This window comes from Cherax quadricarinatus, chromosome 57 (genome assembly GCF_038502225.1).
Source record: "Cherax quadricarinatus isolate ZL_2023a chromosome 57, ASM3850222v1, whole genome shotgun sequence".
Lineage (NCBI taxonomy): Eukaryota > Metazoa > Arthropoda > Malacostraca > Decapoda > Parastacidae > Cherax > Cherax quadricarinatus.
The window spans coordinates 5,204,355-5,276,443 of record NC_091348.1 but is presented as its reverse complement, the minus strand read 5'-3'; the positions used below and the strand labels follow the sequence as shown (position 1 = coordinate 5,276,443).

The 72,089-nt window shown below is 43.1% G+C and overlaps 1 protein-coding gene across 1 annotated transcript; it reads right to left on the bottom strand.

Annotated features, from left to right (window-relative positions):
- Positions 1-23,825: 23,825 nt before the first annotated feature.
- dtr (defective transmitter release) lies at positions 23,826-49,321 on the bottom strand. Its single transcript, XM_070097276.1, has 8 exons — positions 49,231-49,321; positions 47,989-48,210; positions 39,778-39,920; positions 33,568-33,731; positions 32,586-32,664; positions 31,007-32,174; positions 30,696-30,781; positions 23,826-24,449 (listed from the first exon to the last, which is right to left on the bottom strand). The coding sequence occupies exons 1-8, from the start codon at positions 49,319-49,321 to the stop codon at positions 24,390-24,392; spliced, it is 2,013 nt and encodes a 670-aa protein (XP_069953377.1). The 3' UTR covers positions 23,826-24,389.
- Positions 49,322-72,089: the final 22,768 nt, after the last annotated feature.

Genomic DNA, 72,089 nt, shown 5'->3' with positions numbered 1-72,089 from the left:
TGGAAAATGTACAAAGGAGGATGACAAAGTTGATCCCATGTATCAGAAACCTTCCCTATGAGGATAGACTAAGGGCCCTGAATCTACACTCTATAGAAAGGCGTAGAATTAGGGGGGATATGATTGAGGTGTATAAATGGAAGACAGGAATAAATAAAGGGGATGTAAATAGCGTGCTGAAAATATCTAGCCTAGACAGGACTCGTAGCAATGGTTTATTGTGTAGTTTTAAAAATAGATTAGAATACATGAGTGGGTGTGGGTGGGTGTGAGTTGGACCTTACTAGTTTGCGCTACTAGGCCAGTTGCCGTGTTCCTTCCATAAGTGAATGTGACCTGACCTGACTAGGTTGGGGCATTGGCTTAAGCCGGTAGGAGACTTGGACCTGCCTCGCATGGGCCAGTAGACCTGCTGCAGTGCTCCTTCTTTCTTATGTTCTTATGTTCATGTTTTATAAGTTTAGTGTGGAGCAGATCCCACTAACGGGAAGAGAAGGGAGTGGACTGGGTATTATAGGCAGGGTTTTTTTTTTTTTATGCTGACCTTGAATGTATGCCGGCCAGCCATTTTTTTTTTGTGCTGACCTTGAATGTATGACGGCCAGCCAGTTTTTTTTTTTGTGCTGACCTTGAATGTATGACGGCCAGCCAGTTTTTTTTTTTGTGCTGACCTTGAATGTATGACGGCCAGCCAGTTTTTTTTTTTTTTGTGCTGACCTTGAATGTATTCCGGCCAGCCAGTGTAGTCTTCACTATCAGGTCTGTGTATCTGAGTGCTGCTGACCTGTTATTGCTGTGTAGCTTGGTGATACACTGTCTCTGGTAACAATTAGGCATATGAATCCGACAAGCTGACGTAAACGTAAATTACACATTCACTTACATCTAAGACATTATAACATGAAACGTATCAGTCCTGTATCCCTGTTCATCAGCGGCTCCAACAAGGTCCCGGAACTTGAACGTTTCCTATCTAAATGTCTGAAGTGTTTGCACACGTGTTATATTTTCCTCACACATTGGCTTCACCGTGTTAATGTGTCGCAACTTCTAGAACCCCAGCGTCTGTGTCAATGTTTGAGTAAACAAGAACATTCCCCTCGGGTAGAGTTCTTGGAAATTCCTCAGCTGATAATCATATATTACAACAAAATTACGTATGACTGACGAAGGTTCGTTTCGTTAAATTCATCAGTGCTAAGAAGGTCCTGAACACCGGGACTGATAACCTCATCTTCTACTGTCATCGTATATCATCTCTTTATTGAACTGAAAAAGCCTCCGGTTGGCGAAACTTCCTCAAATAAAAATATCCAAGTGTTACTCACGTGTTTTAATTCCTAATCCTTATATTACAAATTTATTTAATCTGAATCTTAGATAATATGGTTTATGTTATACTGAGAGTCGCTTCTGCAAGATTATATTAAAGTATCGCGATCACCGGAATCCTAGAACGAATCTTGATTAATACTGCGCCTGATGACGGTCCAGAGTGATAATGGAAAATTTTGTAAAAGGACACAAGTGCAACTAATGTGACATTTATTGTGACAACGTTTCGCTCTCCAGGAGCTTGATAAAGCTCCTGGAGAGCGAAACGTTGCCACAATAAATGTCACATTAGTTGCACTTGTGTCCTTTTACTTTACATATTGTCGGTAATTCTACCAACTTTATTACAATGGAAAATTTTGCACAACAATACTGCATGACGTGTTAAATATCTTCTGCCAGTTTAACAACTATGAATTAATACCAGAGAAACTGAGTAAAAGTGTCATCATTTCATGACATTTTGCTTTTGTTTACTCTTTCACTTAACTTTTTTTTCAATTATTTAAATTCTTTTGTTGCCGGGTTTAAATATTTTTCTTTCTCAGTGTACAAAGCATCTCCTGTGTAAGTTGTCTTCCCTGAATACTGTGTTATCGTGTAGGTTGTCTTCCTTGTAGGTTGTCTTCCTTGTAGGTTGTTAGGTAAGACACATATGCAACAGTTATGTATCTTTATTTCGAAACGTTTCGCCTACACAGTAGGCTTCTTCAGTCGAGTACAGAAAAGTTTGTAGAAGCAGAAGATACTTGAAGACGATGTAATCAGTCCATCACCCTTAAAGTTTTGAGGTGGTCATTCCCTCAGTCTGGAGAAGAGCATTGTAGGTTGTCTTCCTTGTAGGTTGTCTTCCTTGTAGGTTGTCTTCCTTGTAGGTTGTCTTCCTTGTAGGTTGTCTTCCTTGTAGGTTGTCTTCCTTGTAGGTTGTCTTCCTTGTAGGTTGTCTTCCGTGTAGGTTGTCTTCCTTGTAGGTTGTCTTCCTTATAGGTTGTCTTCCTTGTAGGTTGTCTTCTTCGTAGGTTGTCTTCCTTGTAGGTTGTCTTCCTTGCATGTTATCTTCCATGTAGACTGTCTTCCGTGTAGGTTGTCTTCCTTGTAGGTTGTCTTCCTTGTAGGTTGTCTTCCTTGTAGGTTGTCTTCCTTGTAGGTTGTCTTCCTTGTGGGTTGTCTTCCTTGTAGGTTGTCTTCCTTGTAGGTTGTCTTCCGTGTAGGTTGTCTTCCTTGTAGGTTGTCTTCCTTGTAGGTTGTCTTCTTTGTAGGTTGTCTTCCTTGTAGGTTGTCTTCCTTGTAGGTTGTCTTCTTTGTAGGTTGTCCTCCGTGTAGGTTGTCTTCCTTGTAGGTTGTCTTCCTTGTAGGTTGTCTTCCTTGTAGGTTGTCTTCCTTGTAGGTTGTCTTCCGTGTAGGTTGTCTTCTGTGTAGGTTGTCTTCCGTGTAGGTTGTCTTCCGTGTAGGTTGTCTTCCGTGTTGGTTGTCTTCCGTGTAGGTTGTCTTCCGTGTAGGTTGTTTTCCTTGTAGGTTGTCTTCCTTGTAGGTTGTCTTCCGTGTAGGTTGTCTTCTGTGTAGGTTGTCTTCCGTGTAGGTTGTCTTCTGTGTAGGTTGTCTTCCTTGTAGGTTGTCTTCCTTGTAGGTTGTCTTCCTTGTAGGTTGTCTTCCGTGTAGGTTGTCTTCCGTGTAGGTTGTCTTCCTTGTAGGCTGTCTTCCCTGTAGGTTGTCTTCCTTGTAGGTTGTCTTCCGTGTAGGTTGTCTTCCGTGTAGGTTGTCTTCCTTGTAGGTTGTCTTCCTTGTAGGTTGTCTTCCTTGTAGGTTGTCTTCCTTGTAGGTTGTCTTCCGTGTTGGTTGTCTTCCTTGTAGGTTTTCTACCTTGTAGGTTGTCTTCCTTGTAGGTTGTCTTCCTTGTAGGTTGTCTTCCTTGTAGGTTGTCTTCCTTGTAGGTTGTCTTCCGTGTTGGTTGTCTTCCTTGTAGGTTGTCTTCCTTGTAGGTTGTCTTCCTTGTAGGTTGTCTTCCGTGTAGGTTGTCTTCCGTGTAGGTTGTCTTCCTTGTAGGTTGTCTTCCTTGTAGGTTGTCTTCCGTGTTGGTTGTCTTCCTTGTAGGTTGTCTTCCTTGTAGGTTGTCTTCCTTGTAGGTTGTCTTCCGTGTAGGTTGTCTTCCTTGTAGGTTGTCTTCCTTGTAGGTTGTCTTCCTTGTAGGTTGTCTTCCTTGTAGGTTGTCTTCCTTGTAGGTTGTCTTCCTTGTAGGTTGTCTTCCTTGTAGGTTGTCTTCCTTGTAGGTTGTCTTCCGTGTTGGTTGTCTTCCTTGTAGGTTGTCCTCCGTGTTGGTTGTTTTCCTTGTAGGTTGTCTTCCGTGTTGGTTGTCTTCCTTGTAGGTTGTCTTCCTTGTAGGTTGTCTTCCTTGTAGGTTGTCTTCCGTGTTGGTTGTCTTCCTTGTAGGTTGTCTTCCTTGTAGGTTGTCTTCCTTGTAGGTTGTCTTCCGTGTTGGTTGTCTTCCTTGTAGGTTGTCTTCCGTGTTGGTTGTCTTCCTTGTAGGTTGTCTTCCGTGTTGGTTGTCTTCCTTGTAGGTTGTCCTCCGTGTTGGTTGTCTTCCTTGTAGGTTGTCCTCCGTGTTGGTTGTCTTCCTTGTAGGTTGTCTTCCTTGTAGGTTGTCTTCCTTGTAGGTTGTCTTCCTTGTAGGTTGTCTTCCTTGTAGGTTGTCTTCCTTGTAGGTTGTCTTCCGTGTTGGTTGTCTTCCTTGTAGGTTGTCTTCCTTGTAGGTTGTGTTCGTGCAGAATGTCAGCTCCAACAGCGACATAGATGCATCTGAAGAATATAATGAAGAAAAAACACGTTGCAGAAGCTTTTATTGGTACGTTTCGCCCTGTGGTGACTTTTTTTAGTCATGACTTGACAAAGCTCTGTATATAAAGCGAAACGTTGTCCTAATGGAAACTTGTTTTGCAAGGTGCGTCTTTCCTTCACTTCCTTAGAGTCATGTTGTGTATCGCGTCAACCTTGTTTATCTTCTCTCTGCTAACCTGGATTACGTTTCATGTTTATCTGCGTGGCTTGTGACAGAGAGGAGGTGGGTGGGTCTTGCTGGGACCAGCAGCTTCATCACTGTACTCACCTAGTTGTACTCACCTAGTTGAGGTTGCGGGGGTCGAGTCCGAGCTCCTGGCCCCGCCTCTTCACTGATCGCTACTAGGTCACTCTCCCTGAGCCGTGAGCTTTATCATACCTCTGCTTAAAGCTATGTATGGATCCTGCCTCCACTACATCGCTTCCCAAACTATTCCACTTACTGACTACTCTGTGGCTGAAGAAATACTTCCACAGTGATTGTCCGTCAGTACCCTGGCTCACCATCACCACCTTGGTACACCGCCACCACCCTAGATCACCACCACCACCTTGGTTAATCACAACCCTGGCTCACCAGCACCCTGGCTCACCACCACACTGTCTCACCACCACTCTGGTTCACCACCACCATGGCTCACAACCACCCTGGTTCATAAACACCCTGGTTCACCATTACAGTGGGTCACCACCACAATGATTCACCACCACATTGGCTCACCACCAGCCTTGTTCACCACCACCCTGGTTCAGAAACACCCTGGTTCACCAACACCCTAGCTCACCACCACCCTGGTTCACCACCACTCTGCCACCACCACTCTGGTTCACCACTAAACTGGTTCACCACCACTCTGGCTCACCACCACCCTGGCTCACCACCACCCTGGCTCACCACCCCCTGGTTCACCACTACCCTGGTTCACCACCACCCTGGTTCACCACCACCCTGGCTCACCACCACACTGGCTCACCACCACCCTGGTTCAGAAACACCCTGGTTCACCACCAAACTGGTTCACCACCACTCTGGCTCACCACCACCCTGGCTCACCACCACCCTGGCTCACCACCCCCTGGTTCACCACTACCCTGGTTCACCACCATCCTGGTTCACCACCTCCCTGGTTCACCACCACCCTGGTTCACCATCACCCTGGCTCACAACCACCCTTGTTCACCACCACCCTGGTTCAGAAACACCCTGGTTCACCACCACCCTAGCTCACCACCACCCTGGTTCACCACCACTCTGCCACCACCACTCTGGTTCACCACTAAACTGGTTCACCACCACCCTGGCTCACCACCCCCTGGTTCACCACTACCCTGGTTCAACACCACCCTGGTTCACCACCACCCTGGTTCACCACCACCCTGGCTCACCACCACAATGGCTCACCACCACCCTGGTTCAGAAACACCCTGGTTCACCACCAGACTGGTTCACCACCACTATGGCTCACCACCACCCTGGCTCACCACCCCCTGGTTCACCACTACCCTGGTTCACCACCATCCTGGTTCACCACCACCCTGGTTCACCACCACCCTGGTTCACCATCACCCTGGCTCACAACCACCCTTGTTCACCACCACCCTGGTTCAGAAACACCCTGGTTCACCACCACCCTAGCTCACCACCACCCAGGTTCACCACCACTCTGCCACCACCACTCTGGTTCCCCACCAAACTGGTTCACCACCACTCTGGTTCACCACCACCCTGGCTCACCACCACCCTGGTTCACCAGCACCCTGGCTCACCACCACCCTGGTTCACCACCACCCTGGTTCACCACCACCCTGGTTCACCACCACCGTGGCTCACCACTACTCTGGCTCACCACTACCTTGGTTAATTAACCACCTTCCTAGTTCACCACTACCCTGGCTCTCCACCACCCTGCCTCACCACAACACTGGTTCACCGCCACCCTGGCTCTCCACCACCCTGGCTCGCTACCACCCTGGCTCATCATCAGCCTGGTTCACCACTACCCTGGTTTACCACCACCATGGTTCACCACCCTGGCTCAATACCACCCTTGCTCACCACCTCCCTGGTTCAATAACACCCGTGTTCACCACCACCCTGGTTCACCACCACCCTGGTTCAATAACGCCCGTGTTCACCAGCACCCTGGCTCACCAGCACCCTGGCTCACCACCACACTGGCTCACCACAACTCTGGTTCACCACCACCATGGCTCACAACCACCCTGGTTCACAAACACCCTGGTTCACCATTACAGTGGGTCACCACCACCCTGATTCACCACCACATTGGCTCACCACCACCCTTGTTCACCACCACCCTGGTTCAGAAACACCCTGGTTCACGACCACCCTGGCTCACCACCACCCTGGCTCACCACCACTCTGCCACCACCACTCTGGTTCACCACGAAACTGGTTCACCACCACTCGGGCTCACCACCACCATGGCTCACCACCACCCTGGCTCACCACCCCCTGGTTCACCACCACCCTGGTTCACCACCACCCTGGTTAACCACCATCCTGGCTCATCACCACCCTGGATCACCATCACCTTGGTTCACCACCACATTGGCTCATCACCACCCTTGCTCACCACCACTCTGATTCACCACCACCCTAGTTCACCACCACCCTGGTTCACCACCACCCTGGCTCACCACTACCCTGGCTCACCACTACCCTGGCTCACCACTACCATGGCTCACCACCACCCTGGCTCACCACCACCCTGGCTCTCCACCACCCTGGCTCACCACTACCCTGGCTCACCACCACCTTGGCTCACCACCACCCTGGCTCACCACCACCTTGGCTCACCACCACCCTGGCTCACCACCACCCTGGCTCACCACCACCCTGGCTCACCACCACCCTGGCTCACCACCACAATGGCTCTCCACCACCGTGGCTCACCACCATCCTGGCTCACCACCACCCTGGCTTACCACCACCTTGGCTCACCACCACCCTGGTTCACCACCATCCTGGCTCACCACCACCCTGGCTCACCACCACCTTGGCTCACCACCACCCTGGTTCACCACCATCCTGGCTCACCGCCACCCTGGCTCACACCACCCTGGTTCACCACCACCTTGGTTCACCAGCACCCTGGTTCACCAGCACCCTGGTTCACCAGCACCCTGGTTCACCAGCACCCTCTTTCACCACCACCCTGGCTCACCACCACTCTGGTTCACCGCCACCCTTTTTCACCACCACCCTGGTTCACCACCACCCTGGCTCACCACCACCCTGGCTCACCACCACCCTGGCTCACCACCACCCTGGCTCACTACCACCCTGGCTCTCCACCACCCTGGCTCACCACCATCCTGGCTCACCACCACCCTTTTTCACCACCACCCTGGCTCACCACCACCCTGGTTCACCACCACCTTGGTTCACCAGCACCCTGGTTCACCAGCACCCTGATTCACCAGCACCCTGGTTCACCAGCACCCTGGTTCACCAGCACCCTGGCTCACCACCTCTCTGGTTCACCACTACAATTTTTCACCACCACCCTGATTCACCACCACCCTGGTTCACCACCACCCTGGTTCACCACCAATCTGGTTCACCACCACCCTGGTTCACCACCACCCTGGTTCACCACCACCCTGGTTCACCACCACCCTGGTTCACCACCACCCTGGTTCACCACCACTCTGGTTCACCACCACCCTGGTTCACCACCACCCTGGTTCACCACCACCCTGGTTCACCACCACCCTGGTTCACCACCACCCTGGTTCACCACCACCCTGGTTCACCACCACCCTGGTTCACCACCACCCTGGTTCACCACCACCCTGGTTCACCACCACCCTGGTTCACCACCACCCTGGTTCACCACCACTCTGGTTCACCACCACCCTGGTTCACCACCACCCTGGTTCACCACCACCCTGGTTCACCAGCACCCTGGTTCACCACCACCTTGGTTCACCAGCACCCTGGTTCACCAGCACCCTGATTCACCAGCACCCTGGTTCACCTGCACCCTGGTTCACCAGCACCCTGGCTCACCACCTCTCTGGTTCACCACTACCCTTTTTCACCACCACCCTGATTCACCACCACCCTGGTTCACCACCACCCTGGTTCACCACCACCCTGGTTCACCACCACCCTGGTTCAATAACGCCCGTGTTCACCAGCACCCTGGCTCACCAGCACCCTGGCTCACCACCACACTGGCTCACCACAACTCTGGTTCACCACCACCATGGCTCACAACCACCCTGGTTCACAAACACCCTGGTTCACCATTACAGTGGGTCACCACCACCCTGATTCACCACCACATTGGCTCACCACCACCCTTGTTCACCACCACCCTGGTTCAGAAACACCCTGGTTCACGACCACCCTGGCTCACCACCACCCTGGTTCACCACCACTCTGCCACCACCACTCTGGTTCACCACGAAACTGGTTCACCACCACTCGGGCTCACCACCACCATGGCTCACCACCACCCTGGCTCACCACCCCCTTGTTCACCACCACCCTGGTTCACCACCACCCTGGTTAACCACCATCCTGGCTCATCACCACCCTGGATCACCATCACCCTGGTTCACCACCACATTGGCTCATCACCACCCTTGCTCACCACCACCCTGGCTCACCACCACCCTGGCTCACCACCACCCTGGCTCACCACCACCCTGGCTCACCACCACCCTGGCTCACCACCACCCTGGCTCACCACCACCCTGGCTTACCACCACCTTGGCTCACCACCACCCTGGCTCACCACCATCCTGGCTCACCACCACCCTGGCTTACCACCACCTTGGCTCACTACCACCCTGGTTCACCACCACCCTTTTTCACCACCACCCTGGCTCACCACCACCCTGGTTCACCACCACCTTGGTTCACCAGCACCCTGGTTCACCAGCACCCTGATTCACCAGCACCCTGGTTCACCAGCACCCTGGTTCACCAGCACCCTGGCTCACCACCTCTCTGGTTCACCACTACCCTTTTTCACCACCACCCTGATTCACCACCACCCTGGTTCACCACCACCCTGGTTCACCACCACCCTGGTTTACCACCACCCTGGTTCACCACCACCCTGGTTCACCACCACCCTGGTTCACCACCACCCTGGTTCACCACCACCCTGGTTCACCACCACCTTGGTTCACCACCACCCTGGTTCACCACCACCCTGGTTCACCACCACCCTGGTTCACCACCACCTTGGTTCACTACCACCCTGGTTCACCACCACCCTGGTTCACCACCACCCTTTTTCACCACCACCCTGGTTCACCACCACCCTGGTTCACCACCACCCTGGTTCACCACCACCCTGGTTCACCACCACCCTGGTTCACCACCACCCTGGTTCACCACCACCCTGGTTCACCACCACCCTGGTTCACCACCACCCTGGTTCACCACCACCCTGGTTCACCACCACCCTGGTTCACCACCACCCTGGTTCACCTCTGCCTTGAATAATTATACATTAATTTATCTTGGTTCATTTGAATACTTGTTCCCATCGCTAAACATGTTTTTCTTTTTTTTCAAATTTAGCGTCATTATCGATTTTTTTTTTGGGGAGGTATTGTCTCTGTTAAGGAGCCTGAGATGACTTGATCTCTGCCTCTGTGAGATGATCTTCCTGGGCCGTCGTGAGGCTGTTGAACTGTGTCACTTGCGTTACCAGTTGTGTCACTGCGATGGAAATATAAACACAAATGCAGTATAATGTGATCCTTTATTGACAACGTTTCACCCACACAGTGGGCTTTTTCAAGTCCGTGTGTGACTTGAAAAAGCCCACTGTGTGGGTGAAACGTTGTCAATAAAGGATCACATTATACTGCATTTGTGTTTATATTTCCATTGTGTCGGTATTTTATACCATTTATTTCCGTCACTGCGATACAGTGATTCGTAGTGAAGGGTTGTGGATATGTTTCCAACGGCCTTGCGTGAGAAAATAAATGAATCCTGAGAACATGTCCGCTGTCTGAAGAAGAAGAACTTCGACCTGCAGGAATTTTGACTTAGAGGAGTTGTGAACGAAATAACAGAGGGTTAAAAAATATCCTGAGGATACTGAAGATTACATATGTTTCAGACGGAATGAAAGATATAAAAATGGCCCTCAACACCAGCATGTAAATCAGTAATACTTATGTGCAACAGTTGAAACGTTTCGCCTACACGGTAAGCTTCTTCAGTCAAATACTGAATAAACAGGGAGACAGCAGCAATAGCTGGGTAAAGATGATGTGATCAGTGGATCAACCTTGAAGAAGGAGGTCAGTAACTCAGCCTGGAGAAGAGTTCTACTATACAGTCTAGACCAACGTGCTCTTCCTAGTGGGCCCCGCCACCTGCCATGTCTTACAGACTTTCCATACCTCAACTTTGGCAGTATAAAAGGTCCATTTTCGTGCTTCACCTTTACAATGATCCAGACTACAGAGCTAAACTCTTCACCAGGCTGAGGGACTGACCACCTCATATCCTCTTCCTACTGTCACCATAATTATTTTCCTCTGTATTTGACTGTATAAGCCCACCAAAAACATCTCAACACTAAAGATATCCAACTGCTGCACCTGTGTCTTCCTCCGAACGAAAGATTCTTACATGACTGATAGAGAAGCGCACCAGCAACCAAGATGGAAGTTATGAATCAAGGAAGGCAACCGAAGTACAGAAGCTAATGCTGATTTTTTTCTTTTTTTTTTTTTTGCAGTACCAGTACTCAGTTATCAATCACAGTGATGGTTCATCTCTGTCCTCAGGATGGTTTATCTGGATGCACATGAAATTAAACCACTGGAGAGATTAAGGATTTCGATATTGCATAGACAAACAAAATGTGAGACTGCAACGATACCTGTAGTCAGTATGTGGGATAAATAGCATTGAAAATATAAAGGAGATTCTTGTAGCAGGAAGCTGCTGCAACTCGTTATATTGCAAGAAAAATTCACTCATGGGTCAGTGCATAAATAATTAGTTTGGGCCCCTTGTTTTTTTATAATAATCTATATTAATAACCTCGATGTGGGGAATATAACGCAATACAAAAATATGTTGCTTAATAAATTCCGGGGGATAAAACAAAACGAACTCGCTAAGGTTTAGAAAACCGTCAAGTTGAAGAATGAGACACTTGTGCAACATTTGGCAATCTTTATTGCAGAAACTTTTCCACCAGAAAGATGCTGCACAAGTGTCTCATTCTTCAAGTTAATGCTGTCGTTGGAAAAACTGCAGATGCAGTTTAATGTAGATAAGTGCAGAGTCCTAATTCTCAGGAAGAAAATAGCCCTGACCCCTACAGGCAAATTATGTTAAAATACCCATAGAGGAGGCATAAAGAACATGGGTATACTGGTTTAGCAGAAATGTTATGCCAAGACAGCAATGCCTAAGTATCTGCTAAGTAGACTGCTTGGATGTATATTAAGTACTGTATAAATAAAAGAAATTCCGAGTTTATTCTGTAATTTTGTGCATAGTTCGTGTATTACAGAATAAATTCGTCGGAAAGCATACAGAGAGAACAATGGAAGTAATACACTTAAGAATCTTTCCTATTAAGGTAGACTGAGAACCTTGAACCTTCTCTCTTGAATGATTGATGTAGGTAAGACTGAAGTGTACAAATAAAAGACTGGTATAAAAGATGGGGGGGGGGAGGGAATATGATGCTAATGATAAATGACGAAGTACTCGTAATGACTAAATAAAAATAAATAAATTGTGATTTAATTCAATGACCATTTTAGTCATTGATTTGCCAGGATATTTTTGGATGGGATCATTCGGCGATATTCTCATCATTCCTCTCAAAGAACACAAGATGATTATTTACAAAGATGACCTCAACCCAGTCAATTAATCCATCCAGTTTACTCTAGAAAAGGAAAAACATCCGCCATTCTTCATCTCAAAGTTTACAGAAAATTGACCATTGCGACCTCATCCACGTCTGGTCTCATCACATTACAACTAAGAGTCTTTTTGTCTTTTATCATACAGAATTTGCAGCCATAATTTTCTTGACGATGAGTGTCATCACATCACAGACATCCACATATAACCCACACATAGGAAGGTTAAATTTACGATGTCGCTTCGGCCGTCATAAATTTCATTCTATTATGTGCGAGTTATTTGTGTATTGTTCCAGTCACGGTGTTGTGCCTTTTTATTTATCACACAGACCTTTTTTTCTTTTTTTTTTTAATCGCATTTTCCAAACACTTTCGTACAGGAGGAGTAGAGATAGCAACACGTTGATCATTTTTCGTAGTTCCAGTGTTCATGGCAGCACTTCCAGAATATCCAAGAAAACAAGAAAACACGCAACAAAAACAGTTACTATCATGATGAAAGGAAACAAATACATACACTTAGGACATCTGGTCCTAGGACCTTGGTCACTCCAAATGATCATTTGGAGTGACCAAGGTCCCAAGACCAAAACGTATCCAATAAACATGTCCTAAGTGTAGGTGCACTTGTGTCCCTTCATCCATATTATCGGTGTCGTTATACCTTCTACCTTCATAGTTACTTATACTTTCACTACTATTAATGACCTCAACAAGGCCTATAAAAACTATTCCTACTTAGAAAAAGAAAAAAACAATGGAATACACTATCCCTTGCAACAACTGCAGTAAGGTCTATATCAGTGAGATAGTGAGGAATTTGAACACACGCATTAGGGAAAATAGACATTCTGTAAATAACAAAAAGGCACAATACCGTGACTGGAACGATACACAAATAACCCGCACATAAAAGAGAGAAGCTTACGACGACGTTTCGGTCCGACTTGGACCATTGGGTGTGACTTTGTCAATGGTCCAAGTCGGACCGAAACGTCGTCGTAAGCTTCTCTCTTTTATGTGCGGGTTATTTGTGTATAGACATGCTGTGTCAGAAATAATATCAACACCTGCATGAACCATCGTAATAACCCCAGCTATCATAAAGGCTGCTCCAGAGCTAGATGGCTTATTACAAAAGAAAGGAACAGGAGAAAACGCCTATGAAGAACTTTACATCACTGAGATAATCACATAGAATCAGGGAAGCTTTTAGCTGTCCAGATACCTGGCCCACCTCCGGACACTCCACGACCTCACCTAACAGTTGCTACTTGCACTGTCAGGTCACCAGTACCTCTCGTGCGATCCTCACCCTACCTACAAATTCCAGTGTTTCACTTGTACTCTCTAAAGACAAAAAAAAAAAAAAGCTTGGTGTACAAGCTAAACACTGTCTAAAGTGTCAAAACAGATTATGTTTCACAGTAGAGTTGTAGATGACTGGAAAAGCATTAAAACTAGGTATGACAAATATGTAAGTGTGAGTTGAACCTACTTAGAAAAGGCCACTAGGCCTACTGCACCTCTCCTATTTATTTTACACTAATAAATTTTACAGGTTAAGATTATTATCATCAAAAAGAAGCGCTAAGCCACAAGGGCTATACAGCTACAGGTTAAGAGCTGTTATCCTACCTCAGCTCATTTCAAAGCCCAGTCCTATCTAAGGTATGCCAACCCCCATCCCCACCTCCTCCCAGGAAGAGATCCACAACAGTCGACTAACACCCAGGTACCTACTTACTGCTAGGTGTACAGGGACAGCAAATGTAAGGAAACATTGACAACGTTTCCACCCGTACCGAGGATCGAACCACTGACACCCAGTATCGTTTTTGTAACACATCGGCCGCTTCCCACCAAGGAAGGGTGGCCTGAAAAAGAAAAAAAATAATCATTCACTCAATCAATGTCTTGCCAGAGGCGCCCTTATACTACAGTTATAAAACTGCAACATTAACACCCCTCCTTCAGAGTGCAGACACTGTACTTCCCATCTCCAGGACTCAAGTCCGGCCTGCCGGTTTCCCTGAATCCCTTCATAAATCTTACCTTGCTTACACTCCAACAGCACTTCAAGTCCTAAAAGCCATGTGTCTCCATTTGTTCCTAACACGCTCACGCACGCTTGATAGAAGTCCAAGCCCTTCGCACACAAGACCTCCTTTACCCCCTTTCTCCATCCTTTCTTAGGCCGAACCCTACCCCGCCCTTCCTCCACTACAGACTTATACACTCTCGAAGTCATTCTATTTTGTTCCATCCTCTCTACATGTCCAAACCATCACAATAACCTCTCCTCAGCCCTCTGGATAATAGTTTTGGTAATCTCACACCTTCTCCTAATCTCCAAACTACAAATTCTCTGCATTATATTCACACCACACATTGGCCTCAGACATGACATCTCCAGTGCCTCCAGCCTTCTCCTTGTTGCTACATTCACCACCCATGACTCACGTCCATACAAGAGCGTTGGTATAACTATTCTCTCATACATCATCAACTGGAACTTTTGTAAACAAGGAAGTAACACCAAAACTAACCATGTTGACTTAAATGATTTCAACATGGTTTTTATTTAAATGATTTCAGTATGGTTAGATTTGATTTATTAAGCTTCTTATCTGTAGAACTTATTATTTACGATTTACCATTGCCAGTTCCTACTATCATTAAACTTATTAAACTTTGCATAGTTGATGCAAAATTTGTATTTAACGATGAGTTTTATACTCAGACGTTTTGTATGGCAATGGGAAATCCTCTTTCACCTGTTCTTAGTGACTTATACATGGATTTTTTTGAAACAAGACTGCTTAACACAATCATTCCTAATAGAGCTAAGTGGTTTAGATACTTTTATGATATTTTGTGTCTTATGCCTAAGAATGTAAATATAAACCATTTCCTTCTTAAATTAAATAGCTTAGCTGGTTCTATAAAATTTCTTAGTATCTGTAAAGTAACCTTAATACTATTACAGTTTAACTGTGCGTTCACCATGGTTTTTTTTTTTACATTAGCATCACAGAGTCTCAAACACACAATCTTCTCCGAATGAGCTCCACATTACTAGTGAGCTCCATGAACCAATGAGAGTCGTGTATAACATTCTTTTATAAAGTATGTACACATGTTGCACATGTGTCTAATTCTTCATCTTGTCGGTATTGTATACCACTGACATACATAAAACTCAGTAGACACAGCAATATCATTGGGGGTCTTGGTACAGAGGACATGCAAAGTAAAGATACCCAAATGCCTGGTCATGGACCGGGCAGCGGAGACGTTGACCCCAAACACCCTCCAGGTATACTCCAGGTATGTGTCTAAATCTTCAGCATTCTTTAACCTCAATTAATGTAATCAGCATAAGCCTCTTGATTATTAAGGAAAACATTTTTGAATGGTTATGAGAATCAAACGAAGAACAGTTTAGATGATATATTGTATTTTCCTGTGAATATTCACATGTAGTTTAATGTTTATTGATTATATAAATGTAGCTCGTGCTTTAAATTTGTGTAAGTTAATCTCAATATAAACATGGGAGAAAAATCATTTTTTTTTATATTCGCGATTAATCCCAACTGAGGCTTCAGCATAATAGAAATAAGATAATTTGAGCCCAATAAGAGATCTATTATAAATTTGTGTTTCACGCTAAAAAGTATAAATACTGTGGACCCAGTAAGTGTTGATGTTCAGTCAACTAACAATAGTTTAGCCATATTGAGCGTTGGGTGTGATAAATGAGCCCTGGGCGTAATAACTGAACCCTGGGTGTTATAACTGAACCCTGGGTGTTATAACTGAACCCTGGGTGTTATAACTGAACCCTGGGTGTTATAACTGAACCCTGGGTGTGATAACTGAACCCTGGGTGTTATAACTGAACCCTGGGTGTTATAACTGAACCCTGGGTGTTATAACTGAACCCTGGGTGTGATAACTGAACCCTGGGTGTTATAACTGAACCCTGGGTGTTATAACTGAACCCTGGGTGTTATAACTGAACCCTGGGTGTGATAACTGAACCCTGGGTGTTATAACTGAACCCTGGGTGTTATAACTGAACCCTGGGTGTTATAACTGAACCCTGGGTGTGATAAATGAGCCCTGGGCGTAATAACTGAACCCTGGGTGTTATAACTGAACCCTGGGTGTTATAACTGAACCCTGGGTGTTATAACTGAACCCTGGGTGTTATAACTGAACCCTGGGTGTTATAACTGAACCCTGGGTGTGATAACTGAACCCTGGGTGTTATAACTGAACCCTGGGTGTTATAACTGAACCCTGGGTGTTATAACTGAACCCTGGGTGTGATAACTGAACCCTGGGTGTTATAACTGAACCCTGGGTGTTATAACTGAACCCTGGGTGTTATAACTGAACCCTGGGTGTGATAACTGAACCCTGGGTGTTATAACTGAACCCTGGGTGTTATAACTGAACCCTGGGTGTTATAACTGAACCCTGGGTGTGATAAATGAGCCCTGGGTGTTATAACTGAACCCTGGGTGTTATAACTGAACCCTGGGTGTGATAACTGAACCCTGGGTGTTATAACTGAACCCTGGGTGTTATAACTGAACCCTGGGTGTTATAACTGAACCCTGGGTGTGATAAATGAGCCCTGGGTGTTATAACTGAACCCTGGGTGTGATAACTGAACCCTGGGTGTTATAACTGAACCCTGGGTGTTATAACCGAACCCTGGGTGTTATAACTGAACCCTGGGTGTTATAACTGAGCCCTGGGTGTTAGAACTGAACCCTGGGTGTTATAACTGAACCCTGGGCGTAATAACTGAACCCTGGGTGTGATAAATGAGCCCTGGGCGTAATAACTGAACCACCCTGGGTGTTATAACTGAACCCTGGGTGTTATAACTGAACCCTGGGTGTTATAACTGAACCCTAGGTGTGATAACTGAACCCTGGGTGTTATAACTGAACCCTGGGTGTGATAACTGAACCCTGGGTGTGATAACTGAACCCTGGGTGTGATAACTGAACCCTGGGTGTGATAACTGAACCCTGGGTGTGATAACTGAACCCTGGGTGTTATAACTGAACCCTGGGTGTGATAACTGAACCCTGGGTGTGATAACTGAACCCTGGGTGTGATAACTGAACCCTGGGTGTGATAACTGAACCCTGGGTGTGATAACTGAACCCTGGGTGTAATAACTGAACCCTGGGTGTTATAACTGAACCCTGGGTGTGATAACTGAACCCTGGGTGTGATAACTGAACCCTGGGTGTGATAACTGAACCCTGGGTGTAATAACTGAACCCTGGGTGTGATAACTGAACCCTGGGTGTGATAACTGAACCCTGGGTGTGATAACTGAACCCTGGGTGTGATAACTGATCCCTGGGTGTGATAACTGGGTCCTGGGTGTTATAACTGAACCCTGGGTGTGATAACTGAACCCTGGGCGTTATAACTGAACCCTGGGTGTTATAACTGAACCCTGGGTGTTATAACTGAACCCTGGGCGTTATAACTGAACCCTGGGTGTTATAACTGAACCCTGGGTGTTATAACTGAACCCTGGGTGTGATAACTGAACCCTGGGTGTTATAACTGAACCCTGGGTGTTATAACTGAACCCTGGGTGTGATAACTGAACCCTGGGTGTTATACCTGAACCCTGGGTGTTATAACTGAACCCTGGGTGTTATAACTGAACCCTGGGTGTTATAACTGAACCCTGGGTGTGATAACTGAACCCTGGGTGTGATAACTGAACCCTGGGTGTTATAACTGAACCCTGGGTGTGATAACTGGGTTGTATGTTCCTCTGTACATTAATGAGACTCCAGGGAAAAACAAATATTAATTATAATATTACCATTAATTACTGGGAAAATGGAGGGAATATTTTGAGGAGCTGATAAATTTCGATGAAGAGAAGGAGGCGGTGATTTCATGCATTGGCCAGGGAGGAATAACATCTTTTAGGAATGAGGAAGAGCCAGATGTGAAGGTGAGGAAAGTATGTGAGGCAGTGAGTATAATTATCCTCCTTTTCCTTGGATCAAACCTGGCTTAGCGCTACTTCCACCTGCTACTACTACTACTACTTATACTACTACTACTACTGCTGCTTGTACTACTGCTGCTGCTACTACTACTACAACCACCACTACTACTACTACTACTATTACTTGTACTACTACTGCTGCTATTACTACTACTACTACTACTACTAATAATAATAATAATAATAATAATAATAATAATAATAATAATCTTCATGAAACTCAAGATAGATGTTCGTCTATGAAAGACGTGCTAAAAGCGTAATATTAATTAGTTTGATTAAAATACTGAATAACTTAATTTTATAATATGTAAGATACAAGTTAGCATCTCCTACGCGGCTGTAGGAAACTGTGTAACACAGAAAGTTGAAACAGACTTAACAGAGTGTGATGTTGAGTTTCATTTTTCAAAGATGGTGTTCCAGTTACTTTAGCATTACTGAAGAGCATCCATGATGTTGAGAAAAGGGACACAACTGCAGCTAATGTGACATTTTATTCTGGCTACGTTTCGCTCTCCAGGAGCTTCATCAAGCCGTAACTGCTTTGATAATTATTACTAATTATCCGTATTACCCCAGACTCTAATGTCTCGAATAAACTTAGCAAATTGCTAACTACAAATCCCATTAAAAAAATCGAACCTTTCCTTCACGCAAACCTTCCTAAAATGCAAGGCAATATTTTTGTATTTTTTTCTTGACTTAATTCATGTTTGCATAAATAACTCATTGCTATTGTAACCAGATATAAACATGTATATATTTTAAACTTGTTTATCTATCAAAACTTTACGACATAGTTCCTGGACCCATTATGTACCTCTGTAATCTTTTGACTACCACCCACACCACGGGTATGGTGTTGCTACCACCCACACCACGGGTATGGTGTTGCTACCACCCACACCATGGGTATAGTGTTGCTACCACCCACACCATGGGTATGGTGTTGCTACCACCCACACCATGGGTATGGTGTTGCTACCACCCACACCATGGGTATGGTGTTGCTACCACCCACACCATGGGTATGGTGTTGCTACCACCCACACCATGGGTATGGTGTTGCTACCACCCACACCATAGGTATGGTGTTGCTACCACCCACACCATGGGTATGGCGTTGCTACCACCCACACCATGGGTATGGTGTTGCTACCACCCACACCATGGGTATGGTGTTGCTACCACCCACACCATGGGTATGGTGTTGCTACCACCCACACCATGGGTATGGTGTTGCTACCACCCACACCATGGGTATGGTGTTGCTACCACCCACACCATGGGTATGGTGTTACTACCACCCACACCATGGGTATGGTGTTGCTACCACCCACACCATGGGTATGGTGTTGCTACCACCCACACCATGGGTATGGTGCTGCTACCACCCACACCATGGGTATGGTGTTGCTACCACCCACACCATGGGTATGGTGTTGCTACCACCCACACCATAGGTATGGTGTTGCTACCACCCACACCATGGGTATGGTGTTGCTACCACCCACACCATGGGTATGGTGTTGCTACCACCCACACCATAGGTATGGTGTTGCTACCACCCACACCATGGGTATGGTGTTGCTACCACCCACACCATAGGTATGGTGTTGCTACCACCCACACCATGGGTATGGTGTTGCTACCACCCACACCATGGGTATGGTGTTACTACCACCCACACCATGGGTATGGTGTTGCTACCACCCACACCATGGGTATGGTGTTGCTACCACCCACACCATGGGTATGGTGTTGCTACCACCCACACCATGGGTATGGTGTTACTACCACCCACACCATGGGTATGGTGTTGCTACCACCCACACCATGGGTATGGTGTTGCTACCACCCACACCATAGGTATGGTGTTGCTACCACCCACACCATGGGTATGGTGTTGCTACCACCCACACCATGGGTATGGTGTTGCTACCACCCACACCATGGGTATGGTGTTGCTACCACCCACACCATGGGTATGGTGTTGCTACCACCCACACCATGGGTATGGTGTTGCTACCACCCACACCATGGGTATGGTGTTGCTACCACCCACACCATGGGTATGGTGTTGCTACCACCCACACCATGGGTATAGTGTTGCTACCACCCACACCATGGGTATGGTGTTGCTACCACTTACACCATGGGTATGGTGTTGCTACCACCCACACCATGGGTATAGTGTTGCTACCACCCACACCATGGGTATGGTGTTGCTACCACCCACACCATGGGTATGGTGTTGCTACCACCCACACCATGGGTATGGTGTTGCTACCACCCACACCATGGGTATGGTGTTGCTACCACCCACACCACGGGTATGGTGTTGCTACCACCCACACCATAGGTATGGTGTTGCTACCACCCACACCATGGGTATGGTGTTGCTACCACCCACACCATGGGTATGGTGTTACTACCACCCACACCATGGGTATGGTGTTGCTACCACCCACACCATGGGTATGGTGTTGCTACCACCCACACCATGGGTATGGTGTTACTACCACCCACACCATGGGTATGGTGTTACTACCACCCACACCATGGGTATGGTGTTGCTACCACCCACACCATGGGTATGGTGTTGCTACCACCCACACCATGGGTATGGTGTTGCTACCACCCACACCATGGGTATGGTGTTGCTACCACCCACACCATAGGTATGGTGTTGCTACCACCCACACCATGGGTATGGTGTTGCTACCACCCACACCATGGGTATGGTGTTGCTACCACCCACACCATGGGTATGGTGTTGCTACCACCCACACCATGGGTATGGTGTTGCTACCACCCACACCATGGGTATGGTGTTGCTACCACCCACACCATGGGTATGGTGTTGCTACCACCCACACCATGGGTATGGTGTTGCTACCACCCACACCATGGGTATGGTGTTGCTACCACCCACACCATGGATATAGTGTTGCTACCACCCACACCATGGGTATGGTGTTGCTACCACTTACACCATGGGTATGGTGTTGCTACCACCCACACCAAGGGTATAGTGTTGCTACCACCCACACCATGGGTATGGTGTTGCTACCACCCACACCATGGGTATGGTGTTGCTACCACCCACACCATGGGTATGGTGTTGCTACCACCCACACCATGGGTATGGTGTTGCTACCACCCACACCACGGGTATGGTGTTGCTACCACCCACACCATAGGTATGGTGTTGCTACCACCCACACCATGGGTATGGTGTTGCTACCACCCACACCATGGGTATGGTGTTACTACCACCCACACCATGGGTATGGTGTTGCTACCACCCACACCATGGGTATGGTGTTGCTACCACCCACACCATGGGTATGGTGTTACTACCACCCACACCATGGGTATGGTGTTACTACCACCCACACCATGGGTATGGTGTTGCTACCACCCACACCATGGGTATGGTGTTGCTACCACCCACACCATGGGTATGGTGTTGCTACCACCCACACCATGGGTATGGTGTTGCTACCACCCACACCATAGGTATGGTGTTGCTACCACCCACACCATGGGTATGGTGTTGCTACCACCCACACCATGGGTATGGTGTTGCTACCACCCACACCATGGGTATGGTGTTGCTACCACCCACACCATGGGTATGGTGTTACTACCACCTACACCATGGGTATGGTGTTGCTACCACCCACACCATGGGTATGGTGTTACTACCACCCACACCATGGGTATGGTGTTGCTACCACCCACACCATGGGTATGGTGTTACTACCACCCACACCATGGGTATGGTGATACTACCACCCACACCATGGGTATGGTGTTACTACCACCCACACCATGGGTATGATGTGACTACCACCCATACCATGGGTATGATGTTACTACCACCCACACCATGGGTATGGTGTTGCTAGCACCCACACCATAGGTATGTTGTTACTACCACCCACACCATGGGTATGGTGTGACTACCACCCACACCATGAGTATGGTGTTACTATCACCCACACCATAGGTATGGTGTTACTACCACCCACACCATGGGTATGGTGTGACTACCACTCACACCATGGGTATAATGTTACTACCACCCACACCATGGGTATGGTGTGACAACCACCCACACCATGGGTATGGGGTATATAATAATGATATTAAGTTAACTTAAACATCTGAAGATATACCGGACACGCCAGCATTAAGAACATTTAAAGTGACTGTTGCAGACACTCGCGGGTTATCATACAGAAATTGGTGTTACAATTTCTCAGGAAAATTGGCACTAATATGGACCAAAATTAAGCCGAACTTTTCACTAAGTAAAACAATGGTATTTAGAGTTTGATGCCGATCCAAAGAGGCACTTCTAAGTTAATACATAGAAGCCATTATTCCAGCTTCTGTTTATATAATTAATGTATTGACGCTACATAAATAACCCGCGTACAGGTGGAAGAAACTTTATGACGTTTCGGTCTGGCTAATTAATTAATATGTGCGGGTTATTTGTATATTGTTCGACTCACAGTATTGTGCCTTTATATTCCTTAACATATCACATATCGACCTTACACAGCACAAAAGCAATGTCAGAAGCTGCCTATGAGCAGTATTGTGCCTTTATATTCCTTAACACATCGACCTTACACAGCACAATAACAATGTCAGAAGCTGCCTATGAGCAGTATTATGCCTTTATATTCCTTAACACATCGACCTTACACAGCACAATAACAATGTCAGAAGCTGCCTATGAGCAGTATTGTGCCTTTATATTCCTTAACACATTGACCTTACACAGCACAATAACAATGTCAGAAGCTGCCTGTGAGGACGATACATCACCACTGGAACTTTGAAGGCGTCAACAAGATGTATTCTCCAGTCATCACACAATAATTCCAAGTTTTTAAATTATGTTTAAAAATCGGCAAATATGAACCTACGAGGACTAACACTGTCTTCAACTTTCCACTTATGTAAGATGCATCAGTGTTCTAAGTTTGACTCCGCTCGGAAGAGGCGTTCTCCAGGGTCCTAATTTATTTTATATAACTAACAAATTGGTACCTGAAATTAAGACACATGTGCAACATCTGGGTATCTTTATTGTAGACGTTTCACCATCCAGTGGCTTTATCAATACAAATTCCAGGACATAACTAGAAGACAGTAGGACTATATACAGAAGATGAGGTAATCAGTCCCTCAACCTAGGAGTAGGTGCGAAGACCACCATAGTCGTGGAGATTCTGAAGCAGAAGCAAGGAGCCTGGCGCTTATATAGTAACGTCAGATGTAGCAGATGAGGGCATAGTCACTGGTAGTCTGACAAGTTGTGCAACTTGTCAGACACTGCAACATCATGGAATCTTGATTCTGAGGACATGTACATAACCTTCATGGCTATGACAACTACTACTACAACTAACTCATCTCTTTGGGAAGGACCTACTTCCACTGGGGAATCCCGCCTACCAGTGACTATGCCCTCGTCTGCTACATCTGACGTTACTATATAAGCGCCAGGCTCCTTGCTTCTGCTTCAGAATCTCCACGACTATGGTGCTCTTCGCACCTACTCCTAGGTTGAGGGACTGATTACCTCATCTTCTGTATATAGTCCTACTGTCTTCTAGTTATGTCCTGGAATTTGTATTGATAAAGCCACTGGATGGCGAAACGTCTACAATAAAGATACCCAGATGTTGCACATGTGTCTTAATTTCATCTTGTCGGTATTATATACCATTCTTGCACAAATTGGTACCTATACAGCCTGATTCAAACCTTCATGTAAGGTACACATGCGTTAAAAGTTTGAAGATGAGAAGAAGCATTCTCTAGTTATTGCATAGACACAGCTACGAAATTTTGATTTGCAGAATTAGCAAACTGACACGTATACAGCTCAGTAACAATCTGAACTTTTCTCTAAATAAGATAAACCAGAATTGAAAGTTTGAAGTCGATCAGAGAAGCCGATGTCGATTAATTGCCCGGATACTGAGAAGGAAAAATATTCCAACACTCGCCATTGATATTATTTTTCTGGTGATTTCTAAATGTCATAAACTAAGCAGTGCTTCACAACACTGACAAACCTGGTAAAGGTATTAGTATCGTGGAACTAATATCCTCTGTAAATGAAAAATGGGTATCAGGTTACTGATACCAGCATCGCTCAACAGGTAGCGTATAATGTATATGCGTTGGGCTTCTCATGTTGGGTTTCAGCTTGTACGCGGAGGATCGTCTTGCCTTAATGGTCCACCTGGTCGAGTTCTTCAATGAGAGGTCGATCACGTGGCATCGTGCCCACCTGAGATGCCAGGGTAACAAACATTATTAGAGGGAGACAGAGCTGAGAAGAGTAAATTCAAATATAATCACTCATAAATATGAAATATGTTATTTCTAAATGTTCAAGGTTAGAAGCTGGAGGATGAACATTACTTAATGATGTATAGATGCGGTAGTCTACTGTATTTATAACCCAAAAGCAAATAAGCATATTAAACCACGGAACGGGTGGGGCTTGAACCCATGGGTTCAAATCCCACCGTTACCGTGTTTTGTTTACACTCGTGTTATTACGATTTGGTGAGTTATGGACTGTGTACATTGACTTTCCTTAAAATGTTTGGAAGGATATTTTTTAAAATTGCTATTTGTTAAAAAATAAAAAGATGAGCAGGAAACGGCGCGACGAGACGCATTTGTGTGTATAAAGAGACTTTCAGAATATTAATAATAATTATAAATACAACTCAATAAAGAAACTCAATGTTTGTAGTGTTGCATGTGGTCACAGGCGTCAGGGATCACTTCTCAAGTGTATCCCAGGATAACCATACAAAATATGAATGATTAAAAAGACATGATTGTAGACTGATTAAAAATATATGACTGTAGACTGATTAAAAATATATGATTGTAGACTGATTAAAAATATATGATTGTAGACTGATTAAAAATATATGATTGCAGACTAACGATACAAAATATGACTGATTAAAAAGATATGATTCTAGAATGAACAAAGTGTTTGAAATAGGAAAGAAATATAAAGAGAATAAGAGGTGAGAACACAAGGGCGACGCTAGAGCAACAACATGTACATACTGGCTGGTGTTTGTCTGAGATGGACTGATGCTTCTTGATAAATTAAACACATATGTAATACTTGAGTATCTCTATTGTGTAAACGTTTCGTCACACAGTAGCTTCATCAGTCTAGTACAAAGAAGAATAGTAAAGATCAAAAGACTGAAGTAATCAGTCCCCCCCAGCCTGGATTCGATGTAATTACCCCATGAATCTTGACAAGATTGTAAGATTGATGGATTAATTACATCGAATCCAGGCTGAGGGACTGATTACCTCGATCTCCTGATGTTCACTATTCTTCTTTGCACTGGACTGATGAAGAAACTGTGTAGCAAAACATTTCCCCAATAAAGATACCCAAGAGTTGCACATGTGTTTAATTTATCAACTTGTCGGCTCTCTGAACCCGTAGCTCGATCACTAGCGCACTTAGCTCACACAGTGAGGTCCGGGGAGCGATCCCTAGTACGGCTGGAAACATTAGGACGTGTTTCCTTAAAGCATCTGCTGCCCATATTCGTAAATCAGTAAAATAGATACCTGGGTGTTAGCTGACTAGTGTGGGTCTCATCCTGGGGGCAAAATTGACCTTATTTGCTCGTAGTGCTCTGCATTACAAGTGGCTTTCTATATAGAAGTATATCACTGATGTCAGCTAGGACTGTATACCTTGTACATGTACTTGTAGTAAATAAAGATTATTATTATTATTATTATTATTATTATTATTATTATTAATATTAATATTATTATTATTATTATTATTATTATTATTATTATTATTATCATCTACACTGATTCTTGTATTACCACACTCACTGTGGAGACTTCTGTTAGTAACACACAGAGAGATAAAAAAAATGGAAGAAAGGAATGATGCTGGGAGTTTTGTATTTAGACAATACTCTGCTAAATAACCGAAAATAAATCGCAGTTTAGAGAGGAGACTTTAGATGAGGTCCCGGTGCATCCCGGGTCGTCACCAAGAGCTCCCGGTGCATCCCGGGTCGTCACCAAGAGCTCCCGGTGCATCCCGGGTTGTCACCAAGAGGTCCCGGTGCATCCCGGGTCGTCACCAAGAGCTCCCGGTGCATCCCGGGTCGTCACCAAGAGGTCCCGGTGCATCCGGGGTCGTCACCAAGAGGTCCCGGTGCATCCGGGGTCGTCACCAAGAGGTTCCGGTGCATCCCGGGTCGTCACCAAGAGGTTCCGGTGCATCCCGGGTCGTCACCAAGAGGTTCCGGTGCATCCCGGGTCGTCACCAAGAGCTCCCGGTGCATCCGGGGTCGTCACCAAGAGGTTCCGGTGCATCCCGGGTAGTCACCAAGAGCTCCCGGTGCATCCGGGGTCGTCACCAAGAGGTTCCGGTGCATCCGGGGTCGTCACCAAGAGGTCCCGGTGCATCCCGGGTCGTCACCAAGAGGTTCCGGTGCATCCCGGGTCGTCACCAAGAGGTCCCGGTGCATCCCGGGTCGTCACCAAGAGGTTCCGGTGCATCCCGGGTCGTCACCAAGAGGTTCCGGTGCATCCCGGGTCGTCACCAAGAGGTTCCGGTGCATCCCGGGTCGTCACCAAGAGGTTCCGGTGCATCCCGGGTCGTCACCAAGAGGTTCCGGTGCATCCCGGGTCGTCACCAAGAGGTTCCGGTGCATCCCGGGTCGTCACCAAGAGGTTCCGGTGCATCCCGGGTCGTCACCAAGAGGTTCCGGTGCATCCCGGGTCGTCACCAAGAGCTCCCGGTGCATCCCGGGTCGTCACCAAGAGGTCCCGGTGCATCCCGGGTCGTCACCAAGAGGTCCCGGTGCATCCCGGGTCGTCACCAAGAGGTTCCGGTGCATCCCGGGTCGTCACCAAGAGGTCCCGGTGCATCCCGGGTGGTCACCAAGAGGTTCCGGTGCATCCCGGGTCGTCACCAAGAGGTTCCGGTGCATCCGGGGTCGTCACCAAGAGGTTCCGGTGCATCCCGGGTCGTCACCAAGAGGTTCCGGTGCATCCGGGGTCGTCACCAAGAGGTTCCGGTGCATCCCGGGTCGTCACCAAGAGGTTCCGGTGCATCCCGGGTCGTCACCAAGAGGTTCCGGTGCATCCGGGGTCGTCACCAAGAGGTTCCGGTGCATCCCGGGTCGTCACCAAGAGGTTCCGGTGCATCCCGGGTCGTCACCAAGAGGTTCCGGTGCATCCCGGGTCGTCACCAAGAGGTCCCGGTGCATCCCGGGTCGTCACCAAGAGGTCCCGGTGCATCCGGGGTCGTCACCAAGAGGTTCCGGTGCATCCCGGGTCGTCACCAAGAGGTCCCGGTGCATCCGGGGTCGTCACCAAGAGGTCCCGGTGCATCCGGGGTCGTCACCAAGAGGTTCCGGTGCATCCCGGGTCGTCACCAAGAGCTCCCGGTGCATCCCGGGTCGTCACCAAGTCCACCACTTACGTCAACGTCGTCTCAAGTTCTCTCTTGAAATTATGGTCAACTTGTGTATTTTTTCAACAGCATTTTTTTATAAGTTAAATACCTGAAAAACGGAATTATTTTTTAAAGGTTCTTGAGAAGGTGTTAAAAATAGTTGCTGAATATGGAATTGTTTGTACCTGGGAGATGAGGCTGTTTACCTGGGAGGTGGAACTGTATACCTGGGAGATGGAACTGTGTACCTGGGAGATGGAACTGTGTACCTGGGAGATGAGACTGTTTACCTGGGAGGTGGAACTGTATACCTGGGAGATGGAACTGTGTACCTGGGAGATGAGACTGTTTACCTGGGAGGTGGAACTGTATACCTGGGAGATGGAACTGTGTACCTGGGAGATCGAACTGTGTACCTGGGAGATGAGACTGTTTACCTGGGAGGTGGAACTGTATACCTGGGAGATGGAACTGTATACCTGGGAGATGGAACTGTGTACCTGGGAGATGAGACTGTTTACCTGGGAGGTGGAACTGTATACCTGGGAGATGGAACTGTATACCTGGGAGACGGAACTGTGTACCTGGGAGATGGAACTGTGTACCTGGGAGATGAGACTGTTTACCTGGGAGGTGGAACTGTATACCTGGGAGATGGAACTGTATACCTGGGAGATGGAACTGTGTACCTGGGAGATGAGACTGTTTACCTGGGAGGTGGAACTGTATACCTGGGAGATGGAACTGTATATCTGGGAGATGGAACTGTGTACCTGGGAGATGAGACTGTTTACCTGGGAGGTGGAACTGTATACCTGGGAGATGGAACTGTATACCTGGGAGATGGAACTGTGTACCTGGGAGATGAGACTGTTTACCTGAGAGGTGGAACTGTATACCTGGGAGATGGAACTGTATACCTGGGAGATGGAACTGTGTACCTGGGAGATGAGACTGTTTACCTGGGAGGTGGAACTGTATACCTGGGAGATGGAACTGTATACATGGGAGATGGAACTGTGTGCCTGGGAGATGAGACTGTTTACCTGGGAGGTGGAATTGTATACCTGGGAGATGGAACTGTATACCTGGGAGATGGAACTGTATACCTGAGAGATGGAACTGTGTACCTGGGAGATGAGACTGTTTACCTGGGAGGTGGAATTGTATACCTGGGAGATGGAACTGTATACCTGGGACATGGAACTGTGTACCTGGGAGATGGAACTGTGTACCTGGGAGATAGAACTATATACATGGGAGATGGAACAGTATATCTAGAAGATGAGACTGTTTACATGGGAGGTGGAACTGTATACCTGGGAGATGGACCTGTGCACCTGGGAGGTAGAACTGTATACCGAGCAGATGGAACTGTGTATCTGGGAGATGGAACTGTATACCTGGGAGATGAAACTGTATACCTGGGACATGGAACTGTGTACCTGGGAGATGGAACTGTGTACCTGGGAGATAGAACTATATACCTGGGAGATGGAACAGTATATCTAGAAGATGAGACTGTTTACATGGGAGGTGGAACTGTATACCTGGGAGGTAGAACTGTATACCTGGGAGGTAGAACTGTATACCTGGGAGCTGGAACTGTGTACCTGGGAGATGAGATTGTGTACCTGGGAGGTGAAACTGTGTACCTGGGAGGTGAAACTGTACCTGGGAGGTGGAACTGTGTACCTGGGAGGTAGAACTGTTTGCCTGGGAGATGGAACTGTGTACCTGGGAGGTAAAACTGTATACCTGGGGGATGAAACTGTGTACCTAATAGATGGAACTGTGTACCTGGGAGATGAGCCTGTGTACCTCGCAGGTGGAACTGTGTACCTGAGAGATGGAACTGTGTACCTGGGAGATGGAACTGTGTACCTGGGAGGTGGAACTGTGTACCTGGGAGATGGAACTTTGCACCTGGGAGATGAGACTGTGTACCTGGGAGGTGGAACTGTGTGCCTGGGAGATGGAACTGTGTACCTGGGAGATGAGACTGTGTACCTGGGAGGTGGAACTATGTACCTGGGAGATGGAACTGTGTACCTGGGAGATGAGACTGTTTACCTGGGAGGTGGAACTCTGTACCTGAGAGATGGAACTGTGTACCTGGGAGGTAGAACTGTATACTTGGGAGATGGAACTGTATATCTGGGAGGTAGAAATGTATACCTGGGAGATGGAACTGTGTACCTGGGAGATGGAACTGTATACCTGGGAGATGAGACTGTTTACCTGGGAGGTGGGACTGTGTACCTGGGAGGTGGAACTGTGTACCTGGGAGATGGAACTTTGCACCTGGGAGATGAGACTGTGTACCTGGGAGGTGGAACTGTGTACCTGAGAGATGGAACTGTGTACCTGGGAGATGGAACTGTGTACCTGGGAGGTGGAACTGTGTACCTGGGAGATGGAACTTTGCACCTGGGAGATGAGACTGTGTACCTGGGAGGTGGAACTGTGTACCTGGGAGATGGAACTGTGTACCTGGGAGGTGAGGCTGTGTACCTGGGAGGTGGAACTGTGTACCTGGGAGATGGAACTGTGTACCTGGGAGATGAGACTGTTTACCTGGGAGGTGGAACTGTATACCTGGGAGGTGGAACTCTGTACCTGAGAGATGGAACTGTGTACCTGGGAGGTGGAACTGTGTACCTGGGAGATGGAACTGTGTACCTGGGAGATTAGACTGTTTACCTGGGAGGTGGAACTGTATACCTGGGAGGTGGAATTCTGTACCTGAGAGATGGAACTGTGTACCTCGGAGATGAAAATGTGTACCTGGGAGGTGGAACTGTGTATCTGGGAGATGGAACTTTGTGCCTGGGAGATGAAACTGTGTACCTGGGAGATGGAACTGTGTACCTCGGTTATGAGACTGTGTACCTGGGAGGTGGAACTGTGTACCTGGGAGATGGAACTGTGTACCTGCGAGATGGAACTGTGTACCTGGGAGGTGGAAATGTGTACCTGGGAGATGAGACTGTATACCTGAGAGGTTGAACTGTATACCTGGGAGGTGGAACTGTATACCTGGAAGATGGGATTGTATACCTGGGAGGCGGGACTTGCAGAAGAGAGCACCACAGGTTTCACCGCTGCTTGAACATCGTCATCTTCTCCAGTGAACAACAAGCTTCCTAATGGATGTACTCAGTTAGAATGTATAGATGAAATCAAACATAATAAAATCACTAAACATTAGGAAAATAGATTAGAAAAGTGCAAAACAATAAACAGCAATTTGCATTTTACATTAATCTACGATGGCACACTTAACAATAGAACGGAATTTTGAAAACATCTCTACTGTGAAGAACACACGAGGTATTACAAGAGTATACAGTGGTAAACGAGGTGCTCACTGATGTTGCGTCCTCTAACGAAGGCCTCGTGGGAGTTCCTGAGGGCGTCACGGGTACTGAAGATTGAGTCCTGATGCCGGCCAGGTGTCCAGCCTCCTGTTAGGGTTGTAGTGTCCCTCGTTACGGGTCGCACCTTATCTGTATCTTCCCTCGTCTCTCTTTCTCTTGTTTTCTCTTGTGTGGAGACGAGTAGACCACTACTAGACTGTGCGTGGCATGGACCGTCGGTGGATTCGTCTGCAGTCAACTGAGGCATTTTCTTGTTACAAGATGCTGGGAGCTGAGAATCATGAGAGGAAAATATTGCCTGCTGAGATGTTGTGTTCAGATCAAATGTTGCAGCTTCAGAGTCGTGCGAAGAACTAGTTGAACTGTTCGTGTTGTGGGTTTGACCAGAAAACTGCACTCCCTCTAAGCTGTGACTTGTGCTGTGGGTATAATTAGTAGACTTCACTACTTCGAAACTCTCAGTTGTTAAAGAGTCTGGCAGGGAAGCTTGGCTGAGGCTGGAACATGAAGAATTTGTCTCTGAATCCTCAAGTTTTGGCTTTGGTTTAAACACTTCACAGTCGACAGTTTGACTAAAAGCCGGACCTTTCACTGATGGTGGGTTATATTTCAGAAGTTCTTGAAGTTCGTTCCTGTCAAACACAGGGGAAACAGAATTCACACTCTCCTCTTCAAAAATGCTTTCATGACTGTCTTCATCAGTCAGGCTTGACTCTTCCTCAACCAAACTGGTTTCTTCTGGAGTTTCTATGATAAGCTCATCTGCACTCTCTTCCTCTTCGGACGTGTTACTGGAGCTCTCCAGCTCCTCTTGCCAGTCACCTGCCTCCATGATCCTTCTAGCATCCTCCACCCACCTCTCGCCGAACACAGGAACTCTCACAGGATCTGCTTCATTATTATTATCAATACCATTCATGTTCCTCAACATGCCATTGTTTACTATTTCTTCCACGTCATCGTCAGCCTCTGGCTCGCTGTTGTCTGGTGTTCCCTGTGAGAATCTCTCCATTTCTAGGTTGTGACGCTCATATAGATCCTGCAAATTGTTTATTTCGAATTCCATATTTTCCAGAATCTCCTCAATGTCTGATTCGTTCTGAGGATGTGAGTTGTATCCGTCACTTGATCCACAGCATCTTTCCTCATCTTTCGGACTCTACTCTGGGCCCACGCTTTAGCTGCAGGAGTAAGAGCATAGAGTTTTTCTGTGCCGTTGTCCTCAACGTAGATAATTTTTTCAGAGTGGGTGGTGATCCTTCCGGGGCCTTCAGCCAGCACATTTGAAGTCTCAATACATCTGCAACAGGAGTGAGTTATACCGTGTGTATGATGTCCTCTGAGATACTAAAGTAACCAAAAACGATGCAAAAAATTTGGGTTTGGGTTAATTTTAATGGGGGGAAATAAATCCAATTTAAAAACATTTAAAAATGGGTTAAAAGAAAATTTTGTGATTATTTCAGGTATGGTGATAATTTCAGGTATTTTAAAGAGACTGGGGATCTTAGATAAGACAGAGAGAGGGGGGGAGAGAGCAGTATTCATTTTTTCCCCACTCACCGTTTACGCAGTCACGTTGGCGCTGGAAGTCGCGTTCTGCCCACTCCCTCCTGGTCTTCCTCTCCTCTTCCACACCACCCACATTCCTGAGGGCGGGAGACAGCTGTCTTACCTCACAACGTAGCTGTTTTACGTCACAAACCAACCCAAAAAATTTTAGGCCCTTTACGTCAATAACTTCACAATACAGTAAAATTACCTCACAACACAGTCACATTACCTCACAACACAGTTGTATTTCCTCATAACACAGTTTTAATTTCCCCAAAAACAATATTACCCAGAAAAAACAGTTGTATTTTTCCCCAAAAAACAGATGGGGTTTCCCAAAGGGGCACTGTGTGACCCTTTTTTTAAAAGGTCTGTCGACCGGGAAAAGTCGTTTTCTAACCCCTCCTAAGTGCGGGGAATTTGGATATTGTTTCTATTATTTTTGGGCAACGGAAAGGGAAAAAATTCCTTTGGGGCCCTTTTTTTTATTCCCCATGCTATGTTAACGACATACCCATCAGTGCCCGGGAAAACCCCACCGTATGGGATAAAAGGTCTGTTAGTGTCAGATAAAGGGCCCCAAGATATAGTAATGCAAGCAAAGTCTGTGGAAGGTGAGTTGAACATATCACAAACATGGACTCAACACACTCAGTGGGTCTGGCATTCCACGACACCCAGCAACAACATACACAGAGCAAAGAAAGTGAAATCACACGCACCTTCCACAGACTTATTTTCCCAATGATAAATTTTTAATTCAAGCTGGTCCTACAAACACACCCTAACAGACCTCTAGCTCTATAGACGCACCCTGCCAGGCCTTTGGGCCCGTAGACGCATCCTACGACGCCTTTGGCTTTACAGATGCACCCTACCAAGCTGCTGGCCCTATAGACGCACCCTACCAAGCTGCTGGCCCTATAGACGCACCCTACCAAGCTGCTGGCCCTATAGACGCACCCTACCAAGCCTCTGGCCCTATAAACGCACCCTACCAGGCCTGTGCAGCGGCACGGTCCACGGGGAACACAGGACGGTCATCCAGGTAGGTGAGGTTGGTGCAGGTGTTGATTAGGACGTTGCGGTAGGCTTTCACCTGGCGTACTGCTGTGTTCCCTGTCAGCTGCACCACCCGCAGCTCCCGCACCGCACCCAGTACCTGCGGTAATCAGAGTGCCAGGTGAGTGTGAACCCAGTGCTGAGTGTGGACCTTGGGCCAGCCAAGCTTTAACGAGAAGAATTAAATAGTCAATATAGTATCTACTAGAAACTGTACCGCTTTAAATATCCTATCAGCACTGGTAGGTCTTAGCTAGCACCCTCCCAGAACACTGGTAGGTCTTAGCTAGCACCCTACTAGAACACTGGTAGGTCTTAGCTAGCATCCTACTAGAACACTGGTAGGTCTTAGCTAGCATCCTACTAGAACACTGGTAGGTCTTAGCTAGCATCCTATCAGGACTCTAGTATTTAGTACTTTGTATTAAAAAATAATAGTAGGCTGTGGCTGGGAGAATTAGATCACCTTTACTTCCCCCACAAAACCAAGTTGTCCTCAAAGTCATTGTCCACTCATCACTTGAGTGTTTTCAGAGCAGTTCCCTCTCCTCCCTCTTTCATCACGCTTCTCTTTATCCTTTCTCTCCACTTCCCTCTTAAAGTTCCATTTGGGCAGTTAATATTAGACTTACACATTGATGAATCACGGATTTCCTTAGAAAAACAAAAGAAGTTAACCCAGTCTATATTCGTCCATAAAGATTACCTCGTGCCCAATGATGTGTTACGGGTGAATCAGTTGCCTCACGAAATCGTAATAACGCGATTGTAAATAGACCAGGGAAAGGGTGGGGTTTGAACCCATGGCGCATGAGTCGCAGATCTCACAGGCCAGTACGTTAACCACTCGGCCACCTGCTCTAATAATATTCATCCAACTAAGTAATGTATATTCCTATACACCATTTGTGGTCACAGTGTGGTCCATGCTAACTTCCCTATGGTGTATAGAAATATACCCAGTTAAATGAATCTTATTAGAGCTGGCTAGCCCAGTGGTCAACGCACTGGCCTGCGAGTTTAAGGACTCACTTGCCATGGGTTCAAATCACACCCGTTCCCTGACCTGAACCAGTTGAGATTATCCTTGACAAGCGGGGACACTAAGATAACTTACTGTGGAATGTGGCAATTATTTATAATTAAATAAATGTAATTTGACGCTCTGAAATACATTTCAGGAAACATGTTGAAGGTCTGTTACAGTTCGATTCTCACTGAGTAATGACGAATTAAGAATATTGGGAACACCAAGTTTATCAATATATTAAATCATCTTCATTTTTTTTAATATTTACGTACATATGAAGAAAGTTATGAAATGACAGCTTTCTAAAATAAGGTAGCATCATTCTGAGAGAAAGTCTTCTAACTTCTCTTGGTATGATTTTTAAACTTTGAAGGTATTTTTTCACTTTTCAAGGTATTAACTTTTCCTTCTCAAAGAATTACTTTCCCTTCTCAAGGTATAATAACTTTCACATCTCAAAGTATAATAACTTTTACGAATCAGGGAATAACTTTCACCTCTCAAAATATAACAACTTTCACTTCTTAAGGTATAATAACTTTCACTTCTCAAGGTAAAACTTTGACTTCACAAGGTATAACAACTTCCACTTCTAAAGGCATAGCTTTCACTTCTCAAGGTATAACAACTTTCACTTCTCAAGGTATAACAACTTTCACTTCTCACGGTATAACAACTTTCACTTCTCAAGGTATAACAACTTTCACTTCTCAAGGTATAATAACTTTCACTTCTCAAGGTATAACTTTCACTTCACAAGGTCTAACAACTTTCACTTCTCAAGGTATAACTTTCACTTCTCAAGGTATAACAACTTTCACTTCTCAAGGAATAACTTTCACTTCTCAAGGTATAACTTCCACTTCTCAAGGTATAACAACTTTCACTTCTCAAGGTATAATAACTTTCACTTCTGAAGGTATAACTTTCACTTCACAAAGTCTAACAACTTTCACTTCTCAAGATATAACAACTTTCACTTCTCGAGGAATAACTTTCACTTCTCAAGGTATAACTTTCACTTCTCAAGGTATAACAACTTTCACTTCTCAAGATATAACAACTTTCACTTCTCGAGGAATAACTTTCACTTCACAAAGTCTAACAACTTTCACTTCTCAAGGTATAACAACTGTCACTTCTCAAGGTATAACAACTTTCACTTCTCAAGGTATAACAACTTTCACTTCTCAAGGTATAACAACTTTCACTTCTCAAGGTATAACAACTTTCACTTCTCAAGGTATAACAACTTTCACTTCTCAAGGTATAATAACTTTCACTTCTCAAGGTATAACAACTTTCCCTTCTCAAGGTATAACTTTCACTTCTCAAGGAATAACTTTCACTTCTCTAGGTATAACAACTTTCACGTCTCAAGGTATAACAACTTTCACTTCTCAAAGTATAACAACTTTCACGTCTCAAGGTATAACAACTTTCACTTCTCAAAGTATAACAACTTTCACTTCTCAAAGTATAACTTTCACTTCTCAAGGTATACCTTTGACTTCTCAAGGTATAACAACTTTCACTTCTCAAGAAATAACTTTCACTCCTTTTCTCTGACTAACATTTACAATATTACTGTAAGGATGAAAATCATACGACGTGCTGCTGTTGACCTCAGTATTACCGAGATGTTTATGTTATTCTTTACTTCGAGATCTATCAATTAATACAAAATATCTGTTATTAGACCAGAAGTATTAACTTATTTCCTGGTAGCAAGCGATGCGTGAATGACGTTCTCAGGCACGAATGAAGCACTGATACACGAATGAATATGAATGAAGAACTGAGGCGTGAACGAAACACTGAAATGTAAATGAAGCACTGGAGTGTGAATGAAGAACATATGTGAATGAAGTACTGAAATGTGAATGAAGAAATGGAGTGTGAATGAAGCACAAGAGTTTGAATTAAATGTAGGAGTGTGAATGAAGCATTGAAGTGCGAATGAAGCAGTGGAGTGTGAATGAAGCACTAAAATGCGAATAAAGCAGTGGAGTGTGTTATGAAGCACTGAAGTGCGAATGAAGCAGTGGAGTGTGAATGAAGCACTGAAGTGTGAATGAAGCACTGAAGTGAGAATGAAGCAGTGGAGTGTGAATGAAACACTGAAGTGCGAATGAAGCAGTGAAGTGCGAACGAAGAAATTGAGTGTGAATCAAGCACTGAAGTGCGAATGAAGCAGTGGAGTGTGAATGAAGCACTGAAGTGCGAACGAAGAAATTGAGTGTGAATGAAGCACTGAAGTGCGAATGAAGCAGTGGAGTGTGAATGAAGCACTGAAGTGCGAATGAAGCAGTGAAGTGCGAATAAAGCACTTAAGTGTGAATGAAGCACTGAAGTGTGAATGAAGCACTGAAGTGTGAATGAAGCACTGAAGTGATAATGAAGCAGTGGAGTGTGAATGAAACACTAAAGTGTGAGTGAAGAACTGAAGTGTGAATGAAGCACTGAAGTGTGAATGAAGCACTGAAGTGAGAATGAAGCAGTGGAGTGTGAATGAAACACTAAAGTGTGAATGAAGAACTGAAGTGTGAATGAAGCACTTAAGTGTGAATGAAGCACTGAAGTGTGAATGAAGCACTGAAGTGTGAATGAAGCACTGAAGTGTGAATGAAGCACTTAAGTGTGAATGAAGCACTGAAGTGTGAATGAAGCACTGAAGTGCGAATGAAGCAGTGAAGTGCGAATAAAGCACTTAAGTGTGAATGAAGCACTGAAGTGAGAATGAAGCACTGAAGTGTGAATGAAGCACTGAAGTGAGAATGAAGCAGTGGAGTGTGAATGAAACACTAAAGTGTGAATGAAGCACTGAAGTGTGAATGAAGCACTGAAGTGTGAATGAAGCACTGAAGTGTGAATGAAGCACTGGAGTGTGAATGAAGCACTGAAGTGTGAATGAAGCACTGAAGTGTGAATGAAGCACTGGAGTGTGAATGAAGCACTGAAGTGTGAATGAAGCACTGAAGTGTGAATGAAGCACTGAAGTGTGAATGAAGCACTAAAGTGTGAATAAAGCAGAGGAGTGTGAATGAAGCACTGAAGTCAGAATGAAGAACTGAAGTGCAAATGAAGCACTGAAGTGTGAATGAAACACTAAATTGTGAATGAAGAACTAAGTGCAAATGAAGCACTGAAGTGTGAACGAAGCACTGAAGTGTGAATGAAGAACTAAGTGCAAATGAAGCACTGAAGTGTGAATGAAGCACTGAAGTGTGAATGAAGCACTGAAGTGCGAATGAAGCACTGAAGTGTGAATGAAGCACTGAAGTGTGAATGAAGCACTGAAGTGTGAATGAAGCACTGAAGTGCGAATGAAGCACTGAAGTGTGAATGAAGCACTGAAGTGTGAATGAAGCACTGAAGTGCGAATGAAGCACTAAAGTGTGAATAAAGAACTGAAGTGCAAATGAAGCACTGAAGTGTGAATGAAGCACTGAAGTGTGAATGAAGAACTAAGTGCAAATGAAGCACTGAAGTGTGAATGAAGCACTGAAGTGTGAATGAAGCACTGAAGTGTGAATGAAGCACTGAAGTGCAAATGAAGCACTGAAGTGTGAACGAAGCACTGAAGTGTGAATGAAGCACTAAAGTGTGAATAAAGAACTGAAGTGCAAATGAAGCACTGAAGTGTGAACGAAGCACTGAAGTGTGAATGAAGTGAAGCCTGAAAGGGGAATGAACCCAAAAATGGAAAAAGCATGTTTGGGGTGAAGCACTGTTGAAAAAGTGAGGTGAATGAAACCTAAAGGGGAAAGAAGCACTGGGGTGAATGAAACCTGATGGAATGGACTGGGGAATGAAGCACTGGATTTGAATGAAGCATGATTTTTAATGAAGCACTAGGGAATGAAGGTTTTTTGGGGGGGAAAGAAGGCTGAATGTGAATGAAGCCCGGAGGTAAAGCACGGTTTAATGAAGGGGAATTTAATGAAGCACTGGAGGAAAAACACTGAAAATGTGAAGAAGGTGAAATGTAATGAACATAGTAAAACAGAAGGGGAATGAAGCTGAATGTGAATGAAGACTGGAGGGAAAATATGGTGTTGAAGACTGAAGTTAATGAAGCACTGGAGTGGGAATGAAGACTGAAAGGGGAATGAACCGGTGGGAAAGAAGGGGCCGGGGAAAGAAGCCGAGGTGAATGAAACCCTGAAATGTGAATGAAGACCGAAGGGGAATGAAGACGAAGTGTGAATGAAGCCTGGAGTGAATGAAGCACTGAGGAATGGAAATGTGTGGAATGAAGGGCTAAAAATGTGAATGAAGCACGAAAGGTGAATGGGAAACTTTTAAGTGGGGGAATGAAGCACTGGAGGTGAATGGGGCTGAAATGTGAATGAAGACTGGGAGGGAATGAAGCACTGATGTGAAAGAAGCACTGGAGGTGAAGAAGCATGAAATTGGGGAAAACACGGGTGTGAAGGTAATGTGAAAAAGGGGTGAAGGTGAATAAGCACCGAAGGGGAATGAAGATGAGGAATGAAATTTAAGTGTGAATGAACACGAGGGGAATGAAGGCGGGTTGAATGAAGCATAAATTGGAATAAGCACTGAAGTGTGAAAGCACTGGAGGGGAATGGCATATGGAAGATGCCTGGAGGTGAAAGAAGCACTGAAAGGGGAATGAAGAGGGTGTGAATGAAGCACTGAAAGGGGAATTCTGAGCTACCTTAACAACGTCTGGGTTTGCTTGACATCTTTGTTACCTTGACAACGCTCCTGTTACTTTTTGAACATCAGAGTTACCTTGGCAACGCCAGTGTTATCTTGACAGTGTCTAAGTTACCTAGACAGCATCAGCGATATCTTGACAACGCCAGTATTACCTTGACAACGCCAGTGTTAGATTGACAACATCAGTGTAACCTTGACAACATCTGGGTTACCTTGACAACGTCTAAGTTACCTTTAAAAAGTCAGTTTTACCTTAGCAATGTCTTGGTTACCTTGACAACATCTGGGTTACATTGACAACACTTGTGTTACATTGATAACGTCAGTATTACTTTGTCAGCATCAGTATTGACAGCGTCAATATTCCTTAGGCAACGCCAGTGATACCTTGACACAGTTAGTGATACATTGACACCGTCAGTGTTACCTTGACAACGTCGGGGTCTTGGATACCGTTAAAGGAGAGGTCAAGGCAGGATAGCACAGGACAGAGGGCCAGGAGCTGGAGCTCGTGCAGCTGTGACAGGCGGTTGTGGCTCACCTGTAGCGTCTCCAGCTGTGGGAGACCACCTGTGGGCACAACACTGCCCATCAGAACACATATGCACCACAACACTGCTCATCAGAACACATATGCACCACAACACTGCCTGTGGAAAATACTGTATATTTTCCGAAAATACAGTGTACTTTGTATGTAAATTAGAGAAATACATTGTAGTTAATGACAATTAATTTGTAAATAGAAAATGAACCAGTGACAGTAGGTTAGCGTAGCTTGAGGGGGGGGGAGACGCCATTGTTTTGAAGTGGGCAAAGACACGCTAGTGAAATGTGTATAAATTTCGTCGCTCTGGAAGTTAAATTGTGGTTGAAACCTCCCAAATAGGAGCCAAAATTGTTGGATTTACAGTCCTGCAGAACATGAGAATTAGGCGACTGGACAGGACTCCATAATTAGATTGGAATAGGATAAATTAACCCAGGTGATGTGTATTTATGTTGAAATTCTGGCCAGTATTTTCTTCATATTTTAGGCAGGGGTTTGTGTATGACACACCAAGTAATCTCCACACAAATTGGTGAATGTTATTATTAAAATTCTCCTTCAGTGTATATGCAGTCATTTATTAAAATTAACATACAGTTCACATATTTATATTAATGTTTACCAGAATTCCTGGTGATGTATAATTTATTTGAAATTAATATAGGTCCAGAGTGACTTGTGGAGATATGACAGTAGGTATCGAAGGAGGACATTTTTTGCGGCCTAGGACGTCCTAAAATTCCTACATGTCTCTGTAACCTTGATAAAGAATAATTATCTTTGTTACTTTTATTAAATTACTGGTATGTATCTAATGAGATTCATCCTGTAATTTTAATTTTCCTCATAGTTGCCCATTGGTCCTTGTTTGATCCGGATGTAATTAGTGAAGTCATTAAGTAGTGAATTAATTACTTAATAATTATAAGTGACATGACAGAAGGAAGTGGATGTTAAGTCCACAAATTTACTTAATGTGTAGTGGATTATAATTACTACCATAATAATTTTGCTAAGCTCAAGAGTAGCTAGGATTTATATTAGTGTATTTAAAATTTATATTAACATTTCCTTACATGTGTAGCTGCTAAGCTCAAGTGTAGCTAGGATTTATATTAGTGTATTTAAAATTTATATTATAATTTCCTTACATGTGTAATTGCTAAGCTCAAGTGTAGCTAGGATTTATTCAAAGGTAAGTTGTAATATTTACCTTTATAAAGTGCATAATTAAGTACATAATCAGTGTTATTAATTAAGTTGAATTTAATACATTGCACCATGGGTGAAAATGAGGAAATTAATGTAGATGACAAACATATGGAATTTAGAGCCAAGAAAGAATCATTACAGGCTAGAAAGGGTCATGTAACAAAGGCACACAATAAATGTTTGGAAATAATGAATCAGGAAATTATGAATACTGATGATTTAAAATTGTATTTAGTTGCTTTAGGGAATAGATATGATTCATACAAATTATATTATAAAAAATATGAAGGAGATTTGTTAGTAAATTGTGCAGATGAGACAGAAATGGATCTTTTGATTAACCAGTATTATGAATTAGAAGAAAACAAATCTTTCTTGTAAAAGTCAGGCCTTGAATAAATTAAAAGCTGTAAACCAGGCAGTTGATCAATCTATTCCAACAAATAAGATATCTTTGCCAAAACTCCAAGAATTATGTTTACCTGTATTTAATCCTAGAGAAAATTGGGAGGAGTTTTGGTCAATTTTTAAAGCAGCTGTGCATGACAGGAGTGACCTAGCCTGTGCAACTAAATTATTTTACCTCAAAGGACATGTAAGAGGAGATGCTCACACATTCATACAAGCCTTTCCCAATGTAGATGATTCTTACAAGGAAGCAGTTGACTTGTTGAAAGTCAGTTATGGTAATATAGAACAAAATAGGTTGGATCTAGTTGTTATTATTGTTAATTTAAAAACTCCAGATCACACTTACAAAGGTTTACAGCAGTTTAGAGTTAAAGTGGAGAGCACTCTCAAAACTTTAAGTAATAAATACAATCTGAAGGAATCCTACTGGTTATTGAGTGCCCTTGCACAGAATAAATTAAGCTGTAAAACAGTTGATTGGATCTCGAACAAGTATCACAAAGGTTATTTTGGTCTGGAGGAAATAAGACTAGGTCTACAAGTATTAGTTGTTCAGTAGCAGAGAAAAAATTATCCCAATGTTAATAATCAAAATTCATCTCCTAAAAAGAGTTGCATAGGTGCATATCAAGTAGCAGGAATCAGAAATAATGATTCTCCACAAGGTAAAAAGAATAAGTTTCCTCCTAAGAGTAGCCCAGTTAATAAGAAACCAGTCAGATAAAAGAGAGATTGTCTTTTCTGCAAGGGTACTCATTTTTCTAAGAATTGCAATGCATACAATTCATGGAATGATAAATTTGGAAGATTGGAAGAACTTGACAGATGTATCAGGTGTTTAGGTAATGACAATGTAAAGGATTGTCATGCCAAATTAAACTTCTGTTATCAATGTCACAAAGGAAGACACCATATAGTCATGTGTAAAGGTCTATATGATAATGTTGATAATAATGATAATGTTGACAATCCTGACACAACAGTGGCTAATGTAAAAATTGCTGCTAATGTTAATAATGATGGTTTTGCTGAAGTAGCCTTACCTGTGTTAGAGGTAAAAATTGATGATAAAAGGCATAAATCAAAAAATGTAACTGCATTATTAGACCAGGGATCAGAGCGTACTTTCATAAAACGTAAATGTCTTAACAGGATGAAAGTACAAATGGGAGATCCTACAACTCTAAAATTATTAGGTTTTCTCTCAGATAAAAGAGCTCAGTTGTATGACACTGTTTATGTAACTGTCAGGTTGGGCAATGAGAAAAAACGTATTAATACAGTAATTGTAGATAGGCTTCTAGTGAAAATATCTACAATAGGGCTTTGTAAAGCTACAGAAAGACTTTCACATAATGTAAATTTAGCACCTTCTGGTGTAAGTGATGATTCTGTAGGCCCAATAAATATTTTGATAGGTAGTGGCTATTATGCCTCCTTTGTAAAGGGTATGGTAAAGAAATGTGGTGTCACCCTTTTAAAGATTACAGGAGGCCATGTAATGTATGGTAGGATTCCTCATAATAATAATGCATGACTAGAGGAAACTATAAATACCATAACTGTGTGTCTTACTCATGAAATCGTGCCCCAATATAATTCTTCCATAGAGGATGGTGTTGAGCCAGTGCATAAATTGTGGGAATTAGACAGCATTGGAATAAATGTAAATGAAAAAAGTCCAGACGATTCTTTTACTCAGGAACAGTACCTGAGAGATGTAAAATTTGAATCTGGACAATACTGGGTGCGACTTCCGTGGAGACTGAACCATCCAGAATTGCCCACTAATTACAGAATGGCATATGGACAATTAAAGGCTCAGCTCCGCGAACTGAGTAAGACACCAGAATTGTTGACTGCCTGTAATGAAATAATTACTGAACAATTAATAAATTTATAGAAGAGGTACCTCCTGAACAAGCCAAAATTTATGGTCACTATTTGCCACATCACAGAGTGAAGAAGGATTCTAAGACCACTCCTCTGAGGATTGTGTTTAATTGTAGTGCCAGGAGTAACAAAAATGTACCTAGTTTAAATGACTGTTTGATGGCAGGTCCGTCATTGACGGAAAAATTAGGAGATATCTTATTAAATTTCAGGGTGAAGAATTATGCCTTTACCGCTGACATAAGTAAAGCTTTCCTAAGAGTGGGTTTACAAGAGGCTGACCAGGATGGTATCCGCTTCTTGTGGCCTGAGAATCCTAGTGACCCACTTAGCCCTCTGAAAACCTTTCGCTTTAGGAGCGTATTATTTGGTGCTACATCCAGTCCGTTCCTACTTCAAGCGACAATAAATGCACACCTTAAACGTATGGAAAGTCCATTGAGTAAAGTAATGAGCAAACAATTTTATATGGAAAATTTCCTGGGTGTGACGTCAACTGAAGAGGAACTGTTAATGACTTATGGAGAGGCTAATAAAATAAAGCAAAGTGCAAATATGCCTCTGAGGGAATGGAATAGTAATTCGTCCAAATTAAAGGACAAAATAAGTAAAGATTACCCTGGAGATGAAGTACCAAAATGTAGTAATGTATTGGGATTAACTTGGGATACTGAGAGAGATTTGTTAATGTTAAAACCTAATAAATACAGTATACCCAATAAATTAACTAAGAGAGTCTTGCTTGCTAAAGTTTCCAAATGTTTTGATCCACTAGGCTTAGTGTCACCCCTTACTATAAGAGGGAAATTGTTAATACAAGAAGCATGGAAGCTTAAATGTGCTTGAGATGAAACTCTACATGAGGAATTCATTAACATGTTAGATGAATTAATTGGTGATTATGAAAAAATTCCAATGTTGGAGTTCCCACGCCAGGTGGTCAATCCAGATGGGAAAAATATACTCCACATTTTTTGTGATGCTTCAAAATTGGCATATGGAGCAGTTGCTTACCTTCAATGTAATAGTGTTATTTCTCTTGTTATGTCTAAGGCTAAAGTGTCTCCAATTAAATCATGTACCATACCTCAGTTGGAATTAACAGCCATTTATATAGGTGTCAAATTAGCTAATTATATAAGAAATAAGTTGCAGGAGATAAATATTAGCGACACTGAAATTTGGTCTGATAATGAGGTATCCTTATAATGGATTCGTAATGGAAGCAGTAAAATTGTGTATGTACAAATAGAGTCGCTGAAATTAATCAGATGCAAGAGAAGTATAAAAGTTTGGGTCAGCATATGTTAACATTTAATAATATACCTGGTGAGGAGAATCCAGGGGATAGGGTGGGGATAGAACCTGCAGGTTCTATCCCCGCCCATGGTATGGTTTGTTTGCAATCGTGTCATTACGATTTCGTGAGTCATGCTGTATCATGGTTTGAAGGACCGAGCTGGTTGGTAAATAAATCTAATTGGCGTGTACAAAAGGCATATATTGCTCCTACTGAAATTACTGTGACCACCGCTCCAATAGTTTGTCCTCCCTTAGCCACTGATATAAATAGGTATTCTTCTTTACCCAAACTAATCAATGTAACTAAGTTGGTGTTTAAAATTCTAAACAAGATGAATATCTCATATAATTTTTCACATCCTCTTGAATATTGGATAATGAGGGTACAGGAAGAAATCTACAGAAATGAGATTAAATTAATGATGGAAAGAAAAATTGTGAAAGGTTCCATAATAGAGAAATTGGGGCTGTATTTAGAGAATAATGTAATTAGGTGCAGAGGTAGGTTACAAAATGCTGAATTGGGTGATTATGCTAAACACCCTATCTTACTGCCCAAAACTCATCATCTAACAATTTTAATTGCTTTAAATGCCCATAAAAATGTAATGCATGGTGGAGTACAAGATACCTTAAATTATATTAGGGAAACTTTCTGGATTCCACAAGGACGGCAAAGTGTAAAAAGGGTGATTAAATCTTTTGAACTTGTCTGCTGAACAGTTTATACAGCTGTTTCGAAAATTTGCAGCTAGGAGATCCTGTTCGAGATTGATGATTTCGGATAATGCCACTAATTTTGTAGCGGGTGCTCAACACTTGATAGAATTAAATAAGAGTAACGATGTTCAATCTCTGTTAACCCAACGAGGGTGTACCTGGAAATTTATTACTCCTAGAGCCCCTTGGCAGGGGAAGCTGTACGAAAGACTGATAGGCACAGTGAAGAGGTGTCTCCGCAAAGTACTACACCGGAAGAGGAGGAATTCCGTGCAGTGTTGGTGGAGGCAGAGAATCGGATAAATAATAGGCCTCTCTTGTACATGACTGATACACTTGATGCAGATGCATTAACACCTTCTCACCTAATATATGGAAGGAAATTGGAAACTGCCCCTGTCTACAGAGATAATCCTGAAGAAAGTGATGAAGATTACAATGATGCAGCAGTGTTGTGTGATAAATTTAAAATGTTAAATAAAGTAATTGATCATTGGTCTAATGTGTGGCGTAAGGAATATCTTCTTACACTACGTGAACACTTTTATGGCGCGACAGAGGCAGTAAATCGACAGAACTTTCAAACAGGTGACATTGTGTTAATTGATACTGAACAGCATCGAACATTGTGGCTTCTGGTCAAAGTATTGTCTTTGTACCCAGATGCACAAGGTGTTGTCTGGAATGTCAAAGTGTTGTGTCGTGGCCAGGAAAATTTATGCACGATTAATAAATTGATTCCCTTGGAATTAAATGGTATTCAATCAAATGTGAATGAAAATCTAAGGGAAAGTGACACGAGTGGTATTGAAGATAACTCTGACCAAGTGATGCAGGAAGATGAAATTGTAGTAAGACCTACTAGGAAAACAGCCACTCAAGCCAGAACTGGCTGGAATCGTCTCCTAGAGGAAGGAGTAATCTGAGTCGTTTAGCAACGAACTCCATCTGGCCACAGCGTGGAAAATACTGTATATTTTCCGAAAATACAGTGTATTTTGTATGTAAATTAGTGAAATACATTGTAGTTAATAAAAATTAATTTGTAAATAGAAACATGAACCAGCGATGGTGGGTTAGCGTCGCTTGGGGGGGACGCCATTGTTTTGAAGTGGGCAAAGGCACGCTAGTGAAATGTGTATAAATTTCGTCGCTCTGGAAGTTAAATTGTGGTTGAAACCTCCTAAATAGGAGCCGAAATTATTGGATTTGCAGTCCTGCAGAATGTGAGAATTAGGTGAATGGACAGAACTCCATAATTAGATGGGAATAGGAAAAATTAACCCAGGTGATGTCTATTTATGTTGAAATTCTGGCCAGTATTTTCTTCATATTTAAGGCAGGGGTTTGTGTATGACACACCAAGTAATCTCCACACAAATTGGTGAGTGTCATTATTATAAATTCTCCTTCAATATATATGTAGTCATTTATTAAAATTAACATACAGTCCACATAAAATTCCTGGTGATGTATATTTTATTTGAAATTAATATAGGTCCAGAGTGACTTGTGGAGATATGACAGTAGGCATCGAAGGAGGACATTTTTTGCGACCTAGGACGTCCTAAAATTCCTACATGTCTCTGTAACCTTGATAAAGAATAATTACTTTTGTTACTTTTATTAAATTACTGGTATGTATCTAATGAGATTCATCCAGGTAATTTTAATATTCCACACTTCCCATCAGAACACATATGCACTGCAACACTGCCCATCAGAACACATATGCACCCAACACTGCCCATCAGAACACATATGCACCACAACACTGCCCATCAGAACACATATGCACCACAACACTGCCCATCAGAATACACACATGCAGGTTAGTGATCGCACCAACACTTCCCATCAGAACATACATACAGGCTTCTGATCGCAACATAACACTCCAGCTTTGGATATATTTTCTACCGAAAGTGTCTCACAAGTGTTTTATTTATCATGAAATATTAAGTATAAGCGTATATAAGTCTGGGATGGAGGCTTTTTAAAAGGACAGGAGAGGTAAGAGGGAAGAGTCGGAAAGTATGAAAGTGGAAGGCAGTAAATAGAGAGAGAAGTCAAAGACTGAATGAAAGACTTGTTATTTGGCAATTTCTCGCCCGATGTGGGGGATCTGTCAAGTAAAGAATCACAGTCTCCTGAAATCGTAACAGTACAATTACCAACAAATCACGGAAAGGGGTGAAGTTTGAACTCATGGCAGCCAGTTGTTGAACAAGCAGGCTGGCTCCACTTGATAACACACTGGTCTGCTAGTCTTAGAACTGACTAGTCATGCGTTGAAAAGCCACCCATCCCGTGATTTTAAAAGCTACATTGTTTATGTGTCAGTTAGGTCTGCATATGTTGTACATATACTTGTAGAAATAAATATTATTATTATGAATAGAACTGTAAAAAAGAGACTTAAACATCAAGCAAGAACGTAGATCAAGGTGAAAAGATGTTGCTTTTGGGTTTGAACACGATTTTTGAGAGAGAAAACATTACGATTAATTTAAATGCCTAATGTGAGCTACATAAAAGGCCGGAACTTACATATGTGCTCAATACTGGAGATCATGTTGTGGGAGACGTTGAGGGTGACCAGAGAGTGGAGATCCTGGAGCCCCTCCAGAGAGGTTAGGAGGTTGTGGTGGAGGTGGAGGGAGCGCAGGTACTGGAGATGCTGGAGACCAGTGATGGTGCGGAAGCCGTTGTTCTCCAACCACAGGCATCGGAGACCCGTGTATTCCTCCAGGTTCTCTATCTCCGAGTACCCTGGAAGACACAGCATCACTGAGGCTTACTGAGATGACACAACTGAGGCTTACTGAGATGACACAACTGAGGCTTACTGAGATGACACAACTGAGGCTTACTGAGATGACACAAATGAGGCTTACTGAAGATATGTGTGTAAGCACGTGAAAGCTCTCAGGTGTTTTTTCTGTTTTCACTGTGGTATTTTTATATATTTGCAATCACGCGTTTTATTGTGATTTCTTCCATATGGAGAGCGTAGTGACGTGAAGGTTCAGGTGGAGAAGTTGATTGCTGAGAAGAGGTTGGATTTAAGAAAGACCTGCCCAGCATGGGACAGTAAGTCTGTTGTTATGAAGGATAACGATGAAGTTTCCTGGCAAGAGGTTTAACTATGTGGTAAAAGTCGTTGTTCCCTTTGAAATTGTTGGATCTTGGAACCATCACTCATCTTTATATCCTTTATTCTCCTTGCGTAGTGGTGATGAGGCTCATGTGATGGTTTAGTAGTAATGGAGCAGTGATTTTACCTTCATGTGGTGACTGAGTACGTGGATTGGTTCCTTCCTCACTTGGTAATGGAATACATTAGATGAATTTATCCTTATACGTTGGTATAATACCGTGATAATTGTTTACTTACCTGATGATGGAGCACATGGGACGGGTGTTTTTTCAACTAGGCGCAATGATTAACAAATATTTGCTGTGTTGGTTGATATTTGTTGTGGCTATTGTCTGATTACTAAATGAATATTCAATTGACGCAAGATCTTTGACTGGTTTTAAAAATAACAAAAAAAAAAATTATATGTACAAAAGTTTGTGATATGTGAACTTTGACTCTTCGATGGATTGTCTAGACACTCTCACCATATGAACATAAGAAATAAGGAACACAAGAAATGAGGAACACAAGAAATGAGGAACACAAGAAATGGGGAACACAAGAAATGAGGAACACTGTACTAGACCTACTGGCCCATACTTGCCTAGTATGGGCCAGTAGACCTTTTCATCTAGTGACAGTTAACTAACCTTTGAAGTGGAGGTAGAGGACGTCGTTGAGAGCAGGGACGGTGTAAAGGTCATGTTCCTTGCACAGTTGTTTGAGCGCATCCTTCGTCATCCTGTCGAGGGAGGCGAGATACCGAGACTCGTGTCAAAGCTAAAACTATAACAAGCCAAGGAAAAGGGGTTTGTAATAAGTATTGCAAGGAGTGTGCAACATAATGTTCATCCAGCCCCAGACATTACATCAGTGGTTCGAAGATACCCCGAGCCACGTCTAATTTTTGAGGCCCCTGATCATAACACAAACATTCGACTCAAACAAAATAGTAGCCATTATTGAAAAGAATTTCATTTCTTTAAACGAATGTATTTGTAATATTTTTAATAGATTCTAATTCTTAATATATATAAAAATCACATATCTTACCTGTTTAAATTTGTCTGACGTTGAATCAAGTTTTAAAAAAAACACGAAACTTAACAAATACTATTTTCGCGGCTTTTGATTACATTTTCACTGCTGGTGAATTCTGACGATGGGATAGTGATCCTCCCAGGAGACAGATGGCGCTGCTCACAAGACATTGCATATACCATATATTATGTAAAACTTGCCAGTGAAGTATATTAGTAGCCATTCTTTATTAATTAACGAAGTAAAGGGTAGATGACCTGGCGTGTAGATCCACATCACTCCACCAACTACCTCACCCAGGGTAAAGTAACCACCCAAAATTATAATTAAAATTTAAAAAAAAAAAATTTGTCTCATGAGTCATACGAATATTGCATCAGATATGGGTACATAACTTGGTATAAAATTTGATACAAAAATAGTCACAAAAGAAAGCCAATAATCATGCAACGCATTTTGTGCAGACTAATCATAAGGCTCACTTACTACTGAAATCTAGATCTAGAAGAATCTCTAAGACAACTTATGTAATCGCTACAATCACAAACACAATGAGACAAGGAAAAAGTAAACGCCCACAGGATGGGTATTTGGTGCATATTAAAGATATTTGGCTAAAACTGGTGAGACAAGTTGCAATTAACAAATGGTAAATCGCAAAATAATTATATAGTTTTTTACATTAGTTCAATGATCTGCATTTTATGGAGTAATTACATAGAAGTGATAAGATCACAACACGACAATTTATAGTCAATGTATATAACATTTATGTGAGATATGACAGGTGTTTTTTAACAAAATAGTAAAGATACTGGCAGATGAGGAACTTTTGCCATTTTCAGGCAGTGAGTTCCTAAAGTTTGGACAGACTGAGACGTACACGAGGAACGTTCTTGTATTGTGTCCATGTGTTCTGTTGCAGCACTACAGATTTAACTTAAGCTCTGGGTTAAGCTGTGAGTTGAGAGTCGTGTAGATACAGTGTGCATAGTAGAAAGTGTGAGTATGTTGTTGTTGTGTGTTGTTGTTGTGTGTGTTGTTGTTGTTGTTGTTGTTGTTGTGTGTGTTGTTGTTGTTGTTGTTGTTGTTGTGTGTGTTGTTGTTGTTGTTGTTGTTGTTGTGTGTGTTGTTGTTGTTGTTGTTGTTGTTGTGTGTGTTGTTGTTGTTGTTGTTGTTGTTGTAACAGCGAGTGTGTTGTTGTTGTTGTTGTTGTTGTAACAGCGAGTGTGTTGTTGTTGTTGTTGTTGTTGTAACAGCGAGTGTGTTGTTGTTGTTGTTGTTGTTGTTGTTGTTGTAACAGCGAGTGTGTTGTTGTTGTTGTTGTTGTTGTTGTGTGTGTTGTTGTTGTTGTTGTTGTTGTTGTGTGTGTGTTGTTGTTGTTGTTGTTGTTGTGTGTGTGTTGTTGTTGTGTGTTGTTGTTGTTGTTGTTGTGTGTGTGTTGTTGTTGTTGTTGTTGTTGTTGTGTGTTGTTGTTGTTGTTGTTGTTGTGTGTGTGTTGTTGTTGTTGTTGTTGTGTGTGTTGTCTGGGAGACTGAATAAGTGAGTATTTTACAAGGAAAATTTTGCTGAGTAGCAACACTTTTAAGGTGATTATTTGTTGTTGATTCCCATCCACAGTTACCAAAGAGAAGTATAGACAGATTAAAGAGTAATATAACGTGAGCTGGAATGTCTGGGGGACATAGTAACCTATTTTCCAGAGTATGTCCACCGTTGTGTGTGTATTGAATGTGTGTCTATTGAATTTTAATTTGTTGTCCAGGTGTATACCCAAGAGTTTACCCTCGTCCTGCGTATCGTTTGGTATATTGTTAAATTTTTCTCCCAAACAATTGTGTCACTTAGCTCGATCGGTAGCGCACTCAGCTCACACTGAGGTCAGGGATCGATCCTCCGGTACGGCTGGAAAACATTAGGACGTGTTTCGAAAATGCGCCTGCTGTCCCTGTTCACACATCAGTAAAATGGGTATCTTGGTTTTAGTCGACTGGTGTGGGTCGCATCCTGGGACAAAATTGACCTAATCTGCCAGAAATGCTTTTGCATAACGAGAGGCTTTCTATATAGTAGTATGTCATTTATGTCAGCTAGGACTGTATACCTTGTACATGTACCTGTAGAAATAAAGATATTATTATTATTATTATTATTATTATTATTATTATTATTATTATTATTATATGTAGAAGGCCTTGTTAATATTTGCAGTGAGTTTGTTTGCTGTGATCCAAGGACATATTTTTTTGCAAGTTCAGCGCTTACAGTGTTGTTGAGTGTAGTCAAATTGGCATTGGAAGTAACAAAAAATTGTCATGTACAATAAGAATTGGTCTAAGACCCTGTGAAACCTTGAGAAGGTCATTGACGTAAATAAGGAATAGCAGAAGACACAGGACACTACCTTGTGGAACACTTATGTTGATCGATTGGGCTCCCTTAAGAATAGTAATTAATGGTCACATGTTGATATCTGTCATTCGTGTAAAATTTCGTGTATGAGAGAGCATGTTCTCTTAATTTATAATGTTCTCATTTGAGCAGCAGAATGTTGTGGTCTACTGTAAATAGGCTCATTGGGTATTCATTACTGAACTGAGAAATTTATTGCAGCATCCATACTTCGTCCCGGCCTGAAGCCAAGCTGGCAGAGGTTGAGGGAGGATATCTAACACGCTTGTTTGGTAAGCTGGGCGTCAGTTAGGACACATTTCATTACGGACTCCCACTTGCTTGGCCTGCCCCTGATGCCTGGTCAGCATTGACAGCGACTTGACTCGCATGTGCAGGTAATGAAATTACTTAATTTACTAGATGTGTCTCCGCACCTCCATCACACAGCAGCTGCTGTGATTGGAGCGTTCTATATCACTCTGTGTGACAGGAATGTACTATATAGGATGAACATGTCGTCAGAGTTTTTACCATCTTTCCAGCTCCTTTCAACCTGGACACCAACATGATCCCAACATCGTTAACAAGTGACCCTACCTGTGGAAAATAATGTATTTTCCGGAAAAAAATACAGTGTATTTTTAATGTGTAATACATTGTATTTAATAAAATTTGTTATAAAAAATGGGAAATTCTGCGCCTGCGCAGAAGAGACTCGCCATGTTGGAACTAGTCAACACAAACGTTAGCGAATAATCGGAAGAATTTTCGTGCTCTAGAGGTTATATTGGGCTTAAAACCTCTCAAATAGGAGCCAAAATTGTTGGATGTGCATTCCTGCATAACTTGAGATATCAGACGACTGGACAAGACAGCTCCAGGAACCTCAGCTAAGTCTGTTTATGTTGTAACTCTGGCCAGTGTTATTTTCATGGATAGACAATGAGGTTTTCTGAGTATGATACATCTTGATCTCCAGTCAAATTGGTGAGTGATATTAAGATATATTCTCCTTCTGTTATATAAATGTGTGTATATATAATCATTTATTAATTTTAATATACAGTCCACAAACATATATTTACCAGAATTCCTGGTGATGCATATTTCATTTGTAATTAATAGGTCTAGAGCAACTTGTGGATATGACAGTTGTAGGTATCGAAGGGGGACATTTTTTGTGACCTAGGTGTCCCAAATTCCTACTTGTCTATGTAACTTTGATTAATAATTATCTTTGTTATCATTTACTGATATGTACATTATGAGTTACATCCAGATAAATGCAATTTTCCACACTACCAACAGTCACTGCCATCACTCACCGTACGGGGCACATCATCATCACCACCACATCACACCGCTATCTCACTAAGTAATAATAATAATAATAATAATAATAATAATAATAATAATAATAATCTTTATTTTTACAAGTACATTTATACAGGCCTTGCTGATATAATAACATACTACTATACAGAAAGTCCCTTGTTATGCAAAGCATTTCAGGCAAATTAGGTAAATTTTGTGTCCAGGATGCGACCCACACCAGCCGACTAACACCCAGGTAGCTATTTTACTGATTGGTGAACAGGGGCAGCATATCTTAAGGAAACACATCCTAATGTTTCCACCCATACCAGGGATCGAACCACGGACCTCAATGTGTGAGCTGAGTGCGCTAGCAATCAAACTTCGAGACATTGTAACCATATAAGCCCTTCAGGCCCGAGAATAAGTACCATCTTGATTATAGTTCGATAAATCCCTGACATCTCCCTTCATATAACTGAATCAGTCGTTTACCTGAAGTTTACCTGGAGAGGATTTCGGGGGTCAACGCCCCCGCGGCCCGGTCTGAGACCAGGCCTCATGGTGGATCAGGGTCTGATCAACCAGACTGTTACTGCTGGCCGCACGCAAGCTGACTTACGAACCACAGTCCGGTTGGTCAGGTACTGACTTTAGGTACCTGTCCAGTGCTTTCTTGATGACAGCCAGGAGTCTATTGGTAATCCCCCTTATATATGCTGGGAGGCAACTGAACAGTCTTGCGCCCCGGACACTTATTGTGTTGTCTCTCAGTGTACTTGTGGCGCCCCTGCTTTTCATCGGGGGAATGTTGCATCTCCTGCCGAGCCTTTTGCTTTCATAGGGAATGATTTTCGTCTGCAGGTTTGGTACCAATCCCTCCAGGACCTTCTAAGTGTATATCATATATCTCTCTCGTCTGAGTTCGAGGGAATACAGATCAAGGACCTTCAACCGTTCCCAGTAGTTTAGGTGCCGTATTGCACATATGTGTACCGTAAAAGTTCTTTGTACACTCTCCAGGTCTGCAATGTCGCCAGCCTTGAAGGGGGCCGTTAGTGTACAGCAGTATTCCAGCCCAGAGAGCACAAGCGATTTGAAGAGAATAATCATGGGCTTGGTGTCCCTAGTTTTGAAGGTTCTCATTATCCATCCTATCATTTTCCTAGCGGATGAGGTAGATATATTGTTGTGGTCTTTGAAGGCGAGATCCTCTGACATTAATGCTCCCAGGTCCTTCACATTACTTCTCCGCTCTATTGTATGGTTAGAATTTGTGGTATACTCTGACACGTTTTTAATTTCTTCGTTTTCCGTATCTGAGTAGTTGAAATTTCTCCTCGTTGAACTTCATATTGTTTTGAGTGGCCCATTCGAAGATTTGGTTGATGTCCACTTGGAGTCTCGCAGTGTCTTCGATGGAGGTCACTGCCATGGTGATCCGGGTGTCATTCGCAAAGGAAAACATGGAGCTATGGCCTACATCTCTATGTCAGAAATGAGGATGAGGAATAGAATGGGAGCGAGTACTGTGCCTTGTGGAACAGAGCTTTTTACCATGGCTGCCTGGGACTTTATTCTGTTTACTATTACTCTTTGTGTTCTATTTGTCAGGAACTTGTACCTCCATCTACCAACTTTTCCCGTTATTCCTTTATACTGCATTTTGTGTGCTATTACACCATGGTCACACTTGTTGAAAGCTTTTGCAAAGTCTGTGTATACTACATCTAAATTTTGTTTATCTTCTACAGCACCCAGGACCTTGACATAGTGGTCCAGTAGTTGGGACAGGCAGGAGCGACCTGCTCTAAACCCGTGTTGCCCTGGGTTGTGTAATTGATGGGTATCTAGGTGGTTGGCTATCTTGCTTCTTAGAGCCTTCTCAAAGATTTTTATGATATGGGTTGTTAGTGCTATTGGTCTGTAGTTCTTTGCAATTGCTCTACTGCCACTTTTGTGGAGTGGGGCTATGTCTGTTGTTTTTAGTGTGTGCGGGATGACCCTTGTGTCCATGCTCCCTCTCCATTAAATGCTGAAGGCACGCGATAGGGACCTCTTGCAATTCTTGATGAGCACGGAGTTCCACGAGTCTGGGCCTGGAGCAGAGTGCATGGGCATGTCATTAACTGCCTCTTCAAAATCTTGTGGAGTTAGAATAATATCCGAGAGTTTTGGGATGACCAAATTTTGGGTTTCGTTCATACAAAATTCATTTGGATTGTCGACCCTTAGAGTGGGCAGTGGATCGCTGAACACTGAGTCATATTGGGACTTTAGTATCTCACTCATTTCTTGGCTGTCATCTGTGTATGTCCTATCCCACCTTAGCAGGGGCCCAGTACTGGATGTTGTTTTTCCCTTAGATTTGGCATAAGAGAAGAAGTATTTTTTTTTTTCAATTTCTTTTATGGCTTTTAGTTCTTCCTGCGATTCTTGTCTCTTATAAGATTCCTTCAGCTTAAGTTCGATATTTGCAATTTCATTGACTAGTGCCTCCCTTCGTATTTCAGATATATTGACCCCACTCAGCAGCTCTGTGACTCTTTGGCTTCGTCTGTATAGGGAACGTCTCTCTCTTTATACTTTACTTCTTCTCTTTCTTTTTCTTAATGGAATGTGTCTTGAGCAGATCTCAAGAACCATAGAATTCATGTTTTCAAGGCAAATGTTCGGGTCCGTGTTGTTTAAGATATCTTCCCAGCTTGTTTCATTTAGGACATGGTTTACTTGATCCCATTGTATGCTTTTGTAATTGAAATTGAATTTCGTGAAGAGACCTTCATGACTGCTCACATTTTGCTGGTTAGGAGCCCTGTGCATACATGTCTGTACCTCTGTTATGTTGTGATCTGAGTGAATTGCCTTTGATACAGTTATATTACGTATCAGATCATCATTGTTAGTGAAGATGAGGTCCAGCGTATTTTCTAGTCATGTAGGCTCTACTATTTGCTGGTTTAAGGTGAATTTGTTGCAGAGATTTAATAGTTCGTGTGTGTGTGAATTTTCATCTGAGCTGCCTCCCGGGTGATCTCTGCTAAAACATTGTTTGTTATACTCCTCCATTTAGGTGTCTCAGGTTGAAATATCCTAGTAGTAAAATGTTTGGGGCAGGAGTTAGGAGATTTTCAAGACTGGTCAATTTTCTCAAGCTGCTCCTGGAATTGCTGGGAAGTTGCATCTGGAGGCTTGTATACCACCACAGTGACAAGGTTTTGGTTTTCGATCTTTACCGCCAAAACTTCAACTACGTCATTTGAGGTGTTTAGTAGTTCTGTGCAAATGAGCGACTCTGTGACATACAGGCCAACCCTCCCTTGTTGCCTGTTTAGTCTGTTGCATCGGAATAGGATATAACCTGGGATCCATATTTCGTTGTCATAATGATCCTTTATGTGGGTCTCTGTGAATGCTGCAAACATTGCATTTGACTCCTTGAGCAGTCCCTTGATGTAAGGAATTCTGTTGTTGTTTTTTGACGGCTTTAGACCCTCTACGTTTGCAAAGACAAATGTCGTATTGGTGGAATTTAGGGGGAAGGGGTTATTTGCTGGCTCTAATATCTGCTGTTCTGGGGTAGAGGTCAATGTCGGTGCCTCTGTTCCAGAACTGTTTTCAGTTGGTGTAGGATTATTGTCATTTCTTGCCTGTCTGTTTTCCCTCCTGGCCCTAAAAAACCTCTGTTCCTGGAGATGTTGTGGCTCCTCTCTTTTGTTTCCCATAGTCTGGCTGGTCTGTGAATTCTAGTCCCCTTTAGATGATGTGTCTGGCAGTATGCATTGTAACATTTTCTTTCATGGAGTGATGAGTGACACATTTCTGGGTGAAATAAATTGCAAGAAGGGAAGTTGCACTCTCCTGTTGTCATGTGGGTGGGGCATTTTTTGGGATGGTCAAAGGTGCATGTCCCACCTGTTTTACCAGATATACCGTGCCTGCAGATACCCAAGGCATAGTATTTACATAGATTGTACTTCTATTTGCTAGGATTTATTGTAGCTGCTTTCACTATTGGTGCATTTATTTTTCCTATTTCCTCAATATCTTTTACCTCTGTATGGACATCAGTGCTTCCACCAGGTTTTGCTGGTACTATGTCGGCACTTTTCAGTGAGACATCATCCCATTTTGATCCATCTCCAGCAGCATCTCTATTTTGAACCTCTATGAACTGAATAAGGTTGTCTTCAGTGTCCTCCAGGACAACACTAGTACCTTAACGGGCACTATCTTCTAGGACATCACTAGGACCCTCTGGAGCACTTTCCTCCAGGACAACACTAGCACCCTCAGGAGCACTGTCCAAGACAGCCCCGTCCCTACCACCCATCTTTTTTTCCCAGCTGTCATACCATGGTGACTATCAAAATGGTAAACAATACCGACAGGTTGGTAGGTAAGACACATAGGCAACAGTTAGGCAACTTTATTCCGAAACGTTTCGCCTACACAGTAGGCTTCTTCAGTCGAATACAGAAAGTAGGCAGGAACAGTAGAGATGTGAAGACGATGTAATCAGTCCATCACCCTTCAAGTCGTAGAATTTGAGGTTGTCAGTCCCTCAGCCTGGTGAAGTTCAGTTCCATAGTCAGGAACTATCTGAAGATCAAGCGACAGTGTGGAGACTTAAATACTGTCGGAAGGAGAGATGCAGAGTAGTAGTGAGAATGCAGCCACTAAGAGGTTACGTCCCTCTCAGATCCAACAATTCTCACTTGAAAAAGTTGGATCTGAGAGGGACGTGACCTCTTAGTGGCTGCATTCTCACTACTACTACTCTGCACCTCTCCTTCCGACAGTATTTAAGTCTCCACACTGTCGCTTGATCTTCAGATAGTTCCTGACTATGGAACTGAACTTCACCAGGCTGAGGGACTGACAACCTCAAATTCTACGACTTGAAGGGTGATGGACTGATTACATCGTCTTCACATCTCTACTGTTCCTGCCTACTTTCTGTATTCGACTGAAGAAGCCTACTGTGTAGGCGAAACGTTTCGGAATAAAGTTGCCTAACTGTTGCCTATGTGTCTTACCTACCAGCTGTTATACCATGCTGACATGTCTTTCAAGAAGGATGTTTTATTGGTGTTCTTGTCTTTTAATATAGATGTCATTTCTTCATACAGGTGTATCTAGTTTGGGCAGACCCAGAAACGTCTCTCTGAGGGGACTTGAGCTAGAGTTCGTCACGGCCACGCTAGCTGGAGATTCGTCTGTAAAAACTTGCATTTGTGGTCACAGTGGTGCCTGTGCTAACCTTCCTATGGTGTAGAAATATACCTAGTTGGACGAATCTTATTGTGGCTAGCTGGTCTAGTGGCTAACGCGACGGTCTGGAGTTTTGAGACTCTCTGACCGCGGGTTCAATCCCGGCCGGGGTATGGTTTGGGTACGTCTCTCTGAGTTTATGTCAAGTGTGGTCACTAGTTGAAAATCCCTGCATATACTGTGGGACCATTGACCACACAGATGGCAAGCAATCCAGGCCTGTCTTCGTCCCTTACCCTTTCTGCAGACTACACAGATCTTCATGGTGGTGGTCATTTTACAATACTATACAACTCTTCTAGTTAGCTAGTCTATAATTCCTCGATGTATTTAATTTTTTGTAACAGTTCTTCCTATCTGGCTTTATTTCCAACGAAACCGTTTGAATCCGCTTGAATCCGGCTTTATTTCCAACAAAAAGCGTTTGAATCCTCCCGAATCCAGCGAAACTGGAAGAATCCAGTTAGTGGATCACTGTATATCTTTTTTCTAATAAGCACCTTAAGAGTAGATCTATCTGTATTGTAACTATTTGTTGTAGTTACTGTTTGAGTGTTTGATAGAGCATGTAGAGCCTCGTCAGTTAGTGAAACCAGTCAGAGGATACATTGTTATCAACGAATCCGTTTGAATCTGGTCGTTGTATGACTCTGGGCAAATCCGGATTAAGCTCACTGGGTAATTTTGGAATAGCTCATGAGAAAGACTACTGGAAAAAAATTAAACAGAGTAATATGTGGTCAGTTTGACACAGAAAGTATAACTTGCGTGTTTGGGCGCCGATGGCTTCATATATGAAGATTACTGGAGGAATAATGATTTTCGCTGTGTAGAATATATGCTTCGATTTCTTTATGAGATTATGATAGTATATCTCATGACTCGTTCTTTAAGTATTAATCCTAATTTATACTGCTGCTCATAGCTATATTTCTTGTCAATGGACCTGAAGATGCCATCGGCTAGTTATGGGTTATTCACAATTTTTGTATCACATGTTTGGGTTTTAATGTGCAATATCTGCTGTAGAGGCTTTATATTATGTGAAGTAATATGTAAACACTAGAGTTAATGTCTCGGTAATTGTGCAGTTCTCTGCTAATCAGTGTTGCTGATTGTTATTCACTGCTGCCTCATCGCGGAGCCTAAAGGAAATTTAATTATTTTCGCGGACTAGTTTTACCAAGTTGGTGACTAGGAAGGTTGGGCAGTGATGAACAGTATTGTCTGTGTTAATACCTGCTGTTTGAGGAGCTGGAATTTTTGTCCATTTGGGGTCAAATGACGTGTGTGGGGGGGGGGTAGAAATTCTTTACTGCTAGGGTAGTGGTGCTAATGAACTTATGTAGGATATTGTTGGGAGAGTAATAATGGTGGCGATGTTGAGTACGCCATCATTTGAGACATAATGGTGGTGTTAGTGGTCTTTGTTTACATTCTTTAGTGACGTTATGTGAGTGTTGGTGATCGTGGGTAAGCAGGTGGGAGTTATGTTGGAGATCAAGGGCACAGCAGTGACAGTTTTGGACATTTGTGTAAGATAATGTAGGTGGTGGTGGAGATTATGTGTAAGGCAGTGTTGAAAGTGTTGGTGATCACATATAAAAAAAAGTATTGGTGGTGTTGGAGAGCTTGAACAAGGCGGTGCTGGTGGTGTTGGAGATCTTGATTAGGCCAGCGATGGTGTTGATGGACATGTTATGTGTTGGTAGTTGTGTTGGGGAACCTCTTTAAGGCAGTGATGAATCTATTTGGAAACTCGGGTAGTACAGTTTTGGTGATGGGGGAATGTGTATACAACATTGTTAGGGCACAAGAATGTAATCGTATGTGTAACTAGCATATCTTACCTTGGTCCATATTTCTTCTCTTCGTTGTTGACTGTTGCTGAGTGTTTGTACGTGGGAGCAGCAGGCACCTCCACCTCTCTTCTCTCGCTGATCATCGTCCACAGCAAACAATTCCAGCACTTCTAGTGCTGAAGCATCAGGTGTTTTGGGATAGGCTAGTCCTTTTGCTAGTCCTTAATTAATTTACATCATAACTAGGAATATAAGCCTAGATGAATTAGGTTTTATTAGTTTCTGTCACACAGAAATAGGCTTCCTGTTTAGCCAAGGTAAATTTCCCTTTCAAGCTACAGTTGCTATGGAAACAATGACGCGACGCTCACCTGACGGTCGTCATAGAAACGGGAACGCGACGCCAACATGATGGTCGCTATGGAAACAGAGACGCTACGATCAGCTGACTGGTCAGTGTTGCCCTCTGGTAATGCAGAGAACATTTATGAACCATTGTGTGGGTGGGTGGGGGGTGGGGGAATTATAACCCACTGGCTCGTGTGTATGTGTGTGTATGTATATGTTCAACAAACTACTGTCATCATATCTTGTATACTTATTTATCCTCTTTTTTCTTAAAATATGTATTACCTATAACTAAACCCCTTTCTATACAAAGTTCAATCAAAGGGTTCACATTATTATTTACACCTGGCACCCCAAATTAACCTACCACACCCTCGCTAAATGTTTCTCCTACTTTAGCATTTAGGTCCCTTACCACAATTACTCTCTCAGTTGGTTCAAAGGTTCCTATGCATTCACTTAACATCTCCCAAAATCTCTTTCTCTCCTCTACACTTCTCTCTTCTCCAGGTGCATACATGCTTATTATGACCCACTTTTTGCATCCAACCCTTATTTTAATCCACATAATCCTTGAATTTACACATTTATATTCCCTCTTCTCCTTCCATAACTGATCCTTCATCATTATTGCTACCCCTTCCTTAGCTCTAATTCTCTCAGATACTCCTGAGTTTATCCCATTTATTTCCCCCCATCGAAACTCCCCTACCACCTTCAGCTTTGTTTCGCTTAGGGCCAGGACATCCAACTTCTTTTCATTCATAACATCAGCAATCATCTCTTTCTTGTCATCCGCACTACATCCACGCACATTCAAGCATCCCAGTTTTATAAAGTTTTTCTTCTCTTTTTTAGTAAATGTCTACAGGAGAAGGGGTTACTAGCCCATTGCTCCCGGCATTTTAGTCGCCTCATACGACATACATGGCTTACGGAGCAAGGATTCTTTTACACTCACCCATGGACAATAGAGGAAATAAAGAAGAACAAGAGCTATTTAGAAAAAGAAGAAAAGCCTAGATGTGTGTATGTATATATATGCATGTGCGTGCCTGTGTAGTGTGACCTAAGTGTAAGTAGAAGTAGCAAGATATACCTGTTATCCAGCGTGTTTATGAGACAGAAAAAAACATCTGTAATCCTACCATCATGTAAAACAGTTACAGGTTTTTGTTTCACAGTCACCTGGCAGGACGGTAGTACTTCCCTGGGTGGTTGCTGTCTACCAACCTACTATCTATAAAATTATATCTAACCTTATTATAACAAGCGTAATTTAATTTAGCTTAATCCAACTAAATATATTTTATTAAATAAGTTTACAATACTTTAATAATAAACAAACACAATGAAATATATTTTTTTTCGCTAGGTTAAGAATGATTCTTACGAAATTACTGCATGCACAAATTTTCGATTGCCTTTTTCGGCAAGAAGAGCCAAAATCGCAAGTTTTAGCTATTCGGCACGACATATATATATATATATATATATATATATATATATATATATATCTATATATATATATATATATATATATATATATAATGGGTGTGTGGTGTCAGGGAAGTGTATAGCTATCAGTGGAAATTGTTAGCATAATATTAATATAATATGGTCAAAAAATTAAAATTAGGAATTATACATGAGACATAAGTTGATGTAATAATTTTACCCCAACATATCTTTAGAGAAACTTTCAGTTCCTAGTTAAATATGTATTTATAGGTCCGCAAAAAGATTCAACTTTCTGATCATCACGAAAAAAATTGGAATATGGTAAGTCTTCGAATCGATAGCTTACCATATTCAGGAATACAGTTTTTGCCACAGGGTAAGGCGACAGAGGCGAAACGTCGTAGTAAAAGTTTCACTGCAGTGTCTTTCCCAGACTCCTGACGCTCATTCGGAAGATTTAGGTCGTAGATATTATGGGTTTTGGATGTCACGAAGTTGTGAGGTGTTTTTCGAGAGTGGAACAGCTTGCCACAAAGCCTCTTCAGTCCCCTCCGCTCTCTCATCTGAGATTTTTCAGTATCACAGCTTTCTCCTCTTTCATCCGATTATCGAAGAACATAAGACCGCCCAGTTCCTCGGTTACATACCATAGGGGGCGTTTGTAGCTGTGATGGCAGTGTTCAATTGACAACTGGAATTTCGGTCTCAAGATCTTTCATGACGGTCTAGTTTTCTTTTTTTTGGGGTGGGTGGGGGGGAAGGGAATTTGACGCGATCGTTGCTTGATTCCTGTACCTGGTGTAGAAGAGAAAAATAAAAAGGCTGAGACTTCACACAACACACATTTCAAGAACAGCGAGGGAGAACTGCTCCCTGAAGAGGAAGATCTTCAGATCATGAGTGGCCTCTAGCCTCCAAACTGACTTGATGGAAAGCTCCAGGTACCCTGATCTTCATACCTCTCTTTCTCTAGTACCTACCCTGGGATGAATCTTTGACTCGATTTGTCTTCATATATCTCAGTGTCCTTTTGCTGAATTCTATCACTGGATCACAGGAGTCTTCCATGAGATCCTCAACGCCAGTTGTTGGCTTCCAGTAAGATCCAGTGATTCCCTACTTCTCTATCGACAGCACGAATATGGAGATATTGGTGATGCAGGATTCTTCAGGGAGAACCGCTTCAGGCAAATCCATGCTATAGGCAGTGGTGTTGAACACTAAGACTCTCACATGATCCATGGGATTCTACTCCTTAAGAGCAGCAATGTAAATGCTCAATTCATTCACGCTTGTATTGCTGCCGCGACTTTGGGAACCCCGAGAAGGATCTTTTGCCTGCCTCCTGTAAGCAGGATGGCAACCATGTCAACATTCTTGACCTTGAACACATTAGGGAGAAGCTGTGAATCCCAGTGTAAGAAGAGTTGAGTTTCTGAATAGAGGTTCAGGTTCTTATTTGCCTTGGCGAGTGCTTCTCTATTGACTATCCTGTATTGTTGTATTTATCTTCGCGAGAACATAATCTCCTCGTGTTCTGCCTCTCGGGTTCTGCTCTCGTGTTCTGCCTCTCAGGTTCTGCCCTCGTGTTCTGCCCTCGGGTTCTGCCCTCGGGTTCTGCATCTTCTGTCGGAGATGTGAGTATGATGTTATACAATATCTACAAACTAATAAGTAAGACACATGTGCAAGAGTTAGGTATCTTTATTCCGAAACGTTTCGGGAAAAAGATACCTAACTCTTGCATATGTATCTTAGTTATCATCATCAGGTCGGAAATGTTGAATCGATCCATAATTGCCGTCACTTCTGTGCTAAACTAAACTCGTGAAATCCTCTTCCAGTGTTTGGGTGAACTGTCATCTGTAATCGTAAACTGAACGTGACCTCTTCTGTGTCCGTTTCTAAGATGACACTTTTTTACTCTTAATCATCTCTTATCACTTTGTTTCTCTCACGTCGAATAATACATCACCTCTTGAATGTGGATAATCTGGAACTTGCATTCATCACCTGTCTGGTTGTGTTGTTACCTGTCTGATTGTATTATTATGTCTGGTTGTACTGTGTGTCACCTGTCCCACTGTATTGTGTGTCACCTGTGCGGCTGTATTGTCACTTTTCTGGAACCTATATTCATGGATAATCATCGCTGTTTGCCCTTGATGTGAGCCATGGTTAATGTTGGAATTGTAGCCTCCTCCTATGTTTCTGTCAGTGCTCAAATAATAATAATAATAATATTATTATTATTATTATTATTATTATTATTATTATTATTATTATTATTATTATTATTACCAATACAAAGCGCTATATCCACCAGGGTCATAAAACTCTGCGTCGCTGCTCAGTTAATTTTGCAATTCTTTGATGGAAGAAATAATTCTGGAGAACCTCGTCTCCAGAAGACAATCGAGCGTTGGTGATGTCTGGGTCAGGATGCTGGACAAGCCAACTCGAACCTTGTTACGCAGTTAAATCCTGGTGCCCAGGGGTAAAAGTCTTGCCTAGGGGCATATGTTAAATATAAAAATATTCCACTCATGGGCCACGCTTGTAACAAAAAAAAAAAAAACTAATCTTAACGTTGATTACCCGGACCGACAAAAAACGAATATATACAAAAATGTTATGCAGTATTAACAGTAATTACATAAAGAACACCAGTATACCTTAACCAGGTACTCAAAAAATATCCACATTATTATTATAATCAAGGGGGAAGCGCTAAACCCGGAGGATTATACAGCGCCTGGGGGGGGGGGATGTGGAAGGCATTCAGGCTTAATTCGGGGAACTGGAACACAGATCCAATTCCCTAAATCAAGAGCTCCTCACCAACATCAAGGAACCTTCCTTGAGGGGAAAAAAAATATCCACAACAGTAAGTGACGGAGAAATTTAACAGTTACTTTAAGTCTCCATGACGCCACACTTCCGCCGCCCCTTAAACTACTGGCAAAAATTAGCACTATGCAATTATCCAGGTCAACAGACCTACCCATGAAGATAAGAAAGGTCAAGTAAACACACACATACAATTCTATGCATCCAGTAAAATTTAAAACATCAAAGGAACCCGGACATATCTCAAGTATTTTAATGGTACTAACACACCCAAGGTTTTGCGTAATACTAAGTATCATAAAATTCTCTTCAGATTTTCCATGAAGATGCAATACTTGCAGTGTAGGAGGCCGCTGTGTGTCGTCTTGGTTACAATCACTTTCGTTTTTTCTCCTATACTGCAGTACATGATGTTTGAACAATTGTTGACCCAGTGGTTATAGCGTTTTGCTAAAATAACACGGGTTCGATTCCCGACTAGTCGTAATTTGTTAAGTGTTTAAAAACCACTGGTTCGTGGTTGCATTATATATATATATATATATATATATATATATATATATATATATAGAGAGAGAGAGAGAGAGCGAGATACATTTAACCCTTGTTTCATGATAATGTAAAATTGAACCGTAACTTTAATGACTCACAAACAGTAGATAGGCTTGAAACTTAACGAGCTAAACACCTTCTTATATAATGAACGATAACATTTATCCTGTATTATTATTATTAAATTTGTAATGGTCATACGGCGCCTGGGTAATGGAAGTTAACCAGGTTTGTTGCTAGGAATGGATGGATAGCTCTAATTCCTCGTATCAAGAGCCCTTCATCAGCAACAAGGCCCCCTCCATGAAGGGGGGGGGAGCACAAACATTTCCCCTAAGCTGACAAAAACATGCTTTTGTTATGGTAGTGAAGGCGTCCTTAGCAACGAAGCCGTTGCTAGGGTAACGACCAGACTGACCGCATGCGGCCCACCACCTGACCCCAGTCCACCATTGCCCTTGTTACCGCATGGTTGTCCAATACAAGGTATTGGAGTTTAAATCAATATTTTAGGGATTAAAATATTCTCGTCTAGTGGCGAGAAAGTTCAGAGAAGCTTTAATGACCACGGTGGAGTTGATAAGTTTTAAACCCCATTAAAACCTTTAATTTATACAATTAAGTTAATGTAAGTATTACCAGTGTGACAGTGAGTGTTTAATAAAAAAAATATTTAAACTGCGAGTCGACAACAGAGGCTAAAAGCGACACTTCATGACTGTTATCGAGAGGCCGTCATTAAACAAGTTCAGGGGAAAAAGTTGTTGAAAGGTGCGCCATGAAGCCGGCCAGACGGATCAAGGACCTCCAGTTGTTGTCTGCTGTTGGTTTTACAGGTTAGTGCGTGGTGTTGTTCTTACCTGTACATGTGTGTGTGTGTTTGGGACTATTGTGTGTGTGTTGGTCTGGGCCTATTGTGCATGTGTTTGTCTGGGACTGTTGCGCATGTGTTTGTCTGGGCCTATTGTACAGGTGTTTCTCTGGGACTGTTGTGCATGTGTTTGTCTGGGCCTATTGTACATGTGTTTGTCTGGGACTGTTGTGGATGTGTTTGTCTGTGACTGTTGTGCATGTGTTGGTCTGTGACTGTTGTGCATGTGTTTGTGACTGTTGTGCATGTGTTTGTCTGGGACTGTTGTGCATGTGTTTGTCTGGGAATATTATACATGTGTTTGTCTGGGACTGTTGTGCATGTGTTTGTCTGAGACTGTTGCGCATGTGTTTGTCTGGAGCTATTGTACATGTGTTTGTCTGGGACTGTTGTACATGTGTTTGTCTGGGGCTATTGTACATGTGTTTGTCTGGGACTGTTGTACATGTGTTTGTCTGGGACTGTTGTACATGTGTTTGACTGGGACTGTTGCGCATGTGTTTGTCTGGGGCTATTGTACATGTGTTTGTCTGGGACTGTTGTACATGTGTTTGTCTGGGACTGTTGTACATGTGTTCGTCTGGGACTGTTGTGCATGTGTTTCTCTGGGCCTATTGTACATGTGTTTGTCTGGGACTGTTGTGCATGTGTTTGTCTGTGACTGTTGCGCATGTGTTTGTCTGGGACTGTTGTGCATGTGTTTGTCTAGGACTGTTGTGCATGTGTTTGTCCGGGACTGTTGCGCATCTGTTTGTCCGGGAATATTATACATGTGTTTGTCTGAGACTGTTGCGCATGTGTTTGTCTGGGGCTATTGTACATGTATTTGTCTGGGACTGTTGTACATGTGTTTGTCTGGGGCTATTGTACATGTGTTTGTCTGGGACTGTTGTACATGTGTTTGTCTGGGACTGTTGTACATGTGTTCGTCTGGGACTGTTGTGCATGTGTTTGTCTGGGCCTATTGTACATGTGTTTGTCTGCGACTGTTGTGGATGTGTTTGTCTGGGACTGTTGTACATGAGTTTGTCTGATGCTGTTGTGCATGTGTTGGTCTGTGACTGTTGTGCATGTGTTTGTCTGGGACTGTTGCGCATGTGTTTGTCTCGAGCTATTGTACATGTGTTTGTCTGGGGCTATTGTACATGTGTTTGTCTGGGACTGTTGTGCATGTGTTTGTCTGGGACTGTTGTGCATGTGTTTGTCTGGGACTGTTGTGCATGTGTTTGTCTGGGACTGTTGCGCATGTGTTTGTCTGGGGCTATTGTACATGTGTTTGTCTGGGACTGCTGTACATGTGTTTGACTGGGACTGTTGCGCATGTGTTTGTCTGGGGTTATTGTACATGTGTTTGACTGGGACTGTTGTACATGTGCTTGTCTGGGACTGTTGTACATGTGTTTGTCTGGGACTGTTGTACATGTGTTTGTCTGGGACTGTTGTACACGTGTTTGTCTGGGACTGTTGTACATGTGTTTTTTTGCATTGTTTGTCTGGGGACATTTCATGTGTTTGTCGGGGAGCTATTGCATGTGTTTGTCTGGGACTGTTGCATGTGTTTGTTACTGTTGTACATGTTTTTTGTTTTTAAACTTTTGGCATGTGTTTGTCTGGGATTTCCAAAATGTGTTTGTCGGGGACTGTTGTACATGTGTTTATCTGGGCCCGTTGTGCATGTTTTTTGTCTGGGACTGTTGTACATGTGTTTGTCTGGGACTGTTGTAAAATGTGTTTTCTGGGATTTTGGGGACATGTGTTTGCCCGGGACTGAACCATGTGTTTGCCCCGGGGCTTTTTATGTGTTTTGTCTGGGGATTTGGTATGTTTTTGGGTCAAAAACTATTGTACATGTGTTTGTTAGTTTTGTACATGTGTTTGTCGGGGCTTTTGTACATGTGTTTGTCTGGGACTTTTGTGCAGGGGTTTTGTTGGGGCTTTTTTACATGTGTTTGTCTGGGACAATTGAACATGTGTTTTCGGGGAACTTTTGATGTTTTTTTGTCTGGGGCTATTGTACATGTTTTGTCTGGGACTTTTGCATGTGTTTGTCGGGGGACTTTTGTACATGTTTTACCCTGGGACTGCCTTGCATGTTTTGTGGGGGCTTTTTAAAAATTTGTGTTTGTCTGGGACTTTTGTGCTTGTTTTGTCTGGGACTGTTGAAATGTGTTTGTCTGGGACTTTTGCCTTTTTTTTGTCTGGGGCTTTGTACATGTGTTTGTCTGGGACTTTGTCATATTTTGTCTGGGGACGGTGAAATTTTTTGTCTGGGACTTTTGGCATTTGTTTGTGGGGGCTTTTACATTGTTTTTGGGACTTTGTGCATGTTTTTGCCCCGGGGAACGGCCATGTTTTGCCCCGGGGGACTTTTGCGCATGTGTTTTTTCGGGGGACTGTTGTGCATGTGTTTTGCTGGGACTTTGTCCCTTTGTTTTTTCGGGACTTTTGTGATTTTTTGTCTGGGACTTTTTAACATGTGTTTGTCTGGGACTTTTGTCCATGTGTTTATTTTGGGCCCCGTTGTGCATGTTTGTCTGGGACTTTTGTCCATGTGTTTATCTGGGACTTTGCCATGTTTTTTGTCGGGGGCTATTGTACATGTGTTTGTCTGGGACTTTTGTCATGTGTTTTGTTTTTGGGATTTTTCGCATGTGTTTTGGGACTGTTGGGGCATGTTTTTGTTTTGGGGCTATTGTCATGTTTTTGTCGGGGGACTTTGTACATGTTTTGTCTGGGACTGTTGTGCATGTGTTTGTCTGGGACTTTTGTAAATGTGGTTTTCTATGTTTTGTGCATGTGTTGGTCTGTGATTTTAAGCTGTTTTTTCGGACTTTGGGGCATGTTTTGCCCCGGGACTGTTGTGCATGTGTTTGTCTGGGACTGTTGTGTGTTTTGTCCGGGCCCTTTTGGCGAAATTGTTTGCCCTGGGAATATTGTCTTTGTGTTTTCTGGGACTGTTGGGATGTGTTTGTCGGGAGCATTTTAAAATGTGTTTGTCAAAAGCTTTGTACATGTGTTTGCCCCGGGACTGTTGTGCATGTTTTTTGTCTGGGACTTGTATGTTTTTGGTCTGGGGCTTTTTAAAAATGTTTTGGGGACTGTTGCATTGTTTCTGGGACTTTTGTACATGTGTTTGTCTGGGACTTTGTGCATTTTTTGTCTGAGACTTTTGGCATGTGTTTGTCTGGGGCTTTTGTACATGTTTTTGTCTGGGACTGTTGTCTGTGTTTGTCTGGGACTGTTGGATGTGATTGTCTAAAAATTGTTGTGTGTGTTTTCTGGGACTGGGATGTTTTGTCTGGACCCTTTTTAATGTGTTTTTTCAAGGCTATTGTACTTTGTGTTTTGTCTGGGACTGTTGTGATATGTTTGTCTGGGACTTTGCCTGTGTTTGTCTGGGACTGTTATTTTTTGCCCTGGGGCTTTGTACATGTTTGTCTGGGTTTGTGCATATTTTTGTCGGGACTTTGCCATGTTTTTTGTCTCAAGCTATTGTACATGTTTTTTTGGGTTTGTTGTGATGTTTTTTTGGGCTTTGTCCCGTTTGTTGGGCCTGTTGAAATGTGTTTTTTGGGGGACTGTTCCCAATGTGTTTGTCTGGGATTTTTGTGAAATTTTTTGTCGGGGGACTTTTGTACATGTGTTTGTCTGGGACTGTTGGCATTGTTTGTCTGGGACTGTTGTAAAATGTTTGTCTGGGACTGGCATGTGTTTATCTGGGCCCTGTTTTGTGTGTTTGTCTGGGATTACGGCCATGTTTTTGGGGACTTTGGGCATGTTTTGTCTGGGGCTATTGTACATTGTTTGTCTGGGACTGTTGAAATGTTTTTGTCTGGGATTTTGGGTATGGGTTTCTTTTGGGGCTTTGTACATGTGTTTGTCTGGGGCTTTGGACATGTGTTTTATCTGGGACTTTTCCCAATGTTTTTGTCGGGGCTTTGTACATGTGTTTTTCCCCCCCTTTTGTGCATGTTTTTCTGGGACTGTTGCCATGTTTTGTCTGGGACTTTTACATGTGTTTATCGGGAACTTTTGCGTGTGTTTGTCTGGGGCTATTGTAATGTTTTTTGTCTGGGACTTTGTATATGTTTGTCTGGGACTTTTGGCATGTGTTTGTCTGGGACTGTTGTGAAATGTGTTTGTCTGGGACTTTTGTACAGTGTTTTCGGGTTTGTTGTTCATGTGTGTTTTTTTTAATTGTTGTGCATGTTTTGTCTGGGACTGTTGCCATGTTTTTGGGCCTTTTGTGCATGTGTTTGTCTGGGGCTTTGCCATGTTTGTCGGGGACTTTGTGCATGTGTTTGTCTGGGGACTTTGTGAAATGTGTTTGTCTGGGACTGTTTTTACTTTGTGTTTGTCTGGGGACTGTTGCGCATGTTTTTGTCGGGGAACTTTTGTGCATGTGTTTGTTTTTGGGACTGTTGCACATGTGTTTGTCGGGGGACTGTTGTGATGTTTTGTCTGGGACTTTTAAAATGTTTTTTGGGACTGGGACATGTGTTTATCGGGGACTGTTCGGGAAGTGTGTCGGGGAACTGTTCCCATGTGTTTGTTAGCTTTGTACATTTTTTCGGGGCCCCTTTTGAAATGTTTTTCTGGGACTTTTGTCATTGTTTTTTCGGGGACTTTTGTCATGTTTTGTCTGGGACTGTTTCCCATGTGTTTTTCCGGGACTGTTTACATGTGTTTTCTGGGACTTTTAAACATTTTTTGTCGGGGAAAAACTTTGTCATATTTTGTGGGGGAAAATTTGAAATGTTTTTCTGGGATTTTACATATGTTTTGTCTGGGACTGTTGTGCATGTTTTTTGTTAAGACTTTTGCCATTTTGTCTGGGCCCTTTGTATTTTTATTTTAAAAACTGTTTGCAATGTTTTGTTCTGGGATTTTACACATTTTTGTCGGGGCTTTGTACATTGTTTGTTTTATGTTTTTGTATTTGTCTGGGATTTTGAAATTTTTGTGGGGGAACTATTGTCATTTTGGGGGAACTTTTGTAATGTTTTTTTCGGGGAACTTTGTACATTTTTTGCGGGGCCCACCCATGTTTTTCGGGGAACTTTGTCATGTTTTGTCTGGGACTTTTGTTATTTTTGTCTGGGACTTTCCCTGTTTTTGTCGGGGGCTATTGTCCATGTTTTTGTCTGGGACTGTTGTGCATGTGTTTGTCTGGGACTTGTGCATGTTTTTGTCTGGGACTGTTGGGGCATGTTTTTGGGACTGTTGAAATGTGTTTTGTCTGGGACTTTTGTACATGTGTTTGTGGGGGGATTTTGGTATGTGTTTGTCTGGGCCCTGTTGTGCATTTTGTTTGTTAAAAAAATTTTTGTTTTTGGGGGCTGTTGTGCAGGGCAGTTTTTTTACAGTGTTTTCTATAGGCCATGTTTTTTCCCCCGGGAATTTTTTCGTTTTGTTTTGTCGGGGAAACTGTTGTGATTTTTTGGGATTTTACATGTTTTCGGGGAACTTTTGTAATGTTTTGGGGGATTTCTTTTTTGCCCGGGCTTTTTTGTTGTGTTTGTCTGGGATATTTTGCATGTGTTTTACTGTTGTATTTTTTTGGGGGGTTGTTGAAAAGGGTTTTTTCAATTTTGGTGGTTTT

Excerpts from the sequence above, each read along its gene's own strand:
- dtr (XM_070097276.1), bottom strand. The coding sequence starts at position 49,321 with ATGACGAAGGATGCGCTCAAACAACTGTGCAAGGAACATGACCTTTAC. Across the intron at positions 48,211-49,230 it reads CCTCTACCTCCACTTCAAAG|GGTACTCGGAGATAGAGAAC; the intron begins GTTAGTTAACTG and ends TGTGTCTTCCAG. Across the intron at positions 24,450-30,695 it reads CTGCAAGTCCCGCCTCCCAG|GTGGGCACGATGCCACGTGA; the intron begins GTATACAATCCC and ends CTGGCATCTCAG.